Source organism: Rhinolophus hipposideros, assembly GCF_964194185.1.
Source record: "Rhinolophus hipposideros genome assembly, chromosome: 23".
Taxonomy (NCBI): domain Eukaryota; kingdom Metazoa; phylum Chordata; class Mammalia; order Chiroptera; family Rhinolophidae; genus Rhinolophus; species Rhinolophus hipposideros.
This window is the reverse complement of record NC_138069.1, coordinates 184,735-256,823: the sequence shown is the minus strand read 5'-3', so window position 1 is coordinate 256,823 and position 72,089 is coordinate 184,735. Positions and strand designations below refer to the sequence as shown.

Here is a 72,089-nt window from a genome sequence, read left to right as displayed (position 1 = left end):
ACATCCCCTGAAAATAAGCCCTAATGCGTCTTTTGGAGCAAAAATTAATATAAGGCCTGATCTTATTTTCGGGGGAATAGGATAATGGCAAGCAGTCAAGAACACCCAGTTGGGGCCTCACCTCCAGGACTAGTTAATCTCTCAGGTTGAGAAATGAGGGTCACTGTTGATTTGGTGCTGTCGATTGAACAATAACATTGGCTAAACAGTCCTAGCCCATCACCAAAATTATTTATTTGGGAAAAAGAAAAACAAAAAGAGAAAAAACGCACTGGAGCATCAGAATGTGTAGAAGCCACTGCACATTCCTCCTGTGTTTGAAGGTGGAGCATATATATAGCAGAAAGACAGGAAGTTAGAACCATACAGTTTTATAAAATGGAAGTTAGGACCATTAGAGTTCAAGGAGCCCAGGTCCACCCACAGACCTCCCAGCCTGATCAGTTTTCTTAAACTCCCAGTTCACCTTTATCAGTGGCAAGAGTCCTGTCACCGTCAGGGCTCCTTCAGGGGTCCTTTCTGCTTACTGTGAAAATCTCCTTTCTTTGGATTCAAGTTACAAACTCAGCTATTGAACAAACAGCTTACCCCAGGAGCTGGGAAACGGAGAGTGTGGCTCCACATCTGGTCATGTGTTTGTGCAGCTGGAACCTACTTGCCCCTGTCAGTCCTCCTGGCACCCCCCCCTCCCCCAACCATATGTCTTCCACTTGCAGAGGCAGCACTTCCTGAAGATGCACTGTTTGTGTCCTGAGCTGCCTTCTGGGAGTGAGGCACTCTGGCTGGACCAGGGATATCCTCATCAACAGTGCTGATGGGTTCTCCCCGGGAATTCAGCAGGAAACTTTAAAAAATGATGCTTACTTCTCTGTGATAACAAGAGCAGTCAACCAGGAATTGGCAGTGGGAGAACCCTACTTGTCAAAGAGAAGGCTGATCAGAAAATGTAAGGTGGCACAGCTCTGCAGTTTGCTGGGGGTGCAGCAGCCGAGCACCAACATAGATAATATTTATGTGTTTATATGCTCACATGCACATGTGTATTATTTATGTAGAAAGTACTTTAAACCTACAGAAAATTTACAAGAATGGTGATGAGTGACCCTTTACTCAGCTTCTCCTAATGCCAACACTTTGCAAAGCAGAGTAGTTACCAAAACCAGGAAGTTAACCAAATCACAGGCCTCACTCACGTCTAGGAGCTTTTCCACTCGTGTTCAGCCAGGACTCCATACTGCATTTGATGGCCATGTCTTCTCAGGCTCTTTCCATCTCTGACGGTGCCTCATTTTTTTCTAACTTTGACACTTGTTAAGAGTGCCACTTAGGGGTCTCATTAAATGACACTCAGTTTGGGTTTGTTGGCTGTTCTCTCATTATTACATGGAGGTCATGCATTTTTGGCAAGAATGCCACAGAAGTGACAGCATGTTCTCTCCAGAGCTTGATGTTAGGGGTACCCTGTACAGAGCCATCCTGTTAATGATGTTAACCTTGATTGGCAAAGACTCGTTTTGAGTTAGAAGATGTTGGGGGGAAAACACACCACAACAAGCAGAATGTTCCAGGCTGGGTGAGCCACCAACCATTGCTTTAAGAAGTAAGTCTGTCCACTCACAGCCAGCAGAGGGGTGTGTACCCTAAGGGCCTTCCCTCTGTCGGGCGGGGCTGCACTACACACCTATCTCTTCTTCAGGGGCTGAAGGATGTGGCTGGCTTGGTGGATGGCATCTGTCCTCTAAGTGAGTGTTTCTCACACATGTTTGACCATGACCTATAATAATAACAACAATAACAAGAATGAGGAAAATAAAATAAATGACACTGAGCCAGACATGTTACTAAATGTTTTACATTTAGTATTTTTTCATACAATTCTGGTAACAATCTTATAGGGTAGGTACTATAATTATGTTCACAATTCTTAGATAAAGGCGTTGATACCCAGTGAGATCAAGAAATTTTCCCAAGATCACAAAACCCTAGGAGACAGGGCCAGCATTTAAGTCCCGGCTTCCTGGTCCTTGAGTCTGACCCTTCACCTCACACCATACACATACACTAGACATGCACGGTGCACACCACACACCACACACCACACATATCACACACACATTCACACATACAGACCAGAAACCAGAAACACACACCCACCTCCTCATACACACACAACACACAAAAATAGCACATATACTCTCACGCAGTCACACATAGTTACACATACACTCACATAGTCAAGTAACTAAGACAAAAATTGTGCACACTCTATCTCTAACAGCTGTGAAGCTCTGAAATTTTATTTTTGAAAATGCTGGACTTTGCCAACTACATTAATTGTTCTCTAAAAGATGGGAAAACCCTATCTGCAGCCCACTAGCCTGAGAGATGCCACACTATCCTCTCCTTTATGTGTTAATCCTGGGGCTAGATGGCACAGTGTGGACTGGCTGTGCTGAAAGCATTTCTGAGAAAATCTGCAATTATAAGTGTGGAATATGACTTACACTTTTTGAGTTTCCCCATATAAATTTTGAAGCCCGATTCAGTGATTTGTCATCTCTTTTGCTTAATAAGAAATATGTACTTTGATGGAGAGTCCAAAGAGAATGGTCTAAGATATTTAAAAAAAAATGTTTTGGAGAAAAGTACAATCCCTGTAACCAAAGTCTTTATAGCTAACTTGTACTTTCTAAGCAATGACCAACAAAATGAAAACTCCTAAATTTTCTGTGAGGTCTTTGCAGTAAAGAGTTGACTCAGCAGGTCTGGAAAGTTCAAATCCTGTACATCCAAAAAAAGTCCTTGCCTCGTTTCTGGGAAGTAATATATAAGCCCCTGGAATGTCCTGCCTGCTAAGATCTTTGTTTACCTGGAACTTTGGCCACCTCAGATAGTCAGTGACAGCAGTGTGACTTATGGTGGGGAACGTGGTGGTGACCAGTATCAGCTTGAACTCTGGAGGGACTGGAGACTGAAGTCAGCCACCAGGTAGTCAATCACATCTGTGTGACTGACTTCCAATAAAAACCCTGACACTGAGGCTCAGGCGAGCTTCCCTGGTAGACAGTACTCTGTACGTGTGGTCACACATCATTTCTGCTGAAACTAGTGCTGTTGATAAGGCCCTGCTAGGAAGACAAGTGTAGCCTGCACCCAGTCTCTTCTAGACCTCCTGTGCTTTACCCTTGCTGATTTTAATCTGTGTGCTTTCACTGTGACAGCCATAACTGTGAGTTTAACAGATTTCCTCCATTCTGTGATACTTCCTATTAAACCTGAGGGTGGTCTTGGGGAGCCCCAACAACATGCCGATATTGGGGGATGTAACCAGCAGGAAGAAGCAGAGGCTGTGACTGTGTTTGACTTCTGGTTGTGCATGGACTTTGTGGAGACCAGTCCTACTCACTCAGTGTTAGTCCTACACCTCCATGGTGAATGGCTTGGTTGGTGTTTAGTGGACCAGGACAAACAAAGTCAAATCTTGCTTTTTCAGAACCCCATTAATCAGAATCCTCATTTAATTGAAAAAGTGCTTTCCGATATTCCTCTGGGGGATGGGGGTGGGTGTGGGGAGGGAGTTAAATGATAGGAAAATGGGCTAAGTTGGGGATTAGGGACTGGAGCATCTTGGCTTCCACTGAGGAGATCAGAGTTCAGCAGCCCTGTTCTAGTAAGAGGTGATTTGAGAGTGACTTAGTGATGGTCACTGTGGGGACAGAGCCCCAGAGAGCAGTTTCCAGGCGCTCGGCCTCATGTGGAGAGGTGCTGGCTCAGATAGTGGATGGCCGTCAGCTGTGGCTGGTTCGCCATCAGCTGTAGCCATTAAGCCATTGGTCACTGATATAACTGCCGCGGCTACGGAGGGGAGCTGAGGAGAGTGAAGGAGGAGACTGAAGGAGAGTGAGGAGAGTCGAGGAGAGTTGGTCGGTTGGCAGCAAAGCGGACAGCAGGTCGCACGTCGTGTAAACCCAGCCTCCAGTGAGACCATAGTGGTATGACTTCCCTACCTATGGCTCAGTGGGTGTTCCTTTTTGGCCTCACCATGTCCTGCGTTCTTATGTGGGGAGCGGGAGCAGAGACCCTGCAGGCCGCCCCGCCGGTCGCCCCGCACGACACATGGCGTAGTCGGCAGGATATGGTGTCGGCTGAAACTCTAAGTAATATACTGGAACAGTTTACACTTATAAAAGCTCAGTTTCGTAAGCAGCCTACAGTGCCAGCCAAAACCTACCAAAGCATGGTGGAGCGGTTTGTGCGTGTGAGAGCCCAGCTTCGGGAGGCCCATGAGGAGCGACACCGGGAACGGGAGGCACGGTCTGCCTGGGAGACTCGAGCCTCCAGCTGGCACACCACCTTCTTGGCCATGGAAGGCGTTGCCTTCATTTTGGTGATCTGCTGAGGCCTTAGGCTCCGAGGGTTGTGGACATCTTCCGCGGAGGCCTCCACACACTCAGACACCTGGCACAGTGAGCAAGATTCCGACCACGTAGGAATGGAGTCTGACTCTGGGCAGGAGGACGTGTGGCCCCCGCACAGTGTGTGGTGCTCGGTGGCCACTGTTCTCAGGAGTTGGACCCCCAAGGAGGGGTGGGAGGACATGGACGGCTCTCCGGCCAGCATGGAGAGGGCCCTGCAGGCTCTGACTGAGCAGTTGCCGGAGGAGGAGAAGGCTACAGCCGGCCGCGTGGGCTGGATGTTCCTCAGGGCCTTGAGTCTTAACACGAAAAATGCGCTTAATGAAATGTCCCAGGTGCCGGATCAGGAGTCCCGGTTGGAGGCGCTGGAAGCCCTGGTCCGCCTGTTAGAAGAGGGGCCCCACAGTGGAGACAATGTAGCTCCCAACCCCAAGCCCGGCTAATCTTGAAGCAAAGGGTAAACCGTGAGCAATCTTTGGGCCCCGGGGGCGTTGCTGCCGGCAACCCAGCTGTGACTGAGTTCACAACCTACACCCCTTACACTCCCACTGAGTTGCAGGAGCTGGGGGGGGCAGTGCCGACAGCGCCCTGAGAGACAGTGTCAGCTTGGCTAATACGTTTATGGGATGAGGGAGTAGACAACATTCTCTGCTCCCCAGGCGAGATGGAAAAGCTAGCCTTTGTGACAGTGCATCCATCCCTGCGACAGAGGTTACAGAACTGCCATAGGTTGACCCAGGACCAGGGCAACCACTCTCTAATGGAGTGGCTCACTGCTGCGGTACGCACAGTATGGGGACAGGCTAGCGAACTGCCAGACACTGTGAATCAATGGCATTCACATACAGAATTCATGCAAATTATCCGTGAAATGGGTATGAGAAATGCTATTTTTAACCTTAACATGCAAGGGCCGGATGACGAGCTTTTTACAGCCAGCACGAGAGATCTGGTTTTGGATACTGCACCTGAGAGTGCTTTTGGATCCTTGGTTGCTATTCTTACACCTTATGTAGGGCGACGTATCCATGAAGTTACAACTGCCATGGCCACCCTAGGGATGTTGAAAGCCTGAGGCGAAGAAAGTTAAGACAGGAGGTCCGCACAGTTGAGACCTGGAAGCCCAAACCAAAGGTAAAGGGGCAAGGTTGCAGCCTCAGAGAGTAACACGCGCACAGATGTGGTGTGATCTCGTGGCAGCAGGTGTTGATCAGGAGAAAATAGACTGACAACCCAATGCACTCTTGTTGGAACTTTGGAAACAGTTGTGTCCGGAACAGCAATTCCGGAGAAGCCTAAAGGAGAAGTCTGGGAAAGCAAGACCCGTGTCCCTCCAGGACTTCATGCAGCCGCTTGAGGACGACTCCTTCCAGCTTGATTAGGGGCAGGGCCAAGGTACCCGGTCAGAGGGGACGAGCAGGGACCGGAGGCCCCATGTGGAACTGTCCATACATTGGTCCCCTTCTAATGTGCAGAGGGTTTTGGCCCTAGTTGACACTGGCGCAGACTGCAGTCTTGTTTGTGGGAACCCAGAACTGTTCCCCGGACCAGCAATCTGCATTGATGGCTACGGGGGAAAGACTGTGACTATGAAAGCCGTTTCCTTGCCACTGGGTATAGGAAGGCTTCCCCCTCGTACCTACAAGGTTTATGTCTCCCCCGTTCCGGAGTATATTCTAGGGGTGAACGTGCTACATGGCCTCAGCTTACAGATGTTGGTAGGAGAGTTCCGTCTCCGGATCCGGGTGGTGAGAGGGGTGACACGCGGGCATGCTCACCACCCTCCTCAAGTGTTGCCACAGCCCTGGCGCGTGGTTACAGTGCGACAATACCGCCTGCCAGGAGGGCAGAAGGAGATTGGTCATACAATATTGGAATTGGAGAAGGCACATATTGTGAGGCCAACGCACAGTCCCTTTACCTCCCCAGTATGGCCTGTCAAGAAGCCAGATGGGACCTGGCGAATGACTGTGGACTATAGGGAGTTAAATACCACCACCCTTGCACGCGGCAGTGCCTTCAATACATGATTTAATGGATCGTCTGACTGTCAGCCTGGGAACGTATCACTATGTAGTGGACTTGGCCAATGCTTTTTTCTCTATTGACATTGCACCCGAGTGTCAAGAGCAGTTTGCTTTTACCTGGGACGGGCGGCAGTGGACTTTTCAAGTCCTTCCGCAAGGATACTTGCACAGCCCCACTATCTGGCATGGGCTCGTGGCCCAGGATTTGGCTCCGTGGGATCGCCCGTCCTCTGTGGCCTTGTTTCATTATGTCGATGATATTCTATTAACTCAGATTTTCTTTCTGATTTAGAGCAAGCAGCTCCCTCTTCTCTCCGCCACCTGAAGTCACGCGGCTGGGCAGTGAATGAGGAAAAGGTCCAAGGCCCTGGCTTATCCGTCAAGTTTTTGGGTTTTGTGTGGTTGGGTAAGACAAAGGTTATACCCGAGGCGATTATTGATAAGATACAAGCCTTTCCCCGGCCGACCAAGGTCTCCCAACTGCAGACATATTTGGGTCTGCTAGGATATTGGCGGGCGTTTATACCCCACATGGCACAAATGGCAAGGTCCTTGTACAACATGATTAAAAAGGGGGCCTCATGGGATTGGACAGAGCAAGCCTTCGTTGCCACGAAACGGGCAGTGCAGCAGGCACAGGCTCTGCAAGTAGTGGACCCCGGCCACCCCAAGAGGGGTACGGATGGGGCCTCTGGCAATGGCAGGAGCGTCTCCAGTTGCCAGTGGGATTTTGGTCCCAATTATGGAAAGGAGCGGAGGTCCGCTACTCTCTGATAGAGAAACAGCTGGCCGCTGTGTACGCAGCCCTAGTGGCCACATAAGCCATCACAGGAACGGCACTGGTGTTGGTTCGAACACCATATCCCGTCCAGGGGTGGGTCCGTACGTGGACCCAGAGACCAAAAACGGGGGTGGCACAGACGACCACCCTCGCCAAGTGGGGTGCCTACTTGAAGCAACGTGGCACCCTTAGTTCAAGCCCTTTGAGCACAGAGCTACAACAGGTCCTGGGGCCTTGGAGCTTGTGGCCCAGGCTGAGCCAAACGCTCTGCCTAGAGGGGAGGACTTGGAGCCCTCGCCCTACAGAGGAGGACAGCCCCCAGTACCTGAGGATGCCTGGTTTACTGATGGTTCTAGCCGAGGGGCTGCAGCTGTTTGGACGGCTATTGGTGTGCAGCCCAAAACAGACACCATTTGGTTTGATACTGGGACAGGCCAGAGTAGCCAATGGGCTGAATTACGGGCTGTGTGGATGGTAATCAGCCACGAGCCCGGGTCCCTAGTTATTTGTTCCTTTTTGGCCTCACCATGTCCTGCGTTCTATGTGGGGAGCGGGAGCAGGGACCCCGCCGGCCGCCCCGCCGGACACCCCGAACGACAGTCACTAATGAAGCGCATTGATCTGCTCACAGGTCTGCTCACAGATCGATGTGTTTCAGGAATAGTTCAACTCGAAGTTTCTGTTCTACCTCACATTACAGAAAATGAGCTGTGTTCCTTTCTGACATTCATCCAAGAGCCCTGGGCTCCCAGGCCAGATTCTTTCCAGCTCAGCAGATCTGCCTGCGTGCACAGGCAGGCATCCAGGCCAGCTTAGGGATCCAAACTCACCCAGCTTAGCCGCCCTGGTGGGAAATAGGTGGCCTGGAAGGGGCTCAGCTTTTGCCTGCAACCTAATTCACTCACCATCATGGCTGGTGCTCTCACGTAGGCTTGCAGCTTTAAATACCATTTGTACTATCTCGCCAATCTATCTCTTTAGCTAGGACCTCCTCCCTGACCTCCAACTGTATCTACTGGTCTGACTTATGAGCACCTCTCACAGAATTCAAGCTGAATTCACATCTCTGCTCACCGCCGTGCCAATCTGCTTCTATCATAGCTGTACTCTTTGTCCTGACTAGTGGCACCTCGATAATTCCAGTTGCTTGAGCAATTGCTAGAGAAAAAAACCTGAGGGGTCATTCTGGACTTGTCTCTTGCACTCACCCCAGCAAATCCCATCAACTCTGCCTTCAAAATGTACGCAAGCACTTCGCAGCCCTCCACCGTTGCAGCATGGTCCCTCTGCCCTCCTGTGCTGTTTGGGTATCTCCACTACAGCCTCCACGCTGTCTCCTCTCTCTGCACGTGTTGTGCCCTCCTTGTCTGTTCTCAGCATGGTAAATGGAGACCTCCCCTTTTTTACATCTTCACCTAAAGGCAAGGGTACCACATACTATGGGGTTGTAGAATTTTTTGTGTCATTGGAATTAACCCCTGGTTGTTCACAAAAGGTGAAAAGACTTCACAGACTCAACCTGAAATGAGGAGAGCAAGAAAGTAAGTTTATTCAAGAAGAAGGAAGCCAGCCTAGACATTGCCAGGGCAGAGGATTGCACCTAACGTTAGGTTAGCTTTTTCTTATATAGAAAGTGTAGGCAAATTTCCTTATGGCAGGAGATGTGACGTATAGACTGAGGTCATTTGATTGACATGTTGGTTATATAACTAGTTTTTTTCTGTGCATGCTCTTACTGAGAACGCATACAGAAAAACCCATGGGGAGGCCAAGCTTTAATGTTCATTCCATTCTAATTGCATTATAATTAGGCTAGAGTTCAATTAATGGGCGGGTTTTGGCAGTTTGCACTTGTGTGAAGAACCAGTTAAAACCAGCTGGGTCTTATCTCCTGTTTCTATGAGGGTTTAGACATCTTAGATTCATTTCTAGGGGATGCGCCTGGGCAGTTCCTGGGGAGGGGATGCAGGCCTGGGCAGTCCCCCTTCAGGTTCACTTTTATTAACGCTTTTCTGCCCCATCATTCTCCCATCTCTGGTCGGCAATGAAAAATCTTTGGGAAATGAATAAAGGTCAGTCTTCCGTAGTTGCTTCAGGCTGGGTAGGGGCGTAGAGCTGTCCCTACTATGAGACTGCTGGTCAGGGATGGTGGAATGACTGTGCCCTGAAAATCTGGGCAGCATTGTCTATGGACTTAATTAAGTTAGGCGCTTTGAGCTGGAAGTTAAAGTTCCGATCCAAGGGGCTGATGGTGGTTACAGAGTTGCTCTCAGGGATGGGCTGGAAGCCTTGTACAAGAGTCATTTGTAGCTTAATAGACTCGATTCTGGAAGAGATAAACGTGACAAGAAGGTTAAAAAGGCAAGGTCCAAATGGGAGTAGCCCAAGGATAATGAGAAGAGGAACAAGTAAAGGTGAGAGAAGGGACTATAACTAGGGTCCATAAGAGTGAGAAGGGCTTCCAAGCTGGGGTGTAAGTAAAGAGGAAAACTGGAGCTCTCAAGACAAAGGTAATAAAGAGAAGCTCCAGGAGTCTGGGGTTAGTTATTAGTAGTTATTAGTCCTGGGAGAGTGACTTGTCTGTTTGTTCGAAGAAGAGCTTAAGGTTCTCAGTTGGCTCTTAGGAACAGAAGCAATAGTCTTTCTTCTGGGGGAGTCCTGTGGAAACTTTAATAAAACATGTTTGATTATAGGGAAGGGGACCTAGCTGTTGACATTCTGCAGCCAGATAGTAGTTGGGGTGCTTGGGTGAACTGCAAAGGGTCCCTTCTGTTTAGGAGTTAACTGGGCTATTAGAGAACCCTCCCCCTCTAGGCTTTTAACACTTGGTCTGACTTCACAACTTTACGACTTTAAGGGGCTGTAATGTGTAGAGGAGCCAGCCTGGAAGAGGTGCCAGTCCTATATTTTGAGTGCCTGCTGGACTTTTTCCTAAGTTGATAACATAGGAAATAATAGAATTGAGGTCAGACTCCAAAGCAATGGGCAGCAATTAGAGCCAGGGCATAAGAGGTCTCCTGACAAAACTTTTCAGAGTCCTTTTTAAGTCTGATTTGTCCATTTTACATTTCCTCTAGGGTATAGAATAATGGTAAGTAAGGCTGAGTAAAATGAGCCTTAATCTAGGGGCTTTTTATCTTTACAACCGAGTAGGTTTTAGAGGAAATAAATAGGCCCAGAGTGAGTGCTCAAGAAAGAATTAATGGCTTCTATATAAATTGGGAAATTAACAGGCTTACTTGCCAGGTCGACGTTTACCCTCAGTTCCACCACTGTGATGAGAAGAGCTTAGGAGACTCTGGGAACTTCAGGTCCAACAGTGATCACAGCAGTCTCTGGTGAGAGAGTTAGTCACCACTCCCTTCAGAGTAGGGGGCAATCTCTCTCCCAGGGCCCTTTAGTTTGCACTGGGGGCACGGCTGGTTTGGAAAATTAGGACACTCCTTACTCCACTGGTCTGGGCTTTTATATCCAAAGCAGGCTCGTTTTATCTGGCATTTCCTCTTCTGGGGTTTCTGAGGTGCCCTGAGGTGGCCTCAGCCCTGGGTTGTCTATAAATATGGCCATAAGTCTGGCCTGTCTCTGGCCTCATCTCTAGTCTCACTGTTCCTTTATTCCTCATTTTCTCTGCTTTGGTTGTTAAAGATATTTAGACAAATTTCCTGGCCTTCTGTAGGTTCTGTATCGTTTCATTAAAATGCAACAATGGGTCAGAATTACTATAATTCCTTGCCAGGTTAGGAAAATATTAGGAATTTACCCCAACTTATCTAGGTAAAAAAAAATAAGTTGAATTATTATTTATACTGACTTATATCTGACATGAGAAGGGACCATGAATGCCAGTAGTTCAAGAATATAGACATTTATATAAACATTAACAAAACTTAGTTCTTAGATTTAGTTTTCTTCAGTAACCAAGGACCTGATTAAGATAACATAAAACATAGACATTATTGTGATGACATATATAATCTTTGCTTTTTAGGTAGAAAACTTTTTCATAATATTAGTAGTAGACCAATAGTCTAACAAACTTTGTCTTGCTTAGCAGAGAGAGAAAACTGAACTCGAATTGTGTACTAGCTTATCTTTGATCTTTAAATTTACTTAGTTAATCATATTTAACTTAACCATATATATAACATTTTCTCAAGATTTTTCTTTACAAGCCTTCTCCAGCTTTTCTAGTCCATGTTAATTTGTCTCTTTCCACTCAGTCAGAAATAACTATCTTCAAGACAAACTACTTTCTTTTAGTTCCCTTAAAAATGTATTTCCATACCTTGTATCTTTCTTGAAAAAACCGTCATTGTTTTATATTAATCATAGTCCATAACATTCACAATCTTAATTTTTACTGATAACCAAAAGCAAGTAATTAGCACTTCCAATGGTAAGTCGGGGAATATATTTTGTAACCTTCAAAAGCATAGGCTTTTGCAAAACAATACAAGATATATTTATTAACAGATCTTAAGTTATCTTTTAACATTCCTGTGACAAGAAGCCAGAAATAGATAAACTCAGACCAATCCAATAATTGATATTTCAGTATTTTGTTATTTTGAAACACCTAGATAGTTAACAACTTTTACCATGCAACACAACTTAGCAAAACCAAGATCTTAAGTTACCAATAGATGCTGAGAAATCATATCCAAGCATCCTTATGTATAATTATTGCTGAAAAGTTTTATCAAATCCTTATTTCAGTTACTTATTAGTTCTTAACTCTGAGATTTCAAAGTTAATTATTACCCAAGCTTTTTTCTTGACAAATTCTGTAATAGATACAATATGAATTTATTTTTGTAAACTCAGGTAAAACAAAATATGCCGTATTTAACGTTAATAACCTTAAAAGACATGTCTATTTAACTAAAAGTTAAACCAGCCTTAGTATCCAATATTTCTTAGATCACGTGATCCTGAGAAGTACTTGAGTTAGTTTTTATTATCTTAATTAATATAAGCTCTTAATCTTTTATTTTTAAGTCAATCAAACATTACAAACTGGTAATACTATCTAGAGGCAAAAACTTTATAATATATAAAACACAGTCAAGTACAAATATTAGAGACCATGTATAAAAACAGAACCACCAATAATTGCAGAGAGGACCTACTATCTTATAGTTGTCCTTACAACTTCAAAGAGGCTGTGACAAGGAGTGGAGGTGGAGGGGGCTTGTCGCCTGGGTTTAAAAGTGCTTCTATTTTCTCTTCAGTTACCTCAGCCTCAAGTAGCGAGCTGCAGCAGCCTTTTGTTTACATTTGAGGTTATCTGTAAGATCCTGAAAGTTACTGAGTTAGAAAAACCTTTTAAGACTTACTTTTGCCAAATTTCTGAATATAGAATGGTGCACAAAACAATTTTAACTTCAAAAATATTATAATAACTTAAAGACCCATTGAGAGGCTACCTTTCCTTAGAGCTTAGAATGTATATGTGCCAATAAAACATCATTGGCTATTAATTATAAGTGGACCAGTTTGCTAATACATGACCTAGGGGGCTCTCAGAAGGTATAGATACAGAGCTCCCCATCAGCTTGGTGTCTAAGACACAAATAAAAAGGAAAAGAAAAAGGGAAAAGACAGACCAGAGGCAAATAAAACAAGTAAGTTACATAAACCAGAATACTTACAGAACCAAATCCTCCTGAAATGAGGAGCTGGGGTTCAAAACTGATCTCTGACTGCCTAGCACTGCATATTGGCCTCAGAGAGGCCCAGGTTGGGCTCAGACACAGAAGCCCTGGGTGGCCTCAGACAAGAGGCCCAGATTGGCACAAGCCCAGATGGCATACAGGCCCAGAACAGGTGCCTAAGAGAGGCTCTGATGTCAGACACAAGGGATTACAAGTTCCCAGCTTGCAGAATAGAGGGGTGTCATGCAGGGTCCCAGTTCCCGCTCCCCACACAAGAACACAGGATATGGTGAGGCCAAAAAGGAACAACAATGGAGCCATAGATAGGGGAGTCTTACCACTATGTTCTCGATGGCAGTTGGTTGAGACACAAAAGCAAACATCTGCCAGTACCCCAATGAGGGGTCTTCCTGCACCCCAGTCTCGCTGGAGGCTGGGCAAGACACAGGAAGTAGGATCCACATGATCTACAATGCACAATCTGCTTCTCTGCCAACCAACAAACTTACCTGCAATCCGTACCTGCTGGCGCAGCCACAGCAGCTATACCAGTGGCTAGTGGTTAACCGGTAACAGCTGCCATCAGGAAATTTACCTACACTTGCTACATAAGAAAAAGCTAACCTAACCTACTAAAAAAGCTAACCTTACCTTCTAAAGCTAACCTACTTCCCATGTCTCACCCGGTGGGGGTTGCAGGAAGACCCCCTCGTTGGGGTACTGGTGGATGTTTGCTTTTGTGCCTCAGCCAGCCACCATCGAGAATATAGTGGTGTGATTCCCCTATCTATGGCTCCATTGTCGTTCCTTTTTGGCCTTACCATATTCTGTGTCCACCTGCCGAGAGCAGGACCAGAGACCCTGAATTACGTTATGTAGTGCATATTATATGTAATTGTGGATACATTTATTGTCCCCATGGGTATTCTTTACCAATAGCAATTCTTAACTTTACATAGGACATTAAATCTTTAGTTGTACACAGTGCATCCAATCCAGTTCTTGTCAGCATGCATTTCAACTCCGGCATCATCCTTAACAGGTGAGTTTTGAGAAACCAGCAACCTCTTAGTCAACACCCCTCTTCTTGCCCTGGGCCCCTTATAAGTGGGAAGTCCTAGTCTGACACTAAGCTTGGCATCTGGTTCTTTCTTCAGAGCCTTTTTTGCCTAAAGTCTGCACTTATTCCCCTAAGTACAACATCTTGATGAAGAGATTACTCACACACCCATGTTCCCACACAACTGGTGTTCTGTGTGGCATTCCTCACTATTGGGCAGATGATTCTGCTGATGGCTGTTGAGGGCCTTGATGCAGTCAAGCAACTCATAGCTGAACTTTAATGGAATATTATTAACCAACATCGTCAACCATAAAGTGTTATTTAGTCAGTGTTTTATGGACATGAGAATTTTTATATGTAAAATTTCTCTCCGGATGTACACATGTATACATGCACATGTACATGCACACACATGAAATTAAATGATGACATAGATAAATAAAGGTATGCATTTAATTCCCCAAGTCCCTTTCCCTCCTCAAATACCTATAGCTGCAGCTTTTAAAACAATTTTTCTACTGTAAAGCGAGATGGTATTTATAAACAAGCTATCACAATGCTTACATGAAATTTACTCACAATATAATACATTTAATTTTAATAAAAAATTATTCAAAACTTATTTACCTTATTTCTCAATTAAAGAGAATTTCAAAATTTTCATTTTTAGAAAGAATTTTGGTTTAATTGGCTGAATTTTGCCAATTCCTATTATGTAGGTTTTTTATTCCCCTTCTTTCCACACAAAATTTGAAATGTTTTTCCTAAAGATTTAACTTTTTTATGTTTAATGTACTTAATCCAAATCAAGGCACTTAAAACGTCTGTGTGGGCTCTTAAAAACTCCTAAACATGTAGAGTTAGTTTGGATCTTTTTACTAACTTTTGATAAAATTCCATATGCTAGTATCCACATTGCAGTGAGGATGCTTTTTGGATATTAAAAATCTGAGAGGAGCAGGCACTGAGCTCATCACTTAGATAGCTCATTACTCCTGGCTCAATCCACCCCCATGGGACACAGCAGTCATACAAATTAAGCAATAAATGATAGTTTGTCTTATACTAAGCAGCACATGTAAGGGTTGATAAATTACATGCCAATCACTGTTGTCACATGATTAACTCAATAAAGCTTGGCATAAAGTGTGTTTAAGAGAAGCAAGAAATAAAGTAAAATTTAAAGCAAAGCTGTAAAAAGCTCCAGTTGAAATAAAAATAAGCTACAAAAGGTGACTTTAGTGTTTTTAAATACAATAACTAGGACACCAATATACTAAGCCTTAAACCTAAAAACAAATAGGTCACTGGGGCAACCGGATGGCTCAGTTGGTTAGAACGCGAGCTCTTGGCAGCAAGGTTGCTGGTTCAATTCCCGCATGGGATGGTGGGCTGCGTCCCCTGCAACTAAGATTGAGAACAGAAACTGGACTTGGAGCTGAGCTGTGCCCTCCACGGCTAGATTGAAGGACAATGACTTGGAGCTGATGGGCCCTGGACAAGCACACTGTTCCCCAATATTCCCCAATAAAATTTATAAAAAACAAACAAACAAACACCAAATAATAGATCAGTTTTATTTTTTTGCCAGAGTAATAGTACTAGGATTAACAGCTTAAAACTCAAAGGCAGGGTGATGGATGTCTTTAAAAGAGACAGGAAAGGAGAAGACACACAAAGACATAGGGAGAAAGCCATGTGGACAGAGGCAGATATGGGTACAGGAGTGCTAAGGACATCCATCATTGGATTCAGAGCCTGCTCTAATCCAGGATGATCTTACCTCAACACCCTTACCTTTATTACAGTTTCAAAGGCTCGTATTCCAAATAAGGTCATATTCTGAGTTTCTGGGTGGATATATCCTTTGAGGAGGCACACTAAGAGAAGGTTAAAACTTCTAATACCACAAGCAAAGCAAGTGTTACTTTTTATACATCCTTCAGTGCACTCTAAGGAGATAGCTTAGTCAAGGAGAAATCATATGGGCTTACCTGGAGGACCCTGGCACCCACCCCTCCATCACCACCCTCTTCCTTCTCTTCTCCAACGTCCATCCATTTTTCCATGGCTATCTTACTCTCCATCTATTTTTAGTCTATACTTATTTCTCCTTTTAACCTAGGCCACCCCCCATTCCCCCCCGCCACTTTCCCAAATCTCTATAATCCTTAATAGCCCACAATAGGACCTGACATTTTTGGTGGTTGTATGCTGATTTATTCTGGATGAGTGTTAGCCTCTTGTTCTCAGACTCCTCCATCCTCTGTTTGATTTCATTTATGAGTAACCAGTTTCAAGCACGTGCACCGCCATATGAATACAGTCATGTGCCTTAGTGATAGGGACACATTCAGAAAAATGGATCATTAGGCAACTTCATCACTGTGTGAGCATTGCAGCACTTACACTGCACACCTAGGCTACATAGTATAGCCTACTGCTCCTAGGATACAACCCTGTACAGCATGTCACTGCACAAAACAACATGAGATTAAACCGAGCACAAGAGAAGATAATGCAATGAAGAGAGGCAGTAAGCATGAGATGTATGAGGCTACTGGCAGTGTTCATGGCATACTGTTCTACAGCAAATCTTTTTTATACGTAGAAATAGTACACTCTAATGATAAAGAGTATAGTATAGTAAATATGTAAACCAGTAACAGTTGTTTATTATAATTTTCAAGTAGTATGTTGTGGGGACAAAACCCCAAAAAAACAGTTTCCAGGCTCTCGGCCTCACATAGAAAGGTGCTGGCTCGGGTAGTAAATGGCCATCAACTGTGATCAGATGCCAGCAGCTGTGGCTAGTTGGCCGTCAGCTGTAACCCGTAAGCCATTGGCCACTAATATAACGGCTGTGGCTACGCTAGCAGAGAAAGGAATGGGGGCTAGCAGGAAGATGGTGGCTGGCAAGCGCGGACTGCTGTTAGGCAGATTATGTAGATCCTGCTTCCTGTGTCTCCAGCTCAGCCACCAGCGAGAATATATTGGTTTGACTCCCCTATCTATGGCTCCGTGGGTGTTCCTTTTTGGCCTTACCGTGTCCTGCGTTCTTGGGCGGGGAGCGGGAGCTGAGACCCTGCACGACAAATGGCGCAGCGAGCAGGGTCCCCTGCACGACATATGTACTGTAGATAATTGTATATTATACCTTTACATGATTGGCAGCACACTAGGTTTGCTTACACCAGCATCATCACAAACACATGTGTAGTACTTTATGACGTCACAATGGCTATGATGTCAGTAGGCAAAAGGAATTTTTCAGCTGCACTATAATCTTATGGAATCACCATCATATATGCAGCCATCATTGACCAAAATGTTATATGGTATATGATTGAAGTGAAATTCTTTCATATGCCCTTTCTATTATCTGAGGAGGAAAGTGGGGAGATAGAGTGGGGGCAGGGCTCAGTGTAACTCCTCACCAGGTTAAACACTATGAATTAGCTAGAGGTTGTAAATACTCCTATTATTCACAATAGCTTAGGTTGGATCCTCCTTATTAATTAGGACAAAGGTTGGGTATGCACTAGATAGGTATTTACCTAGAAAAGACAAATCAGTCAGTCTCCTCCACTAACTTGCTAAGAAAGGCTCCCCAAAAATGAGGATTTCAGTACACATCTAACACGTCAAATCTCAAACTCTGATCTCCCACCAAACCACCCCTTCCTTCTCAGTTGATGGCAATGCTATCCTTCTACTTGTGAAGGCCAAAAGCCTTGAGTCTTACCTGACTCCTTTCTCTCATGTTCTCCATCCAATCTATGAGGAAATCCTCTAGTTTCTGTCTTCAAATTATATCCAGGACCCTCCTACTTCTCTCTGCCTTTACCATGAAAACCCCGTACCTTATGTCTGGTAACCTCCAGTAACCTCCTGTCTGGCTGCTTCCTTCTGCTTCACCCCACAGGGCACATGTTACAGCTACATGGACCGCATTCCTCATCTGCTGGATCCATGAGTGAACACCGTGGCCACCAATTCACCTCTGCAACTCCATCTCTTTGACTCTCTTTGTTCATTCAGCTTCAGCCATGCTGTTCCTCAAACTTATTAGGCTTGCTCTCACCTCAGAACCTTTAAACATGCCATTCTTCCTGACTCAAGTATTTTCCCTTTGAGTTCTGCATGGTTTGCTCTTCAGATCTTTTGGCTTTCCCTTCAAATGTAGTCTCTCAATGAGGCTTTCCCTGACCACACAATTTATAACTGGACCCACTATCCCCCTTCCCTACTTTATTTTTCTCCATAGCACTTTCCACTTTGACAAACCATATATTTTACTTGTTTATTGTCACTGGAATGTAAGCACCATTGTTATGCAGGGTGTTATGCGGGGGTCTCAGCTCCTGCTCCCTGCATAAGGAAGCAGGTTATGATGAGGCCAAAAAGGAACACCCACAGAGCCATAGGTAGGGGAGTCATACCACTATATTCTCGCTGGTTTCTGGGCTAGACACAGGAAGCAGGAGCCATACGATGTTCAATCTGCCGTCTGCTTATCTGCCAACCAACCTCACTTGCTAGCTGCAATCCACGCTTGCTAGCTCAGCCACCATACACTGCTAGCGTAGCCACGACATTTATGTTAGTGGCCAATGGTTCACTGGTTACAACTGATGTCCATCTGATCACAGTTGATGGCCATTTACTACCTGAGCCAGCACCTTTTCACGTGAGGCCGGGAGCCTGGAAACTGCACTCCTGGCTCTGTCCCCACAACCATGAAGACCAAAGGCGCGCGCGCGCACGCGTGTGTGTGTGTGTGTGTGTGTGTGTGTGTGTGTGTGTGTGCTTCCCCCTCACTGTTCTAACAGCAATTCCTAGAGCAGTGACTGTCACAGAGTAGACACTCATTAGACACTTATTGAATAAATGAATGAAAGAGACACAGGGTCTGGGGAACAAAGCAGCCAGGAAACATTGCCCCCGCCTTACCTATAATAGCACCCCACCCTATCAGGGCTCATCTTCTGACCTCTTAACTTGCTTTATTTTCCCTCACTGCACCTATCACAATTTGAGACATTACATACTCTGTTTCCTGGGTGCCTTCCCTATTAGAAACTGAGTCCCATGAGAAAAAGAATTTTTTGTTTTCTGTTGTATCTGGTGCCCAGGGCCTCCATGTAGACATGTGGAATGAACAATGAAAACTTGAGTGTGTCCTTAGCTCCATAATCTCACAAATGGGCTTGATGACTTATTTTTTTGACCCAGATGTTTTCAATCACACTTTACAATGTTGACCCTGATAAGAATATACCTTACAAAAAGGACTCCTCATGGTTAATTTGGCTCAAATTCATAACCAGAATCTAGCAGCCATTATTTACAGAGGTCCCTCACACACACTGCATTTCAGGGAAAAGCCACAGACTGGGTTTCTAGCCTCCTGTACGGTGCTCCTACTGCATGAGTCAGCCCTTATGAAGGAGCTCCTAGAATCGAAATTCAACCAATAGGACTTAAACTTTCCCTGTCCAATCAGAGATACACAGCTATCGTCATTTGTATTTTCACTGAAGCATCAGAACTTCATTCTAACCAATCAAGACAGTGCTTTTTTGACCAATCACAATGTGAAGATTTGGAATCTTCATTTGCCTGAGAATAAACCAATGGGAGGGGGGCAGGAACTCTTCACTGAATAAATCAGCTTCCCTGCAGTCTCCTTGAAGTACACTCTGTTTCCATTGAAGACTGCTTTTTTCTGGGCTGCTGTCTCAGCAGACCAGAACAGAGCTGTAATGGAGCTGCCTGACAGGTCTGCTGTTTCACGATGGAGCTGTTTGCACTGAGTAGAGTCTGTCTCTCCTTCACTGCATGCATATTGGGGACTCCTGTTGGCATTGAATCAGCAAAGACAATCTTTTGTTTACAGTAGTGACCACAAACCCTTATGGAGAAACAAATGCAAGACCTTCACTATTTTGCACTCTTGGATGTTTAACGGTATCATCCCAAGGATTTCTGTGTTTGGACAAAGACTTCCAGGCCAAGGGACCCTTTTTGTGAAGTCCACTGTTCTCTATTCCTTATAGAGCAGTGATTCTCAAGCTGTGTGGGTGGGCGGGTGGGAGGGCTGGGGTAGACTAGGCTGGAGGGGGACATTGGAGACAGTTTCAGTTATCCTAGTCAGGGTTGTAGGGCTGTGGTGTGCTGGCACTTAGTAGGTACAGGCCAGGGGTGCTCAATATCCTACAATCAGCTTGCTAGCTTTGGCAAATAAAGATGCACCTGAGTAGGGTTGACCAAATTAAGTACATGACTCCTGGTTAAATTTGAATCAGGTTAGCACCATTGTCCATGTGACATTCACATTTAACTGGGCGCCCTGTATTTAATTTGGTGATTCTCTACCTACAGAGAACAGGACAGGCACCCCCACAACAAAGAATTATCTAGATGCAAACATCCAGAGTGTGGAGGTTGAGAGCAGTGGTTCTAGAACCCTGGTTTGCACAATTGCCTGAGGGCGGGGAAGGCTTGGACTGCTGGGAGTGTGATGCAGTAGGTGAGTAATGGCCCCCGCATTTGCGCATTTGCACATCTATCAGCTTCCCAGGTGAAGCCACTGTCTGAGACAGTGGAGAACCACCGTCCTGGAGAGAAAAAAAGCCTTTGTGCCTTCGCGAGCAGAAGCGAGCAATGTGTCCAGCATGCCACGCAGGGCAGCGGGGGGAGCGGAACGCGCCAGAGCGGCGACGTGCACCTCCTGGGAGCAGGCCGAGCCGCGCAGGCACTTCCGCGTTCTCTGCGGGCGCCGCAGAGGCCTACGCGTCTGCACGGTGGCCGGGGGCGGGGCCGTGGCCGGAGGCGGGGCCGTGGCCGGGGGCGGGGCCGTGGCCGGGGGCGGGGCCGTGGCCGGGGGCGGGGCCGTGGCCGGGGGCGGGGCCGGGGGCGGGGCCGGGGGCGGGGGCGGGGCCGTGGCGGGGCGCCGGGCGCGGGCGGAGGCGCAGCAAACGCTCTCGTGCCGGCCGTGGCGCGGACGCGACGCTCCCGGCCCCGCGTCGCCCGCCGTGTCCCGCGCAGTGCCGTGAGGCTCTGGCCCGGCCAGCGCAGGTACGCGTCACCCCCCTTGCACCGCCCACTGGGCCCCTCCTTGGGTGCGGGAGCGGCGGGCCCTGGCGGTACGTTTTCTCAACGGCGCCCCAGGGGTTGACTCTCGTTGCCACGCTCAGACTGTGGGCGGAGGGGACCGGGACAGGAACGACGGGCTTCTGGGCGCCGAACTCCAGGGCCGCAAGAGGGCGCTCCGGCTGCGGGGCGGGGCGGGATTGGCTGAGGGCCGGAGCGTGCGCATACCCGTTGCGGGGGCCAGGCTGCGGCGGGGCGCCTTGTGGGCGGATTTGGAGCCGGGGCGGCGGGGCCTACGCCGGTGGGCGGGGCCGTGGCGGAGGAGGCGGGGCTCTGCGCGAGGACGCGCTGGGTGCAGGGTGTTTGCGCTTCCGCCTGCGTCGGGGCTGCAGAGGTTGCGGAGGGTGTGCGTGCTCTACTTTTCCTCTTCGTCGTTTGGCATTGAGGCGGCGAGAATAAGGGAGGGGGCCCATATCTCACCAAGGCCTGTCCGGAGCCGTTTTGCACCTGGCTCAGGAGGCATTTGCTTTTATAAAGGGTCTGTCGTATTTAAGAAAATTAATTTTGAAATCATTTTAAGTTAAAAAACCATACAAAGAATTCCCACATTCTGTTCACATAGGTTCCCCAAACGTTAACATCTTACCTTACAGAGCAGTTAGCAAAACCAGAACACTAACTAACATCTACAACTTTTACTCAGATTTGTCTGTCTCAGCCATTTCCTTTCTTGGTGTAGGACCCAAGCCAGGATTTATTTACATTTAGTTGTGGTGTCTCGTTGGAAAAATCCACATTTTGAACAGTGGAAGTCCCTTCCCCCCAAGACCCGTCAGCGTGGTCCTGGGAGAGCCAGGTCTCAAATCCAAGAGCCTTTTCTTCCTGGGGGCCAGGGCCAGTTAACATACAGCTGGGCCTCTGGGCAGGTTGGCACAGGAAGGCCCCTGCGCTTTGACCCACCTCACCCTGGCTGCCCCTAGTCTCCTGGTTCTCCTCCTGTGGCTCAGGCTGACCTGCCCTCATAGCTCTGAAGACACCCTCCTCGGCCGTCTTTTCTTTCCCTGTGGTCTTTTGTAGTGTCAGGGATCCTGTGGCTTTGAACATTCCACAAATCCTCAGAAAACACTCATTTATGACTCAAGCCAAGGCCATTTCTCTGTCTCAGAGCTGCGGAGCCTGTGTGTGACCTTCCTGCTGGCTTTCTGGGCTATCTCAAAAGCATTTGCGTCTCAATATGGGTAAAACGCCACTGGAGGTCACCCACGTCTGGTTCCCTTCTGGTGCTCCCAGCCTCTGAGTGGCACCACTCCACCCCAGCCACACAGCTGGAACCACAAGAGGCCTCCCATCAGTGCAGCCCTTCCTCTCCTTTCTCCATTGGCACTGTCATCCTGCTTTTCTGTCTCCCTGCACCTGCTTTGGCTCCTCACTCAGTTGTCCGCACCATAGTCAGAATAAGCTTGATAAAATGCAAACCTGATTGTTGTCATGCTCTGCCTGTAATCATTTTTGATGCCCTTTGTTTTAGGATAAAGACAAGTCCGTGCATGGCTGGTCCAATCTGTTCATGTGCCCTTTCTCCCTCAGGTTCCCTACTCTGGTCTGACTCGCTTTGCTTTGTCCCTCATTTGCTGTTCCCTCTGCCTGGGAGTCTGTCCTTTGCCTACTCAGGGAATTCCTACTGCTCCTGAAGGGCTGCCTAGTCACCCCTTCCCTAGGGATATGTCCTGTGACCTCCCTGAGTAGGTTCAGTCCCTTTTTGCAGGCCCTAGTCTCTCTTAACTCCTCTCCTTGGTATCTCCGTCATAGTGGCAATTTTGTACATACAGGCTTGGCACCTAAGAGACACTTCTGTTTGCCAAGTGAATGAAGAAGTGATGGGATACTTAATGTGGCTGCCCCAGAATCTCTTCCTGGACATTACTGCCAGTGGGAGTCTCCATAGCCTGGAGGGGCACTGCTTACTCGTGGCCCATTCTCCTGTTGGTTTCGTCAGGCAGGACAAGAAGGATGCAGGGGCCATACAGGAGGGGAGGCAGGGTCTGGGGCACAGTCTGAGGACCTCTGAGAGGGAGAAGTGGTTTCTGTGGGTCTTCCTGCCTAGCTACACCTTCTGTCCTGGTTGAGCCCACTGCGTTGATGGACTCTTCATTGACAGACATGTCCTGTGCAGGGTTCCAGAGAACCTTTAGGAATGTATGTCGGTCAGGGTCAGTACATAGCAGGAGTTCCTGGTTCTGTTCTGAGAAGCACTGAAAGCAGAGCATGCGGATGGAGGTGCGGACTTGCTGTACGGTGACGTGGAGGGTGCCTGGTGGCGATTGGCTCTGCAGCATGACTTCCTCAGTTTAGTGAGTACTTACTGGGTGTCTGCTGCGTGCCAGGGATCACGCTGGCTTCTGTGGGTACAAGGGCAATACATCCTACCTCTGTGCTGCCATCAGGGCACGTGGGACATCAGCTGGCAGTAATCAGGGGAAAGCTGCCCTGGGGAAGCCTGGAGTTGGAGAGGGACATTGCAGGGCATGGGGGCGGGTCTGAGCCGAGGTGGGGGCTGGGGAGCAGGCTGTGAGTGGCCTCAACCTTACTCTGGGGATGTGACATTGTGACCTGGGGAGGTTCTCGGCAGGCCAAGAGGATGGGCTGATGTCAGCATGACTGGGTGGGGGCGGTCACTGAATGTGGATGTGGGGCCCAGGGCCGTCCCAGGGCACAACAGAGGAAACGATGATGTGATGAGCTGGTGAGGATCAGAGTCACTGTGAAATGGTAACACAGGTCACACTTCCTGACCCAAAACTGGCCAGACGTGGGTAAAAAGTCAGAATGTTAGAATTTCATTGAAATCATACTGAAGCACCCCTTAATCAAATATATTTCTGTAGCAAAATGGGTATTTAAAGTAAGTAAAAGAGCTAGAGATTATAAAGAACCTCAGATCGTTTGTTGCCAAATTTTGAAAAAAATGTTTTGTTTTCACAGTGTTTTGAATTTGAGACTTGTGGGTAGGGGTGTGCATCTGAAATGTGTGTGCTTCACACTGCCTGACTCTCAACAGTTCTACTGGGAACAGTGAAGACCTATTCTATAGGTGAAGGGCTGAGGGCACAGAGAGGGTGAGTGGTCTTCCTGTAGTCACACAGCTCATCACATTCTTACCATGTTGGTGGTGGGGAGTTGAAGGACCAGATCTTTCCCCAGTCTTCAGACACCTGGCGTCTGCAGCCAGTCTGCCTGAGTACCAAGGGAGCCCTGTACAGGTGCTGGTCCTTGATGTGCTGGTTTCCAAGATGTCTGGGACTTGGGGCCTGGTTGAGTGCTGAAGTCTCCTCACAGCTGTAGAGGAAATGATGTGCAGTGTCAGGTGGAGCTAAGGGATGGGAGTTCAGAGGAGGTGTGTACAAGCTGGCCTATGGGTTGGCCAGGCTGCAGGAAGTCTAGGTAAACAATTTCATAGGATTATCTGAGGGGCTTCTTCACAGGACTGCTTGTACAAGAGACGTGTGTTCTGGAAGCACAGTCGTGCCTTTTGCCTGCCACTCCATCATCACTGCAGGCAACTATCTCCAGGGGCATTGAGGGGTCACCTTGATAATGTTTGCTCTCGTGTGTGCAGGTGTCTCCTGTGCCTTTGTGAGTGTGCATTCAAAATACATAAAATGCACAGGAACAGTTTAAAGCATAACAGAACAGTTTTGAATATTGCACTCAAGAACTAGAGCCTTATTGAAACCTGGGAGCCCCATGTGTTGGCCCTGATTGCATCTTTTCTCTTCATAGGTAGCGCTGCCCTGAGGCCCCTCACTTTTAGGTGCAGTTTACCAGTGCATGTATGCACGTCCACATTACATTTGTGTGTTTTTTCCATTGCTGTTTAACTTTCGGTCCTTGTAAAGTGAAACGGTGTACCACGTCCCTGATGTTTGCTCAGTGTGTCTTAACTTGAGATCCCTGCAGGCTGTGTGTGGCTGAAGTGCTTCAGCTTTCTGTGTATCCCCGGTATCCTTTCCCTGGTGGTGATTTGTGCTGTCTCCAGTTTTTGCCACTGTGGAGAGACCCTGCAGTGGGTACTCTGGCTTATGTTCTCTGGTGCATGGGCATAGCAGTCCATCTAGGGCTGCTGGTTCTCGGGTGGGGAGCGGAGGGGACAGGGAGACACTTTGGGTGTCATGCTGGGTAGAAGCTAGGCTGGCTGCTAACCAGCCCAGTGTCCAGGACGGCCTCCCCCCTCCAGCCCTGTCACACCCCAAGGGGCTGGCTGGCCCAGTGCTGGTGCCTAATGAAAGCCCTTCTGGGGCAGACAGCAGATGCACTGCAGACGCTGCTTTCCTGACTGTGACCTCTTGCGTTCCTCATTCCCCCCCCCCCCGACACTAGGTAATGACGACCTTTAAAATTGTTGCCAACCTGGTATATGTGAAATGATATCTCCTGTGGTTTTAATTTTCATTTCTCAAATAGTAGTGAGATTGAACATCTTTTCATGTTTGTATTTCCTTTGAGATTTGCCTGCTGGTACACTTCTGCCCATTGTCCTGCTGTGCTATTTGTGTTTTTCTTAATTGTTCTGGGGATTTCTTGGTATGTCGTAGATACTAATCCCTCATATTTGTGGCAGATAACTTCTTATGAGTTTCTTCTGGTGAACAGACAAGTACTTAATTTAGATGTGGTGGGATGTAGCAGTCGCTCTCTCTGTGGTTGATGCTCTCTGGAGGCAGACCCCCAGGTGGCTGGGTCCACCTCCCGGACCACATCGAGCAGGCTGGAGCTGGTCACAGACGGCTTCAGGGTCCCCCGTTAGGACTCGGGGCCACAGGCCTGCCACTGGTTCCTGGAAAGGCACAGTGGTGCTGAAACCATGTGTCAGGTCGCTTCAGGACCACAGCTGGCCGAGGTCGGCAGGCCTGGGTGCTGCTGGGTCCCTAGGGGAACAGGGCTAGCGCAGGGTCTCGGCTGCCTCAGGATCCAGAGTCTGGTTCAAGGCTGGCAGGCCTGTTACTGTGGGTACCGATGGCGTGGCTCTTCCTTGGTCCCTTGGCAGAGGGGACTGGTTGCAGGACCATGGCCATACAGGCCTGCAGCTGAGCCTAAGGGAGTCGGGCTACTTTGACTTTGCAGTGGAACCACGTGTGGCGGGCTTCCCACCAGGGTGCAGGCTGTCCTCTTCAAAGCAGCTGTCTTTGAGCTCAGGGTTCACGGGTTTGCAGCCTCCTGCCTGGACCCCAAAGCTCCCACAGAGACACTTTGTCTGTGGCTGGCTGCCAAATCACGTTTGTGTGGGATCTGCAAGCTGGGCATTACCTGGTCCGCCATTGCTGACGTCACCTGTCTGTTTACTCAGGACCACTTATCAGGAGTGTGTCTGCTGATAGTTCCTCACAGAAAGAGGTGTGTTGACATTTCTCACTTATATGGTGGGTTTGTCAATTTCTATAATTCTGTTATTTTTTACTCTATTTTGAAATTATGTTATTAGATGCATAAAGTTTAAAGTTACTATGTATTTTTGGTGAGCTAAAACTTTTTTCCTGTGAAGTGATCTGATAATGCTTCTGTTTTATATTTTATCTTTCATTGTAAAAAAAACACAAAATTAAATTCACCATCTTACCCACTTTTTTTTTTTTCTAAGTTGAAGTATAAATACTTTAATACAGTATTGAGAACTCTTTGGGTGTTTCAGACTTTGACAATGATCTTACGCAGGCTGAGAGGAGTCAGGCAAAACCACAAACTGCATAGTCTGTTAAGGTGGGGCATTGGAATCATCACAGTTCAATGGAATATAAACAAAGACAACTTGTAGAGATGCTTTTCAGACTGAAGCACATCAAGGTTGGTGAACTTTGAGGATAATTTTCCTAAAAGCAGCACCTTCATTCCTTTGGCATGACCATCTTACCCATTTTTAAGGAGTGTTAGTTACACTCACATTGTCGTGCAACCAATCTCCAGAAATTTGTTATCTTGCAAAACCAAAACCCTACAACCATTCGATACGGACTCCCTATTTCCCCCTCAACACACCTCTCGTAACCACCATTCTACTTTCTGTTTCTATGAATTTAAATACTTTAAGTGCCGTATATAAGCCAAATCATATAGTATTTGTCTTGTGGCGGGTTTATTTCATTTAGCATAATGTCCTCAAAGTTCATCTGTGTTGTAGCACATGAAAAGATTCCCTTGTTTTTAAGGCTGAGTAATGGTCCACTGTAAGTATTCACCATGTTTTCTTCATTCATCTTTCGGTGGACATTTGAGTTGCTGCTGTCTCTTGGCTATTGTAAATCATGCTGCTATGAACATGAGTGTCTCTTTGAGACCCTGCTTTCAATTCTTTTGTTTGTATGACCAGAGGTGGGATTGCTGAATCATACAGTCATTCTATTTTTAATTTTTGAGGAATCTCCAGGTTGTTGTACATAGTAGTTGCACCATTTTACATTCTCATTAGCAGTGCAAAGGGTTTTAATTTCCTCACATCGTTGCCAACATTTCTTATTTTTTGTGTTTCTGATAGTTATCACCTTCATGGGTGTGAGGCAGTATCTCACAGCCTCATTGGATTTCTCTAATGATTCATGATGTTGAGCATCAGTACAGGCTTATTAGCCATTTGGCTTCTTTGTGGGAAACGATGTCTGTTCACGTTCTTTGTCCATTTTTTAATTGTGTTACTTGTGGTTTATTTTGTGTGTGTGTGTGTGTATGGTTATAAGAGTTACTTATATATTCTAGATATTAACTCTTATCAGTTGCAAACATTTTCTCCCGTTCCATAAATTGTCCTTTTTGTTGTGTATCCTTGATGCACTTTTAAGTTTGTTGTAGTCCCTTTTGTCTATATTTGCTTTTGTTCCCTGTGCTTTTGGTGTCATAGTCAATAAATCATTGTCACATCCAATGTTATCAGTCTTTTGCCCTGTGCTATTTCTTCGAGGAGTTACAATTTTAACGTTTATATGTAGGTCTTTGATACATTTTAAGTTAATTTTTGTATCTGGTGTAAAGTAAGGAGCAACGGTCCAACTTTATTCTTTTGCCTGTGGATATCAAATTTTTCCAACACAATTTGTTAAAGAGACTGTCCTATTTGTATTGGGTGGTCTTGGCATGCTTTTGGAAGACTACCTGACTATATACATAAAGGTTTATTTCTGGCTCTCTGTTCTAATGCATTGGTCTGTGTGTCTGCCTTTATGCTAATACCACACTGTTTTGATTTCTGTAGCTTTGTAATATGTGTTGAAATGAGGAAGTGTGAGTCTTCGAACTTTATTCTTCTTTTTCAAAATTGTTTTGGCTATTTGGAGTCTTTTGATATTCCATATGAGTTTTAGGGTGGATTTTTTTCTATTTCTGTGAAGAATGCCATTGGGATTTGATGGACATTGCATTGACTATGTGGATCGCTTTGGGTGGTGTGGCTGTATTAGGGATATTATGTTTCCTAGTCCATGAACATGTCTTTCCTTTTTTTGTTTTTTAACAATTGCTTTCATTAATGTTTTGTAGTTTTCAGTGTACAACTCTTTCACCTCCTTGGTTGGGATTCTTAAATATTTTATTCTTTTCAATGCTGTAGTAAATGGAGTTTTATTTCTTTTTTTTAAATTGAGGTAACATATGTTAACGTTAACGTTTTGGGTGTACATTATAATTTGATACATATACTGTTCTCACCAACAAAAGTCTAGTTTCTATTCGTCACAATAAATTTCATCCTGGTTCCCCATTTTGCCCTCCCCTGCCACTTTATTCCTTTCTGGTAACCACCAATCTGTTGTCTGTATAAGTTTGTTTCTGTTTTGTTTGTTCATTTGTTACTTTTTAAAAAAATACTCCACATATTAAGACATAAGGTTTTCGTCCTTTTCCATCTGACTTCACTTAACATAATACCCTTATGTAATACACTTAACATAATACAGGGTCCATCCATGTTGTCATAAATGGCAATATTTCATCTTTTTTTAAAAAACTTTTATTTATTTTTTAAAGGAGGGTGCAGCCCACAGTAGCCCATGCGGGGATCGAACCGGCAACCTTGGTGCTACCAGCACCATGCTCTAACCAACTGAGCTAACCGGGCACCCCAATATTTCATCTTTTCTTATGGCATAGTAGTATTCCATTGTGTATATACAAGTATCACAATTAAGTTCGTGAACGTGTTGCAAAAATGTTGCTAACCTTTTTTTGACATCAGATGGATTATTCGTTATGAATTTGTACCACCCAGACAAACAGTTAACCAAGTTTACTATTTGGAAGTGCTGAAAAAGGCTGCGTGAAAAAGATGAAAATGACCTGAACTTTTCACCAACAATTCATGGCTCTTGCGTCACGACACTGCACCAGCTCACAGGGCACTGTCTGTGAGGGAGTTTTTAGCCAGTAAACAAATAACTGTATTGGAACATCCTCCCTACTCACCTGATCTGGCCCCCAATCACTTCCTTCTTTACCCAAAGATAAAGGAAATATTGAAAGGAAGACATTTTGATGACATTCAGGACATCAAGGGTAATACAATGACATCTCTGATGGCCATTCCAGAAAAAGAGTTCCAAAATTGCTTTGACGGGGGGACTAGGCGCTGGTGTCAGTGCACAGCTTCCCAAGGGGAGGACTTCAAAGGTGACCGTAGTGATATTCAGCAAAGGGGTATGGAGCACTTTTTCTAGGATGAGTTCGTGAACTTAATTGTCCATGTACGATGCCCTTTATTTCTTGTCTAATTGCCGCGACTAGAACTTGCAGTATGATGCCGAACAACACTGGCAAGAGTAAGCGTCCTGGTCTTGTTCCTGATGTGAGAGGAAAGGCTTCCAGTTTTTCTCCACTGAGTATGATATTAGCTGAGGGTTTGGCATATAAATTTGTTGAGGTACTCTTCTTCTATACCCGTCATATTGAGCGTCTTAATGTTAAATGAATGTTTTATCTTGTCAAATACTTTTTCTGCATCTATTAAGATGATGTTCATACAATTTTTGTCCTTCATTTTGTTTATGTGGTGTATCATATTGATTGGTTTGCATATGCCGAACCCCACTTGATCGTGATGTATTATCTTTTTAATATAATATTGTATTCAGTTTGCTAATATTTTGTTGAGGATTTTTGCATCTGTGTTCATTAGAGATATTTGTCTGTAATTTTCTTTTTTTGTGTTGTCCTTGCCAGGTTTTGGTATCAGGGTAATGTTGCCTTCATAAAATGAGTTAGGAAGTATTTGTTTTCTTTAGTTTTTTGGAAGAGTTTGAGGAGGATAGGTATTAAATCTTTGAATGTTTGGTAGAATTCACCAGTGAAGCCATCTGGTCCTGGACTTCGCTAATTTGTGTCTGGGTTGCATGGATCTTGGAGCACTGCCACCATGGTGTGGGTATAAGGCAGGTAGGAGAGTAGCTGGGTTCCTGAGCTCTGCCACCACTGCTGCCTGTTTTCCTGCGGCTGGGCCCAGGCATTGCTGTGGCTGGAAGGCCAGCGTTGCTTGTGCTGTGTCTGCTGTTGCTATCAGGCAGTCTGGTGGTGTGAGCATTGCTGCAGCTGGGGAGGGAGCCATAGTCTGAGGCACAGACGTGCTGCTGCCTTTTTTTTTTCTTCTTCACCGTGGCTGTGGTGTAGGGGCTAGAGTTGTGACCCCGTGTCCTCTGCTGCTGCTGTGCTGGGGCTGTGCGCTCAGCCACAGCAGTCGAGGAACTAGTGTCATGGGCATCATTCCTGTCACTCTTCCCTTCCACTCCTGTTCATTCCAGTCTACCTACACATGTGTGACTCTCTCGGGTGTTGAGTGTGTCGAGTAGAGGAACCTCTGTTGGGTTGTAGATGTCCCACTGGTTGTAGATGTCAGGGGACAAAGGGATTGTTTTAGTCCACCATGATGCTGATGTCACTCTATTGTTTTAATTTCCACTTCAGATTGTTCATTGTCAGTGTATAGAAATGCAGCTGATTTTTGTGTGTAGAGTTTGATTTCTACAACCCTGTTGAATTTATTTTTTTTAAAAAAGATTTTATTGGGGAAGGGGAACAGGACTTTATTGGGGAACAGTGTGTGTTTCCAGGGGAACACTGTGTGTGTGTGTGTGTGTGTGTGTGTTTCCAGGACTTTTTATTAGGGAACAGTACTGTGTTTTTCCCAGGACTCTTCAACTCCATCCAAGTCAAGTTATTGTCCTTTCAATCTTAGTTGTGGAGGGCGCAGCTCAGCTCCAGGTCCAGTCGCTGTTGTTAGTTGCAGGGGGCACAGCCCACCATCCCTTGCGGGAGTTGAACCGGCAACCTTGTGGTTGAGAGGGTGCACTCCAATCAACTGAGCCATCCGGGAGCTCAGCGGCAGCTCAGCTCAAGGTGCCGTTTTTGATCTTAGTTGCAGGGGGCGCTGCCCACCATCCCCTGCAGGAGTCGAACTGGCAACCATGTGGTTGAGAGCCCACACTCCCGGGTTGAGAGCCACGCGGGAGCTGAGCGGCAGTTCATTGACCTCACTCTAGTTGCAGAGTGCACAGCTCACTGGCCCATGTGGGAACATGGACCAGAGCACGCTCTCTAACCAAGTGAGCCACCCGTCCGCCTCCTGAATTTGTTTAACAGGTTTTTTTTTTTCTTGAGTCCAGGGATTTCTATATATAAGATGATGTCATCTGCAAATGGAGGTAATTCTACTTCTTTCTTTCCAATTTAGGTGTTTTTTATTTCTTTCTCTTGCCTAATTTTTTGGCCAGGACTTCCAGTACTCTGTTGAACATAATGGCCAGAGGGGACATCCTTGCCTTGATCCTGATCTTATAAGGAAAGCTTTCTGCCTTTTACTATTGCATATGTTAGCTGTGACTTTTTACATATCTAACCTTTATTATTTTAAGGTGGCCTTTTATTCCTAATTTATTTATCATGAAAGAGTGTTGAATCTTGTTAAATGCTTTTTTCTGCAGCAATTGATAGGAACATATGGTTTTGTCTTTCATTCTGTTTATGTGATATATTACATTGGTTAGTTTTTTGTATGCTGAACTATACTTGCATTCCAGAAATAAATTCCACTGTATTTTGGTGTATTTTATGTGCTATTGAGTTCACTTTGCTGGTATTTTGTTTAGGATTTTTGTATCAATATTCATCAAGGGCATTCGTCTCTAGTTTTCTTATAGTATTTTTGGCTCTGGTTTCAGGGTAATGCTTGCTCGGTTATTGTATTTTTTAGTTCCAGAATTTCTGTGTGTTTTTTTTTTCTTAATAGTTTATTTTTGTTGATGTTCTCACTTTGTTCATATATTTTCTGATTTTGTTTAGTTGTCTGTGTTCTCTTTTAGCTCACTGAATATTTTAAAGAAGTTGTTTCAAATTCTTCATTAAGAAATTCAGTCTGCCTTTTTTTAGGATCCATTTATGGAGTTTTATAGGCATACCCTGTTTTAGTGTGCTTTGCTTTACTGTGCTTCACAGATTTTGCATTTTTTACAAATTGAAGGTTTGTGACAATCCTGCATTGAGCATATCTATTAGCATCATTTTTCCAACAGCATTTGCTCACTTCACATCTCTGTGTTACATGTTGGTAATCCTCACAATATTTCAAACTTTTTCATTATTATTGTATGTGTTGTGGTGATCAGTGGTCTTTGATGTTACTGTTGTAATTGTTTTGGGGTGCCACGAACTGTACCCGTATAAGACTGTGAACTTAATAGATACTGTGTGCTCTGATTGTTCCACTGACCAGCCATTCCTGTCTCTCCCCTTGTCCTCAGCCTCCCTATTCCCTGAGACACAAGAATATTGAAATCAGGACAGTTGCCCTACAGTGCAAGGTGAAGCAGCAAGTGTTGATGTGAAAGCTGCAGCAGATTATCTAGAAGATCTAGCAAGACAATTAATGAAGGTGGCTGTACTAAGCAACAGATTTTCACTATAGACAAAACAGCCTTCTGTTGGAAGAAGATGCCATGTAGACTTTCATAGCTTGAGAGGAGAGTCAGTGCCTGGCTTTAAAGCCTGGCTTTAAAGGACAGGCTGACTCTCTTGTTAGGGGCTAATGCAGCTGGTGACTTTAAGTTGAAGCCAATGCTTATCTTTCTGAAAATCCAAGGGATCTTAAGAATTATGCTAAATCTGCTCTGCCTGTGCTCTATACATGGAACCACAAAGCCTGGATGGCAGCACATCTGTTTACAACATGGTTTACTGAATATTGTAAGCCCACTGTTGAGACCTACTGCTTAGAAAAGATGCTTTTTAAAAATATTACTGCTCAGTGACAATGCATTTGGTCACCCAATGGACAACGAAATGAATGTTGTTTCCATGCCTGTGAACACAACATCCATTCTGCAGCCCACGGATCCAGGAGTCATTTGGACTTTCAAGTCTTATTATTTAAGAACTACATTTTACAAGGCTATCGCTGCCGTAAATATGATTCCTCTGATGGATGTGGTCAAAGTAAATTGAGGACTTCCTGGAAAGAAGTCACGATTCTAGATGCCATTGAGAACATTCTGATTCATGGCAAGAGGGCAAAATGTCAGCATCAACAGGAGTTTGGAAGAAGTTGATTCCAGTTCTCATGGATGGCTTTGAGGGATTCGAAACTTTAGTGGAGGAAGTAACTGCAGATGTGGTGGAAATAGCAAGAGAACTGGAACTAGAAGTGGAGCCTGAAGATGTAACTGAATTGCTACAATCTCATGATAAAACTTTAACGGATGAAAAGTTGCCTCTTATGGATGAGCAAAGAAGGCGGTTTCTTGAGATGAAAATCTACTGAAGACTGTTGAAATGACAATAAGGTATTTACAATCTTATAGTTGTATAAAGCAGCAGCAGAGTTTGAGAGGATTGACTCCAATTTTGAAGTAAGTTCTACTGTGAGTAAAATGCTGTCAAGCAGCATCACATGCTAGGGAGGAATCATTCATGAAAAGAAGAGTCAATGGATGCGGCATATTTCATTATTGTCTTATTTGAAATTTCCACAGCTACCCAACCTTAAGCAACCACCGCTCTAATCAGTCAGCAACCTTCACCGCTAAGGCAAGACCTCCTCAACAGCAGAAGGATTATGACTCGCTGAAGGCTCAGATGGTTAACATTTTTTTTTTTTTAGCAAAGAAGTGTTTTTAAATTAAAGTATGTACTTTTTTTTTTAGACATAATGCTATTGCACATCTGATAGTCTACAGTACAGTGTAAATAACTTTTATACACACTGGGAAATTAAACAATTAGTGATTTTCTGTATTGTGATAGTTGGTTTATTGCGGAGGTCTGGAACCAAATGCGCAATCTCTGTGTGTGTTTTCTTTGATTGTTTCTTCTGTTTCTTTGTATGCTTTGTGATTGTTGAGAGTTGGCCATTTGTAAAAACAAGTTTCTCTCCCAGTCTTTATGGGTGGGCTTTGTCCTGGGGAGTACCTGCACGCATCACCCCTTAGAAGTTTGGGACCTCTAGTGTTTTCTGTGATGTTTCTTCTCTGGACTTGGCATGAGTACTTTTAACTGCCTCAGTTTGCATAAGGTGCATGCCCTAGTTCTTTTTGGGAGCTCATAACCTCTTGCTGTTCCTGCTGTCTGCCTGTAGGACTGCAGAATCTCTACACCTCCAGAGTGCTTTGGTACGTGCCTTTATTTTCAGTAACTTTGGAACTACGTGGCCATTCCTGTCAGTGTTCGGAGTATGATGAGACAGAAACTTGCCCCTCGGGAGACCCCCCAGACACGCCAGGATGTTGGCTACATGGTCTGCTCCTGTTTGCACTCTGAGGGAGGAGCCCCGGAGGGAAGGTTTACCCCAGCCATGGCCCACCCTCACTGTGCTGAGCACGAGGACTCACGTGTGCACACAGTGCCATGAGCTTTCCCCACTTTCCACCCTTTTCAGTGGAATCCTTGTTGATTTTCTGTTGGATTGGGTATATGCTGTCTCATGTGGTCCCCAGAGTGCTCACAAAGACATTCTGGTCCATATATGATTGTTAACTTGCATTTACATGGGAGTTGAGGGCCTGGCACTGCCTTGTCCATCTACGTATAGCACCCCTCAGATCTGCCTTTTGGTTGGATAATTCAATGTATTTACATGTAAAATTATTACTGATAAGGACTCATTTTTATCACTTTGCTATTTGTTTTCTTATAGCTTTTTTTTTCTCAATTCCTCCATTACTACCTAATTTTCTATTTAGTTGATTTTTTTTGTAGTGACATGTTTTGATTTTATTTCTTTTCATGAATATACTTTAGATATTTTTTGTGGGTTACCATGGGATTACATAGAATATCCTAATGTAACTAATTTCAGTTAATGCCAACTTTACTTCAGTTGCAAACATAAGACTTCTCTTACAAAGTTCTGCCCTCTTTATATTTACTGATGTCACAAATTACATTTTAAATTTGATAATTTTATACTTTTATTTTTTAAATCATATAGAAATAAAAAGTTGATAAAAATGAATAAAGAATACTGTATTTTGCCATGTATAAGGTACTCACATGTGTAATCCGCACCCATGTTTTTGGCCCAAACTTTCAGGGAAAATATCTTTTATTTCAAATTTTTGTTTGCATTTATGTACTTGTTTTTTGTATTATAAAGGAATTTTTGCATTTATTTTAAAACATATTATGGTACAAATTTTAGAAAATAATTACAAAATACAAGAACAGATAAAAGGTACAAGAAATTTTATGTGCCGGTAACACATTTGCAATATTTACGCATTGTAGAAGGCCAAGAACTCTTCACCATTGCAAGTTTGTCGTAAGTTCAACAAAACCAATTATCATATTCCAGGGTATTATTTTGCATACAGATATAGTTATTAATTTATAGACTTACACTTTTGACTCCTAAGCATAAATAAAAGAATTAATAACATTTATATAGGTATGGAATTAGTACTACCCATGTATAATTCGCATTCTTATTTTACCCTCACAAATTTGGGCAAAAATTTGTGCATTATGCATGACAAAATATGGCAAGTAAAATAGAAGTAAATCAAAATGACAATTACAGTGTTTTTTTATATTGGCTTGTATATTTACCTTTATTGGTGAACTTGATATTTTCTTCAGTATGGCTTTGAGTTACTGTCTAGCATCTTTTTATTTTAATTTGAAGGATTTTCTTGAGCACATCTGACATTGTAGGTCTAGTGGTAATGAATTCCTTCGACTTCTGTGTGTCTGGGAATGTCTAAATTTCTCCCTCATTTTTGAAGAACTGTATTGCTTAATGTAGAAATCTTGGTTGGCAGTATTTTTTTTTCTTTCTTTCAGAACTTTAAAGATAGCATCACACTACATTCTTGCCTCAAGGTTTCTGATGAAAAATTGGCTCATGGTGTTATTGCAGATCCCTTGTATGTATTGAGTTACTTCTCTCTGCCTGCTTTCAAGAGTCTTTCTTTGGCTTTTGATAGTTTGATTATAATGTGTCTTTAAATGGGTGTTTTTGAGTTTCTCCTAGTTCAGGTTTGTTGAGTTTCTTGGATTTGTAGATATGTATCTTCTCTGAAATTTGGGAAATTTTTGGCTATTATTTTCTCAAATAATCTTTGTGCTCTTTTCGTTCTCTTTCCCTCTGAGATTTCCAAAATGTGTACGTTGGTCCACTTGATCGTCTCCCACAAGGCTTTAGACTCTTTTCACTTTTCCTCAATTTTTTGTTTTTCAGAGTTGATAACTTTAATAGTTCTGTATTCAGTTCTTTTCTCTACCTGCTGAACTCTGCTGTTCTCTTTTTGTGAGTTTTCATTTAAGACTTTTCATATAGTTTTTTTCCGGTTTCTATCAGTTCTTTGTCCATTTTTTTCCTATTAGTTTCTTGAGCATACTCAACACAACTATTTTAAAGTGGTTGTCTAATGAACCTGATGTTTAGGCTTCCTCAGACATGGTTCTGTGAACTTCTTTTGTTTCCTTGAATGCACCATACTTGTTTATTTTTATGCCTTGTAAGTTTTTTGTTTGTTTGTTGTTGTTTTTGTCATTGAAAATTGGACATTTTCTATAATGTGGTAACTTTGACGATTAGATTTTCACTTTTCCTCAGGCTTTTCTTTTTTTTCCTTTCTTATTATTTTTTGTTGTTGTTGTTGAAAATTATAGTAGTCCATTTGTTTTGAGACTTTTCCAAACTTTTTTCAAACATTATATCTTGTCATATGTGATCACTGAAGTCTCCGTTCCTATAGTTTGTGTGTAGCTAATGTTTTTTTTGACAGAGATTTCCTTGAATGCCATGAACTTAAACAAACAAAAAACACTGAAAAAAACAAAAAAGAGATTACAGCTACCTCTCCCAGTCTTCGCATATTTCCTCTTTGCTGGAGCACTCCATCACTTAGCTAGGACATTTAATTTTGGGATTAGCCCAAGATGAAAGTTTAGGTTTTTCGCAGGAGTTTTCTTTTTATTTTTTAATTTGGGTGACAATGGTTAGTAAAATTGTATAGGTTTCATGTGTACATTTCTATGATACATCACCTATGAGGTGTGATCAAACAATATAAATAAAAATATTATTACAGTAAAAGACACATTACCACTAATTTCCCCCAAAATACTCCCCCTTACTTTGAACATACTTATCCCATCATTCTTGCCACTTTTTGAAGCAGTTCTGGAAGTCCTCTTTCATGAACGTCTTTAGTTGCACTGTCATGGATACTTCAATGTCCTGAATCATTTTCACTTTGGGGAAGAGCCAGAAGTCACATGGTGTCAGATCTGATGAATTAGGTGGATGAGGACACACCGTAATGTTTTTATTTGACAGAAATTGCTCTATACCAGAAGCAATGTGTGACACGAAGCCTTGTCATGTTGAGGATGATTTACGGCACACTTTGAAACACACCTTCTCTCAATCGTAGCTAAGATGGGACTGACTGCACTGAACGAGTTGACACTTGTCACACATGTTTACTAAGGTCCATTGTGCCGCTTCCCATATTGAAAATCCCTTCCTTTCCATTCGATTGCACTTAGCATCAGCATTCACTGTATGTTTTGATCACAACAGAAAGACTCCGTGTCACACATCGCTTCTGGTACTGCAATTTCTGTCAAATAAAAACATGGTGATGGAAGGAGAACTGACTCTGGGTGGTGAACACACAATGGGATTTATTGATGATGTAATACGGAATTGTACACCTGAAATTATGTAATTTCATTAACAATTGTCACCCCAATAAATAAATTTAAAAAAAAAAGAATAAAAAACATGGTATGGGGTGGCTGGTTACAGCATGGTGCTGATAACACCAATGTTGCTGGTTCAATCCCTGCATGGGCCACTGTGAGATGCGCCCTCCTTAAAAACAAAACAAAGCAAAAGCAGGATTTCTTAAAAAAACAAAAACAAAAACATTGTGGTGTGTCCTCATCCACCTTATTCACTGGATCTGGCACTGTGTGACTTCTGGCTCTTCCCCAAAGTCAAAATGACCATGGAAGGTAAATGTTTTGAATTGATTCAGGACATGGAGGCAGCCACGACAGCACAGCTAGACACTCACAAAAGAAAACTCCCAGGACTGCTTCAGAAAGTGGCGAGAACATTGGAGTAAGTGTGTTAGAAGTGAGAGGGAGTATTTTGAGGGGGATTAACAGCAATGTGTCTTTTATTGTAATAAATTTTTTAAAATTTAAACATTCGCTGTATTTTTTTTTATCATACCTCGTCATATATGTCACATTGTGTGTTCGCCACCCAGAGTCTGTTTTATCTCAGGAGTTTTCTGAGCATGTGTTTTGCCTGGGTTTGTGGGTGACTAAATTCCCCCATATACATGGCTGGTTTTGAATGTCCTATGTTTCCGAGTATCACCTTAGTTTTTCCTTTGGGCCTTCGGTGTTCTATTATATCTGTCTGCCATACTCTGCAGCTCCAGGCATCTGTGGACTTGTATTTTGCCTCATAGCTTTTAGTGTTAGAACCTGCCGCTTTTCCTGTGTGTGTTCCCAGTTTTGTAAAATAGAGATGAGTGGCTGTTTTCAGTCTTTCAGGTATACCCAAGAGAGGTTAGAACAGAAATAGACAATAATTTGCAAACATGATTTGTCCTGTTCCCCTTAGTTTGAGGAGAAAACTGGGAACTGGGCTTCTGCCTGACTAAGACTAACGTGGCTGCAGTACTGGATAGGGGTTAGGTCAAGGGTGAGTAAGAACTCCACAAAATTTTCCTGTTGTTTTAAAGATGGCTATTTTTATTCATTTATTTTTATTTTGTGATATAATTGGCATTCAGTTCTGTGTAAGTTCAAGGTGTACCACATAACTTGACATACACATATTTCAAATTGATTACTACAGTGTTTAGTTAACACCTTTTATAGTTACAACGAAAACAACTGTTTCCCTTGTAATGAGAACTTTTGGGTTTTACTGTCTTGGCATCTTTCAAATACGCCGTGCAGCAGGGCTAACTGTAGTCATCACATTGTACAGTACTTCCCCAGTACTTATTTATCTTTAAACTGGGACTTTGTACCTCTTGACCACCTTCCTCTAATTCCCTCTCCCCAACCCACCACTTCTGGTGATGACAAATCTTTTTTCTATGAGGTTTTTTTGGTCTATTCATGTTGCAAATGGCAGGATTTCCTTCGTTTTTATGGCTGAGTAATATTCCATTGTATATATACCACACATATACCACACTTTATCCTTTTCTTTTAAAATTTTATTGGGGAACAGTGTGTTTCTCCAGGGCCCATCAGCTCCAAGTTGTTGTCTTTAATCTAGTTGTGGAGGGTGCAGCTCAGCTCCAAGTCCTGTCGCCATTTTCAGTCTTTAGTTGGAGGGGTTGCTGCACACCATCCCATGTGTGAATTGAACTGGCAACCTTGTTGTTGAGAGCCCAGTGCTCTAAACAAACTGAGCCATTGGGCCACCCCTCCAGAAGCTCTACAGCAGCTCCACAGCAGCTCGTTATCTTCAGTCTAGTTGTGGAGGGCTCAGCTCACTGGACCATGTGGGAATCGAACCGGCAGCCCTGTTGTTGAGAGCTCGTGTTCTAACCAGCTAAGCCATCCAGCCGCCCCTATCCATTCATTTGTTGATGGACATTTAGGTTGTTTCCATGTCTTGGCTATTGTAAATAATGCTGTTGTTAACGTGGGAATATAGAAATTTCTTTGACACAGTGTTTTTGTTTCCTTCACATAAATACCCAGAAGTAGAATTGCTGGGTCATAAGACAGTTCTGTTTTTAAATTTTCAAGGAACCTTCATATTGTTTTCCATAGTGGCTCTCAGCCATTTATAATCCTGCCAACAGCATGCCAGATTTCTTTCTTCTCCCCATCCTTGCCAGCATTTGTTTTCTGTCTCTCTCTCTCTCTTTCTCTCTCTCTGTCTCTGCCTCTCTCCCTCTCCCCCTCCCTCCTTTTCTCTCTCTCTCCCTCTTTTCAATTCTAACAGGTGTGAGATGGTATCTTGTGATTTTGATTTGTATTTTCTTCATGTTTAGTGATGTTAAGCATGTTTTCACGTACCTGTTTGTCATTTGAGTGTCTTTGAGAAAATGTCTATTCGGGTCCTTTGCCCACTTTTAAAACTGATTATTTGTTTTTTTGGCTACTGAGTTGTATGAGTTCTTTATATATTTTGGACATTAACCCTTTATCAGATATATGATTTGCAAATGTTTTCTCTCATTCCACAGGTTGCCTTTTGTGGGTCATTTCATTTGCTATACAGAATCTTTTAGTTACATGATTTCCCACTTGTTGACTTTTGCTTTTGTCGCCTGTGCTTTAGGTGTCACGTCCAAAATATAATTGCCAAGACCTACGGCAAGGGGCTTTCCCTGTGTTTTTTTCCTGAGTATTATGGTTTCTGGTCTAACATTTAAGTCTTTAATCTCTTTTGAGTTCATTTTTGTGAGTGGTGTAAGGGGTCTAGTTTCATACTTTTACATGAGAATTTTTCTCACCACCATTTATTGAAAACTGTCTTTTCTCCATTGAGTGTTTTTGGCTCCCTTGTCAAATATTCATTGATTGTCTTTGCATGTATTTATTTCTGGCTTCTGAATTCTGTATTGAAAATTTTTGCTTTAATATTTATCAGGGGTATTCTGTAGTTTTCTTACAATGTCCTTATTGTCTTTGGTATCAGGGTAATGCTGATCTTATAAAATGAGTTTGAGAATGTTTCCTTCTCTGATTTTTTGCAAGAGTTTGACATGGACTGGTATTAATTCTTCTTTAAATGTCTGGTAAAATTTACTAGTGAATCCATCTGGTTGTGTGCTTTCCTTTTGCTGGGAGATTTTAGACTAGTGATTTAATCTCCATGCTAGTAATTGGACTGTTCAAAATTTTCTGTTTCTCCTGATTCAGTCTTAGTAGTTTGTATGTTTCTAAGAGTTACCCAGTTCTTGCAGGTTGTCCTTTTTGTTGGCATATATTGTCATATTGTTCATGATCGTTTGTGTTTCTCTAGTATCGTTTATTTTTGTTTATTTGGGTGCTCTTGCTAGAGATTGGTTAATTTTTATCTTTTCAAAAACCAATTTTTAGTTGTTTTTTTTTTTTTTTTGCTTCCTTTCTTCCGCCTCAAACCCCCCCGCCTCCACCACCACTCCAGTTCAAGCCATTATTTCTCAATCTAGTTATGTAGACCACAACTCTCTGGTACATGCTGGTATGATGAGCCTTGCGCTCCGACCCCCCACCCCATCCCCCCTATACCTCCCCCCCCCCGCCACTCACAGCTGGCATTTGGTTGCCAGCTGGTCACATTGGCTACCGGCCACTCACATTGGCTGCCAGTCACGCTGGCCACCAGCCACTCCTGGCAGCACATGGCAGCTCCTGGAAGCACACTGCCGGTTACGCCGACCTCCACCTGCTCATGGCAGCCCAGCTCCAGAGAGAGCTGTTGTTCACAATCTCATGTGAAGAGGGCGCAGCTCACTGGCCCATGTGGGAATTGAACCAACTACCTTGGCATTAGGAGCACAGCGGTACAATCACCTGAGCCGCTGGGCTGGCCCAATTGTTTGTTTTTAAAATCTTTTTTCAAATTCTCAGTTCTCAATTTCACTTGGTTTTGCTGCAATCTTTTATTTCCTTTCTTCTGACTTTGGGCTTAGTTTACTCTTTTTCTAGTTTCTTAAGGCACAAAGTTGGGATTTTTATTTGAGATCTTTCTATTTTAATGTATATGTATATAGCTGTGAACTTCCCTCTTAGAACAGCTTTTTCTTCATCGCATATGTTTTTGTAGGTTCTGTTTCATTTTCATCTGTCTCAATGTACTTTTTAATTTTCCCTTTAATTTCTTCTTTGATCCATTGGTTGTTCAGGAGAGTGCTACTTGATTTCTATGTCTTCTTGAGTTTTTCAGTTATCCTCCTGTTAATTGATTTCTCTTTCATGCCATTTTGACCAGAAAAGATGTTTGGTATGATTTCAGTGTTCTTAAAATTGCTAAGACTTGTTTTTTTGGCCTAGCATATTATGTGTCCTAGAAATGTTCTGTGTGTGCTTCAGAAGATTGTGTATTCTGCTGTTGTCAAATGGAATGTACTGTATATATCTGTTATATCTATTTGCCCTATAATGTTTTTTAAATATACGTACCGTGTTTCCATATTGATTGTCTTGTCTGAGTGAGCTATCCATTGTAGAGAGTGGGGTGTTAAATTCTCCACTGTTGTTATATTGCTGTTTATGTCTTTTTGTTCCGTTAGCATTTGCTTCATATATTTAGGTACTCTTATGTGGGGTGCGTAAATTTTTACAGTTGACGTAAGTTTTGACAGATTGATAACTTTATCATTATATAATGGTCTTGTTTTTCTTTTTGTTAAATAAAACTTATGGGGTGACAGTGGTTAGTAAAATTACATAGCTTTCAAGTGATACATTCTGTGATACATCATCTGTATATCACATTGTGTGTTCACCACCCAGAGTCAGTTCTCCTTCCATTACCACATATTTTATCCCTTTACCCTCGTGTACCACCCCTCCACCCTAACCCTCTGATAACCACTGAACTATTGTCTATGTCTATGAGTTTTTGTTTTTTTATTTGTCTTGTTTCTTTGTTGCTTTCATTTTTATATCCCACATATGAGTGAAGTCATAAGGTTCTCGAATTTCTCTGTGTGACTTATTTCACTTAGCATAATAATCTCAAGACCCGTCCATGTTATCCCAAGTGGTACTACTTCATATTTTTTTACCACCAAGTGGTATACCATTGTGTATATATACCACATCGTCTTTATCCAATTATCTATTGAAGGACACTTTGGTTTCCATGTATTGGCCATCGTAAATAAAGCTGCAATGAACATCAGAGCACATATATCTTTACGGGTGTTTTCAGATTTTTTTGGTAGATACCCAGGAGAGGGATTGCTGGGTAATATGGTAATTCTATTCTTAGTATTTTGAGAAACTTCCACACTGCCTTCCACAGAGGCTGCACCAGTCTGCATTCCCACCATCAGTGTATGAGGGTTCCTTTTTCTCCACAGCCTCTCCAACACTTGATATTATTTGTCTTGTTGATGATAGCCATTCTGAATGGGGTGAGGTGATATCTCATTGTGGTTTTTATTTGCATTTCTCTGAGATTAGTGATGTTGAGCATTTTTTGATATGTCTATTGGCCATCTGTATGTCCTCTTTGGAAAAATGTCTATTCAGGTTCTCTGCCCATTAATAAATTAGATTGTTTGCTTTTTTTTGCTGTTGAGTTATATGAGTTCCTTATATATTTTAGATATTAACCCCTTATCTGAGGCGTTCTTTGCAAATATCTTCTCCCATTCAGGTGGTTGCCTGTTTATTTTTTCGATAGTTTCTTTTACTATGCAGAAGTATTTTAGTTTGATATAGTCTCAATCATTTATTTAAGCTTTTACTTCCATTGCCTTTGGAGTCAAATTCATAAAATGCTCTTTGAACCCAAGGTCCATAGGTTTAGTACCTATGATTTCTTCTTTGCAGTTTATTGTGTCAGGTCTTATGCTTAAGTCTTTGATCCATTTTCAATTAATTTTGGTACATGGTGACAGATAGCAGTCCAGTTTCATTCTTTTGCATGTGGCTATCCAGTTCTCCCAGCACCATTTATCGAAGAGGCTGTCTTTCCTCCATTGTATGTTTTTAGCTTCTTTGTCAAAAACTGTCCATATTTATGTGGGTTTATTTCTGGGTTCTCAGTTCTATTCCATTGGTCTATGTGTTTGTTTTTCTGCCAATACCAAGCTGTTCTGATTATTGTAGCCCTGTAGTACAGCTGAAGTCAGGGAGTGTGATACCTCCAGCCTTCATCTTTTTTTTTTAGGATTATTTTGGCTATTCGGGGTCTTTTGTGGTTCCCTACAAATTTGATGATTTTTTTGTTCTATTTCTTTAAAAAATGCCATTGGGATTTTGATGGAGATTGTGTTAAATCTGTATATTGCTTTGGGTAATGTGGCCATTTTAACCATGTTGATTCTTCCAATCCATGAGCACAGAATGTTTTTCCATTTCTTTGTGTCTTTTTCAATTTTGAAAATGTCTTATAGTTTTCAGCATATAGGTTCTTCACATCCTTGATTAAGTTTATTCCTAGGTATTTTATTCTTTTTGCTGCAATTACAAAAGGAATTGTTTTTTTAATTTCTTTTTATGAAATTTATTTGTTAGTATATAGGAATGCAGTGGATTTTTGTACGTTGATTTTGTAGCCAGCAACTTTACTGTATTCGTTTATTGTTTCTAATAGCTTTTTGGAGGAGTCTTTAGGGTTTTCTATATATAGCATCATGTCATCTGCAAAGAGTGACAGTTTAACTTCTTCATTCCCAATTTGGATGCCTTTTATTTCTTTCTCTTGTCTGACTGCTCTGGCGAGGACTTCCAACACTATGTTGAAAAGCAGAGGTGATAGGGGACAACCCTGTCGTGTTCCTGAACGTAGAGCAAAGGGCTTCAGTTTTTCACCATTAATTATGACATTAGCTGAGAGTTTGTCATATATGACCTTTATTATGTTAAGGTATTTTCCTTCTATACCTATTTTATTAAGTGTTTTAATCATAAATGGATGTTGTATCTTGTCAAATGCTTTTTCTGCATCTATGATATAATCAGATGAATTTTGTCGTTTATTTTGTTTATGTGATGTATCACATTGATGGATTTATGGATGTTGAACCATCCTTGTGCCCCTGAAATGAACTCCACTTGGTCATGATTTATAATCTTTCTAATGCATTGTTGTATTCGATTTGCTAGAATTTTGTTTAGGATTTTTGCATCAGTATTCATCAGAGATATTGGTCTGTAGTTTTCTTTTTTTGTGTTGTCCTTACCAGGTTTTGGTATCAGGGTAATGTTGGCCTCATAAAACAAGGTAGGGAATATTGTCTCTTCTTCAATTTTTTTGGAAGAGTTTGAGTAGGACAGGTATTAGATCCTCTCTGAATGTTTGGTAGAATTCACTAGTGAAGCCATCTTGTCCTGGACTTCTGCTTTTGGGAAGGTGTATTGATAAATATTATCAATTGCTTTGTACAGACTTAATTTCAAGGCTCGATACGCAAGACACACCACCACAACCCATGATGGAGGAGTTAAAGTGCTTTATTACAAAGCGAAAGTAAATAAGACAAGATAGAGGTTAGGGGAATATATTATCATACCACTAACAAGCAAGGAGGCAATTCATTATGCCACCAGAGCCCAGTCAATTAGTCGCAGAAACAGCACCGGCCCGTCATCAGCACGGGCGAAATATCTTGCAGCAGCAGAGGCAGCCTGGGGAACAACCGTGCCTGCCTTTGTTCTTCTGGGGTTTTAAGGACTTCACTAACAACAGTGGTAAGGAGCCGATAAGCATACATGTCAGCAATACAGGGAACTGGTACAGGTCTGGCTAGGAGCCAGGGCCAGTCCTTAGTACGAGATTAGATGTGCCAGAGCCTGCGAAGGCCAGGCTCCCCATCCTGTACTTTTCTTGGTCCTTGGGACGGTAGCCAATCCTCCCAAAGCCAAGCACGAATCCAGGTCACTGTGAAAGTTTACATCCCCAAGTGTTCCCAGGCAGACCTTCATATATTATATCCTTTACAGAAGGTTTTACATGACTGATTTAATTTCCTTACTGTTGATTGGTCTATTTAGATTTCCCAGTTCTTCGTGATTGTGCCTAGGAGGGCTACATGTTTCTAAGAACTTGTCCATTTCTTCCAGGTTACTGAGTTTGGTGGCATATAGTCCTTTGCAGTATTTTTGGATGATCCTTTGTATTTCTGTGGCATTGGGGTAACTTCTCCACTTTCATTTCTGATTTTGTGTATTTGTGTCTTATTTTACCTTAGTGAGTTTAGCCAGGGGTTTGTCAATTTTATTAATCTTTTCAAAGAACCAGCTGTTTGTTGCATTAGCTTTTTCTGTATATATATGTTTTTTTGTTTGTTTTGTTCTCTTATTTCGTTTTGCTCACCTTTGATTTTTATTATTTCCTTCCTTCTGCTGACTTTGGGTTTCATTTGTTCTTCTTTTTCTATTTCTTTAAGGAGTAATGTGAGGCTGTTTGTCTGGAATTTTTCTTCTTTCTTGAGATAAGCTCGTAATGATATAAATTAACCTCTATTACTGCTTTCATCGCATCCCAAAAATTTTGATAGGACGTATTTTTATTCTCACTTGTTTCTATTAATATGTATCTTTTGATCTCTCCTCTAATTTCTTCTTTGACCTAGTCATTCTTTAAAAGTATGTTGTTTAATCTCCATGTATTTGTGTTTTTTCCTGCTTTCTTTTCGCAGTTGATATCCAATTTCAAAGCCTTGTGATCAGAGAATATGCTTGGTATGATTTCAATCTTCTTAAATTTGCTGAGGCTGATTTTATGTCCCAATAAATGGTCTATCCATGAGAATGTTCCATGTACACTCGAAAAGAATGTATAGTCTGATGTTTTAGGATGAATTGCTCTATAAGTATCAGTTATGTCCATTTCATCTAATGTGTCATTTAGGGCTGCTATTTCATTATTTATTTTCTGTTTGGACGATCTATCCATAGCTGTCAATGATGTATTTAAGTCCCCAGTATAATTGTGTTTTGGTCAATTTCTCCCTTTAGTTCTGTTAGTTGTTGCTTGGTATATTTGGGTGCTCCCTGATTGGGGGCATAAATATTGATGACTATTATGTCTTCTTGTTGTATATCTTGTTTATCATTATGAAATGTCCATCTTTGTCTCTTTACCTTTTGTATCCTGAAGTCTGTTTCATCTAATACTAGTATGGCCACACTTTTCTCTGAATACCATTTGCTTGGAGTGCTAATTTCCACTCTTTCACTTTGAGTCTATATTTGTTTTGTACCTGAGATGTGTCTCTTGGATACAGCATACGATTGGTTTAGTTTTTTGATCCAATCTGCTAGTCTGTGCTTTTTTTATTGGTGAGTTCAGTCCATTTATATATAGGGTGATTATTGATATATGAGGATTCCCTGTCAGTCTATCTGTTGTTTTCGGTTAGGTTGGTGTTTCCATTGTATTTTGACTTTTGTTGCTGTCTGTTATTTCAGTGTGGTAGTGTTCTATGAATTTTCCCTTTGTTTCTTCTTTTTTTATGTTGTATATTTCAGTTCTGGATTTTTTATGAATGATTTTTTATGAACGATTACCATTTATAATGGTAATGGTAACCAAGTTTATGTAAAAGAAAGTTTCCTAGTTATAATATTCCCTTTTCTTCAGCATGTTTCCTTTCTCCATTCCCCTTTGCCGGTTTAGACCTTTACTCTCTACCCTTTTTGTTTTTGTTGTCACAAATTATCCATATTTATGCTGTGAATTGATTTCTATGTTACAATAGCAAGTTATCTTTTTCCTCTTTTTTTAATGTTTTTTTTCCCCTTTACCTTGTATGTTATGTTTAAGTATATAGTGTCCTATTTGGTGTAGGCATTGCCATTTCCTGCTTCTGTCTGTTTGTAATACTATGCATGATTTTGTATTCTTTTGCTTTTTTGTTTTAGGTCGAATAGCTTCCTTCTATATTTCTTGTAATGCAGGTCGTGTGTTAGAAAATTCTCTCAGCTTCTGTACGTCTGGAAAGGCCTGTATTCCTCCTTTATATTTAAAGGATATCTTTGATGCATATATTATTCTTGGCTCATAATTTCTCTCTTTCAATAGTTTGAATATTTGAATCCATTACCTCCTGGACTGTAGAGTTTCTGCTGAAAAATCTGATGATAATCTAAAGGGCTTTCCTTTGTAGGTTACTGTTTTCTTTTGCCTGGCTGCCTTGAGGATTCTTTCTTTGTTGTTAATTTTTGACAATTTCAATACAATGTGCCTTGGAGAACGCCTGTTGGGATTAAGGTAATTAGGTGTCCTATTTTTTTCTTGGATTTTAGGATTCAACTCTTTCCACAAATTTGGGAAGTTCTCATCGACTGTTTGAATATACGTTCTTTTCCCTTTTCCCTTTCTTTCTCCTTCTGGTATACCCATTATTGTTGTGTTGCTCTTTCTGTTGGAGTCAGAAAGTCCTTGTAGAGTTCTTTCATTTAACTCTTAAGTCTCTCTCTTCTTCCATATGTGTCATTTCCAGATTTCTATCTTCGATGTTACTGATTCTTTCCTCATCTGATCAGCCCCATTACCTAAGTTGGCTATTTCATTCTTCATTTCTTTTATTGAGTTCTTAATCTCCCGAAATTCTATTTGGTTCTTTAAGATCTCGGAGCTGGCCTGGTGGCTCAGGTGGTTGGAGCGCCATTCTCCTAATGCCAAGGTCGCCAGTTCAATTCCCACATGGCCCAGTGAGCTGCGCCCTCTACAACAGCTCTCCCTGTAGTTGGGCTGCCCTGCGCTTCCGAGGGCTGTTGCCGGCTAACGTATACTGCCATGAGTGGCTGGTGGCCAGCGTGAGTGGCCTATAGGTGGCAAGAATTGCTGTGAGCGGCTGACAGATGACTGGCGACCCACTGCCTCAGCCGGGGGTGTAGTGCAAGGCTCATAACACCAGCCTGGGCCAGGGAGCTGTGTCCTACACAACTAGACTGAGAAACAACGGCTTGAACTGGAGTGGGGGGAGCGGAGGTGGAAGAAGGGGGAAAAAAGAAAAGATATCAATCTCTTTTGTAAAATGTTCATTTTGTTCTGTGATTATGTTTCTGTGTTCATTAAACTGCCCGTGTGTGTTTTCTTTCATATTGTTGAGTTTTTTAAGAACTACAATCTTGAGTGTTCTGTCATTTAAGTCACATATTTCTGTGTCTTCAAGTTCATTTTCGGCAGACTTTTCATTTTCTTTTTGAGCTGTTTTGTTACCTTGGTTATTCATGGCCATTAAAGAATTACCGTTTCTCTTCCTGGGCATCTACTGGAGTAAGTTCTGTAACATGTTGATAGGAAGGGGTCTTCTTTCTTGGTTTCCAATACATGTCGGTAGAATGTTTTATATTCTCTTCCGCTGCAGTCTTTATTATCTTTCATGCTGTAGAATTATATTTTGTCCTGCACTGTTACGACTACTCACATATGGAGGAGGGCAGTTCCCTGGAAAGAGGGTTTGTCCTCTGTGAGCAGGTTGTCCAGGTCTCAGAGCACTGCCTCTGTGGGGGGATGTCGAGAGCTTCTGAAGTCCCTAAGCTTTCCTACAACCAGATTCAGTGCCTGTGTATGTCAGCGGCTCTGGTTGCCCCTGCATGGATCCACCCAGATAGGTGGGCCAGGGGCTGGGTAGATTGTCATAGGTGGTTCTGAGCAATGGTGACTACCAACTCACAGTTCCTTCTTTTTCACTGGAATTAGTTGCTTTGTGAGTCTGTGGCTGCGGGGCTGCAGTGCTCAGAGCTGTAAATATTCTGTTCTTTAATCTTACATTGCTATCGTTTCTTCTGGAGTCCACTTCTATCGTGTTTCCCCGAAAATAAGACCTAGCCGGACAATCAGTTCTAATGCTTTTTTTGGAGCAAAAATTAATATAAGAATCTGTCTTATAGTAAAATAAGACCATGTCTTATATAAGACCAGGTCTTTTATTAATTTTTGCTCCAAAAGACGCATTAGAACTGATTATCCGGCTAGGTCTTATTTTGGGGGAAACACAGTAGCACTGGGAACGTGGGGGTGGGGCGAGCTCTGGGGTAGTAAGGCGGAATTAGCCAGGCTCCAGGTTATGTTTTCCATCCTCTGCTTGGCAGTGAGGGCTTAAAACACCATTCTTACCCTTCTTTCCTCAGTCTTTGCTCCGAGGTCACTGCCATGAGCGTTGGGTTCAGCTGTTATATGCTGATCCCTTAGGTGGGACTGTAGGTCATAAGGGGAGCACTAGCAGCCCAAATTCTTTCCTCTCCTGCAGTAAGTTCTGGAATGCAGGGAGTCCTGACCTCTGGTCTGGGGCCTGAGGCCCGTGTCTCTGCACTTCCTCCTTCCCCACTCCCCCACTTGCCTAATTTGCCCACCTTTGGATGCTTCGATTTGCAGGTCTGTCAGGTATGACTGTGTACTGTGCAGGGAGTCTTTTGCTGAATTATAACTGTTCGGTTTTTTATAAATTCCACAGGTGATTTCAAGAAGCACTGCTCACACCGCCTCTGTGTGATGTAATCCTTTGAAACGAAGTTGTAGTTTAAAGTCTATTTTTGCCTGATATAAGTAGAGCTACCCCTGTATTTTTTAAAAGTACCATTTGCTCAAAATTATATTTATCTTTAAAGTGTGTCTTTAAAGATCAAGTCAGTAGGCAGCATTTTTATCCATTCAGTCCTTCTATTAATATTTCTTTTTATTGGGGAATTAATCCATTTACGTTTAACATAATCATTGATATGGAAGGACCATTTCCATTTTGTTTATTGTTTCCTGTTTTATAGATCCTTTGTTTTTTGCTTTTTATCCTGCTGTCTTCCTTTGTGATGTGATGACTTTTTGTATCCTTATGTTTTGAGTTTTTAAAAAATCACGTTCTTTTGTGTAACTAGTTTTTTTTTTAATAGGTGTGGTTACCACGATGCTTACATAAAACATTTTAAAATTATAACTATTTTCAACTGATAACCACTTCCATAGTATTCTTTACACTTTTACTTTTCCCCCTCACATTTTAGATTACTGATGTTATAGTTTACTTATTTTTATACATGTATCCAATAACAGATTATTGTAATTACGGTTATTTTAATACATTTTAAAAATCTTTTAAGCTAGAGTTGTTAAGTGAATTATGTACCACTATACCATATTAGAGAATGTGGCTTTCACTATATATTTACCATTATAGTGAGTTTTACACTACCTTTATATATTTGTATGATGTTAATTAGCTCTTTTTACTTCTGCTTGAAGAAATTCCTTTAGTGTTTTTTATAAAGTGGGTCTAGTAGTGATGAATGCCCCCAGCTTTTGTTTGTTAGGTAGTCTTTATGTCTCTTTTATTTCTGTAGGACAGCTTTTCCAGATATAGTATTTTTGCTTGACAGTGTTTTTTCTTTCAATATTTTAAATATATCCCATTCTCTTCTAGCTTGGAAAGTTTCTGTTGAGAAATCTGGCATTAATCTTATGCGGTTCCCTTGTATGTAACTTACTTCTTGCTGCTTTCAAAATTCTTTCTTTGCCTTAAAGTCTTGACAGTTTAATGTGTCTCAGTCTAGATCTGTTTAGATTCAATACTTTGGAGAAAATTGGGTTTCATGAATCGAGATGTCCATTTCTGTCCCTATATCTTATAAGTTTTCAGCCATTGTTTCTTTGTTTTTCTTTTCCCTTCTTCCACCTCCCCCCGCCCACTCCAGTTCAAGCCGTTGTTTCTCAGTCTAGTTGTGTAGGACACAGCTCCCGGGCCCATGCTGGTGTTACGAGCCTTGAGCCCCCCACCCCCACCCCGGCAGAGGCAGTCGGTTGCCAATCGTCAGGTCAGCTGCTTACGGCAGCTCATGGCAGCTCTCGTGGGCTGCCTGCTGCTCACAATGGCTGCTGCCCACTCACGCTGGCTCCCTGCCATTCACGGCGGCCACTGGCCAGTCATGGCAGCACATGGTAGCCCATGGCAGCACACAGCAGCCCAGCTCCAGGGAGAGCCATTGTTCACAATCTTAGCTGTAGAGGGAGCAGCTCACTGGCCCATGTGGGAATCGAACTGGCAACCTCGGTGTTAGGAGCATGGTGCTCTAACTACGTGAGCCACCAGACCAGCTCCATTGTTTGTTTCATAAACTTTCTACCTCATTATCTCTCTCTTCTCCTACTGGAACTCCCATAATGTCTGCACACACACACATGCTCACATGTGTGTATGTGTGTGTGTATAGTGTCCTATAAGTCTCATGGGCTTTCTTACTCTTTTTTTTTTTCTTTTTCTCTTCTAGCTGGCCATTTTCAAATGACCAGTCTTTAAGTTCACTGATTTGTTCTTCTGCATGATAATGTCTGATGTTGAAAGTCTCTGTTGAGTTCTGCAATTATTGTACAGCGGTACCTCAGTTTTTGAACATAATCCGTTCCGGAAGACCTTTCGAGTTGTGAAACGTTTGAAAACCAAGGTGTGGTTTCCCCATAAATGTAATGCAAAATGGATTAATCCATTCCAGACCTTTAAAATCAACCCCTAAAACTGCAAATTTACCGTGAATTTTACTATCTAATGATACCATTGATCCATAAAATTTACGGCGTTTGTAAACCAAAATGTTCGTCAATGGAGACATTGGAAAAACGAGGTACCACTGTATTCTTTAGCTGTAGGGTTTTTTTGTTTGTTTTTTTGAATGGTTTCTATTTCTGTGTTGAACTTCTTTTGTTTATGCATTGTTTATTTAATTTTGTTTAGTTGTCCATTTGTGTGTCGTGCAGTTCATTAAACTTTTTAAAGAGGATTATTCTGAATTCTGGCATTTTACAAATCTCCATTTCTTTATAGTCAATTATCATAGCTTTATTGGTTTTCTTTGTCATGTTTACCTGATTCTTTATGACACTTGGTTCCTTACATTGGTGTCTGTGCATTTGTGTAATCAGTCTTTTCTTCCAGACTTCACTGGTTTGCTTTGGCAGAGACAGTTCTTTCCACTCAGGTTATTTTAGGGTTTTGGATATGTTAGCTGGTAGAATCCTTGGGCAGGTGGGGCTTGCTGTGAAGTCTAGTATTGGGTAAGGCCACTGCCTCAGCTCTGAAGTCAGATGATGGGGAGTGGTGCTGGCTGAGAACAGCTGGATAGGACTGCTGGCTTGGTTCCCTGTTTAAGCGAGGCTGTAGGATGGTCTACATGGTTGCCTGGATTTTCTGGTCAGGCTTCCTAGATGGTTGGGACTAGGTACTATACTCAGCAGTAAGCAGGGCTATGAATTAGGTTTCCTGCCTGAGCGAGGCACCAGAATGGGCCTGGAGGCCAGCACGGCTTGTCGTTTGGGGACCCAAACAGGTTGGACTATGCACTGAATTACATGGCCAGATGGGACCACCAGTTTTGCTGTACAGATGGTTATGTTCTGCTAAATGCCACTGTAAGTGCAACTGTAGGATGGGCTGTGAAGTTTACTGTGTGCATTGGTTAGGTTTTCTGGTCAAGCATGCTGAAGGCAGTATTTAGCAGTGGGTGGGGCTATGAATTAGTTTCCTTGCACAGACGTGGCAAAGATCGCTTTTTATTGATTGAACATTTACTTGGTTGCTATAAACCTTTGGGTGTTTTCAGAGGTCCTACAGAGTTGTTTTAGAGCTTCTGGGTGACTTGATTTTTTTTGTTGTGGTTCTGTTTTTAGGTCTTTGTTTATTTTCCTTCATGGTTTTTCTGGCTTGTTTTATTTGCTGCTAGGTTTTTTGTTTTTTAAAAATTTTTATTTGGTTCTTTTTAACTATAGTTTATTTATTTATTGCTTCTTATTCACACTGTTTCTTGTAACTTATTGAATATACTTACTTTATATTCTTGTTCTAGTATTTATAGTATCTAGAGTCTGTGGGTCTGATTCTGCTGTGTATTGTTTCTGCTGGCTCCCGTGGTGCCTTGTTTCCTTGTTTATTTTGTGACTTTCATTTTTTATCTCCTGATTATCAGTTTATGTTTTTTGGAACTGTTATCAGTGGAGTTCTCTCAAGTTTTGTTTGGGATATAGTCCTCCTGAGAGTTTTGTTTGTCTCTACTGTTCCCCTGAGGGGCACTACCAGTAAAGGTCATTTTCCATTAAAATTTTCCCTTGAGGTTATTGGGACCACTGAGAACTGTGACTTGACCTCATAAATCTTCATTGTTAAAAATTTTTAGTATTCCCCCCCACACATACACTTGCAGTGGTAAGGTTAAGTCAGCATGTTTACTGGCTGGCCACTTGTGTGCAGTGGGATTATTTGTTGTTCACCCTTCTATCCTGGTGCAGCATTTTGCAGGGTCTTTATGCAGTCCTGTTTATTATCAGCCCTTCATGTAGGTCTGTTTCTAGTCTCCTCTAGTCTCTACGTTCTGTGTCGTCCTCAGAATGGAAGCTCAGTATCACCAGGGTTTATGAGAGCTCCTCAGGGTGAATGCTGGCTAACAAACTTGCCTGTTAGGGTTCTTTATCTTTTCCTCATTGTTTTGTAGGAATTCTCTATATGTTCTGGATACTGGTGACAGCTATAGCTTTGACTGTTGTTTTTGGTGCTTTGTTCTATAGATGTTACATTAATTACCTTTTGCTGCATCACAAATTACCCCGCAATTTAGAAGCTTAAAACAATAAACACTTGTTATCGCTCAGTTTCTGCCAGATAGGAATCCAGTTGTGACTTAGCAGAGTTCCAGTGGCTCAGTGTCTGTTGAGGTTGCGAACTGTCAGCCGGGTCTGTGGTCTCCTCTGGGGGTGTGACTGGGAAGGAGTGTTCCTCAGGCTTCAATTCATTGTGAGTTGTTAGACTGAGGGCTCAGTGCCCTCTGGCTCCTGGCCAGGGACCTCTCCAGCCTCTTACCAATGGGCCTTTCCCTTGAATGGTTCACAGCATTGTAGCTGGCTTTCCTTACCGTCAGTGAAAGAGGGGGCAGGAGAGCTAGTGCGCACAAGATACAAGTCCCTGTCTATTTGTAGCCTAATCTCAGAAGAGACATCTCATCACTTTCTCCATATTTGTTTGTTAGAAATAAGTCACGAGGTCCAGTTTACTCCAGGGAAAAAGATTACACAGGGCATAAGTACTAGGAGGTCAGGAGCTTTGAGGGCCATCTTAGGGACTACCTGCAACAGACTTGCTGGAAGTTTGATGTAGTTAAATATATCCATTGTCAAGTCCTTACGTTATCTACAAGAAGGGCTTCTTTATTCTGTGGTCGTTAATATGAGCTGTGATAAAAAAAAATAATGGTGAATGTTTAGAAAGATTATTACAGTAAAGCACACATTGCCCTTAATCCCCCTCAAAATACTCCCCTTTCTTCAAATACTTCCATCTCTCCTGCCACTTTCTGAAGCAGTTCTGGAAGTCCTCTTTTGTGAGTGTCTTTAGTTACGCTGTCATGGCTGCCTCGATGTCCGGAATCGATTCAAAACATTTACCTTTCTTGATCATTTTGACTTTGGGGAAGAGCCAGAAGTCATACGGTGTCAAATCTGGTGAATAAGATGGATGAGGACACATCATAATGTTTTTATTTGACAGAAATTATCATACTGAAGTAGGAATATTTTTCTGTGAGTCCCCAAATTATATAAATGATGTTGGATCTGTCGACCGGTTTCTGGATGTGGGCCAGGATTGTATCTTGTGAAACCGAAGAACGGACATACTGATCAGGGAGAGGCAAGGAGTTGTAAAGGAAGATAGTTTATTAGAGGCAGGAGAAGAGGTTGCAGCTCTCGAGGAGGAGGGGGTCCTGAATGGAGGTGCCTAGTGACTGAGGCAAAAGCTCTTACTTTTATACCTTCCGTTCCCTGCTTGGGGAAAGGGGCTGGAGCCTTCTAATGGAATTCATCTATTAGGTTTGTCCTGTTTGCCCATTCTGAAGGGATTAATGAATCAAACCATTCCTATCTATTAGATCTGCTCCTTTGTCTGGAAGGAGACATTTCAGGACCTGAAGTTTCAGGATATGGCTGCTTTTTTGTTTTTTCCACCAGGGAACCCCTGTCTACCTAGCAACCATACTAACTAACCTGTCTCAATACCAGAAGTGATGTGTAACATGGAGCCTTTCTGTTGTGATCAAAACATATGGTGAATGCTGCTGCTGTGTGCCATCCAGTGCAAAGGCAGGGATTTTCAATATGGGAAGTGGCACCTCGAACCTTAGTAACAGTGTGTGACAAGTTTCAGTTTGTTCGGTGCAGTCAGTCAGGTGTGAGCTATGGTTGAAAAGTGTTTTAAAGTGTGCTGTAAATTATCCTCCATCATGACAGTGCTCTGTGTCACGCATCGCTGCTGGTATATGGCAATTTCTGTCAAATAAAAACATTTGGTGTGTCCTCATCCACCTTATTCACTGGATCTGGCACTGTACGACTTCTGGCTCTTCCCCCAAATCAAAATGACCATGAAAGGTAAATATTTTGAATGGATTCATGACACTGAGGCAGCCACGACAGCACAACTAAAGACACTACAGAGGACTTCCAGAACTGCTTCAGAAAGTGGCAAGAATGATGGGAAAAGTGTGTTTGAAGTGAGAGGGAATATTTTGGGGGGATTAATGGCAATGTGTCTTTTACAGTAATATATTTTTTTTTAAGTTTAAACATTCACTGTATCTTTTTATCACAATCTGTATACTTTAAAAGTTTAATAGTTCTGCTTTTTCACAGTAGGTTCTTAATACATCTAGGACTTCACTGTCTAATACAGTAGCCACCAGCCAGCCACATGTCACTATTTAAATTAAAGTTAATTGAAGTTACATAAAATTAAACATTCAGTTTGTCAGTCACATTGGTCATGTACCAAGTGCTTAATAACCATGGTGGCAGGTGGCAGCCATACTGGACAGTGTTGGTGTGGAACATTTTTCTTGTCAGGAAGTTCTATTGGACCACTGATCTGGAGCAGTAGTTGTCAACCAGGTTGTGTTTTGTCCCCACGGGACAATCGGCCATGCCTGGAAACATTTTTGGTTTTCATAGTGAGGGAGGTGAGTGTTCTTTTGGTATTAGTGGTAGAGGCCTGGGGTACTGTTACACATCTCGTAACACACAGCCTGCTACAGCAAACACTCATCCAGCCCCAAATGCCAGTTCTGGTGGTGGAAACCCTGCTCTGGAATGTATTCTGTGGTGAGGTGTGACATGAAGGATCTTGTCCTTCTTCCTTCTCATTAGCCAGTCAACTAGACACCATTTCTTGTGTGTCATCGATTCATTTCCCTCTGGTTGGAGGTGAACCTTAAGCTAGAGATGTTGCCCCTTAAATGGTAGAGAAGATCTTACTGCCTTGCTAATAAACGTACAATTTTTAAAAATCGTCTTCTGTTGTCTTCCAGATTCCTAGACTTTGTTATCAAGACAAACCAGGGTTCCCAGCTCATCATGGCTTCATCATCAAGGTAGGAGTGCTGTTTGATGGGAGGCTTCATGCAGGCATTTAAGCCTTGTTTCTGAAAGGCCATGCCCATGATGCTTTCAGCCCTTTATCCTACCAGCCTCACTAAGTTCTTTGTGTCTTGGAAGCAAAAAGAAGGAAGAAAGAGCAGGGAAGGGAGATGATTAAAGAAAAGACGAGGTAGACAGGGAGTATGTGGCAGGGGCATAGCTGTGAAGCTGCTGTGTATACACTTGATCAGAAATGTGTTTTACTTTTAAAACAGAAGCCAGTGCCCAAGGGCCACCTCAGTCCCTGCGTGCTCTCCCACCCTATGTGCAGAGGTTTGGAGGCCACGGGACGAGCAGCAGCTCTGATAGTGACATTGGCAGGTTCTGGCTGGGCAGCCCTGGACCTGCTGCTGGGAAGTGGGCAAGGCTGGAGGAGGCGTGAAGGTGCTGCTACTCTGAGAATCAATCTCAGTGCAAGTGACCCATGGGAGGATTTCAGGTTTCCTCTCCTGAGGGCTGGCCCTCTTCCTGGCCATGCAGAACCTGAAGAACACCTTTCTGCCCCAGAGGTCAGACCTGGGCCATGCCTCCAGCATGGGGACTGATGGAGCCAGTGTCCGGGAAGTAAGTTTGGAGGGGATCTTTAATGTGACCTGAACTCCAGAGGCTCAGCCTCTGTGCTAAAGCCTCATTCTCCCTCTGCTTGCACATGGAAATCAGGCTGGAAGTACGAGTATGCACAGGGCAGCAGTATGCCAACCTTCCCCGTCCAGCCCATTCTCTCTGCCAGAGTGAGTATGTGACCCCCTACATCCCTGCAGGCTCCCTGTGATCGCTGCGTACAACCAGTGTACTGATGAGGACCTCTGGAGCCCTGTGGGCCCAGCTGGCTGCCTCAGCTCTGCTTCCCTCACTGCACCTGTGCCTCACTGGCGTTCTTTCTGTTCATGGATTTCAAGTCCTCTCAGGCTCAGGGCCTTGTGCCTATAGTTCTTTGTTCTGTTTGCAATACCCTGTCCCCAGCTATCTGCTAGGCCACTCCCTTACTTTCAGGCCATCTGCCCCTTGAGCTTCACTTACCATCTTCGTGCAGTAGCACCCCCAGTCCTGCTCCTTGGCTGTGTTCTCCATCCCTGTCCAGGGTGGACCTCATCAGCACCTGATGCCACTCTTCAGGGCCACTAGCTTGTCGATCTGTCACTGTCTCCTGCAGTTAGAACAGACCCTGAGCAGGTAGGAGTGCAGGGAGCCCACTGCCAGTTTCTGGGTGGTGCCTGCCCATGAAATAGCTCCTGCCGTTCATTTAGTTACCATGTGCCCAAGGTTTCCATGGGTCCCAAATGTGTTAGATTCTGAATCGCAGTCAGTATGCCTCCATACCTCGTATTGGAGAGCCATCTGAAGGTCTGCCTGGGACTGCTCAGGTCCTGAGTGTGGCTGCTGACAGTGTTTCAGAATTTGGGAAGCGAGTCAACTTTTTGCCAAATGAGTAAGAGAAAGGGAAGGGACAGGTAAGACAGAGCAAGAAGCAGGCCTCTGGGGCCACTGAGTCAGGTGGCCCAGGCTTCCTGTAAGTGGTTACTGTTATTTGGGTGATGACGGTGGCACCTGGGTTCACTTCTGGAGGGGATTCTCTATTCAGGAGGAAAGGAAGTATGGAATGCCTCTTTAGAATGCTTCCCATCATTAAAATAGTTTTAATCTGTGTTTGGGTGGAAAATTCACTTGCCTGGCATTGCTTGGGGATGCCGTTTGATATGCTGTTGAAGCGCAGGTGCTTTGCAACGGGAGACCCACCTCACTGAAGCATCACCTCTCCTACATGACTTCTCCCTGTTCTGTTTGCTGTCTTGCAGTGGCCTCACTGCTGTGAGAGGCACCGGCTCCAAGCTGAAGTCCACAAAGCTGCTGGAGCTTCTCAAGGCTCTGGAGGAGGGGTCCGACCCTGGCAGGGAGGAGATCTTTATTGCCCCACCTGACAGTGCGACCGGTGACTTCACTGACGAGGACTCGGGGGATGAGGATGGCCAGCGAGGTGGTCCGCTGCCTGGCAGCGTACTGCATGCCTCTGTGGTGCCCGAGGATGATGGCCCTGGGCCAGATGATGACGTGCAGCCTCGGGCAGCCACGAGGAAGGAGGCAGCAGTGGCAGCGTTGCCACTCTGGACCAAGAGGGACATCCACCCGGACTTCAGAAGTTGGACAGCGTCAGACCCCCATATGGATGATCTCAAGAGCCAGGAACTGAGTCCTGTAGGCCTGTTTGAGTTGTTTTTTGATGAAGGAATGATTAATTTTATTGTTAATGAAACCAATCGTTATGCCCAGCAGAAAAACGTGAGTCTGGGTGTCACGGCCCAGGAACTGAAGTGTGTTTTGGGCGTTTTGATTCTGAGTGGGTATGTGTCCTACCCAAGGAGAAGGATGTTCTGGGAAACGTCTCCAGACTCACATCACCGTTGTGGCTGATGCAATTAGAAGGGACCGATTTGAACTGATCTTCTCATACCTGCATTTTTTAGACAACCATGAGCTGGATGCCAGCGTCAGGTTCTCCAAAGTGCGGCCTCTCATCGACCGAATGAATCAAAATTTCCGACAGCACGCGCCCTTGGAGGAGTTCTACAGCTTTGGCGAGTCACTGTGTGAGTACTTCGGGCCTCGGGGGCCCAGGCTACCTGCGGCCAAGTCAGCGCCACTTGGTTGCAAGGTGTGGTGCGGCACCACCAGCAATGGCTACCTGGTATGGTTCGAGCTGTCACAGGCCACTCTGTTCACGAGGCCGGCACGTGGCCTGGATCTGGGCGCCAGCATGCTGCTCAAGTTTGCGGATGCTCTGCGGGAGCGCGGCTGTCTACCCTACCACATAGTTTTTGACAAGGTTTTCACGAGTGTAAAACTGATGTCCATCTTGAGGAAAAAGGGGGTGAAGGCCACAGGAACTACATGAATACAGAACTGAGCAATGTCCCCTTAAAGAGCCGAGAGAGCTGAAGAAAATGAGGAGGGGCTCGTTTGACTACAAAGTGGACGAGCGTGAGGAGGTCATTGTATGCCGCTGGCACGACGGCAGCGTGCTGGACATCTGCTCCAACGCCGCGGGCATAGCGCCCATGGGAGCACGCGGCCAGGCCCGCCAGCCATCCCTGCCGAGGCTGTACCAAGACAAGGCAGGCGGCGTGGGCCGCCTGGATCACAACATGGCCAGGTACAAAGTGAAGGTGCGAGGCACGAAGTGGTACTCTAGCTTCATGGCCTACGTGCTGGATGCGGCCCTCAACAACGCGTGGCAGCTGCACAGGATCTGTTGCCGCGAAGCGCACGTGGACCTCCTGGCCTTCCGCAGGTACGTGGCCTGCGTGTACCTGGAGAGCAACGCCCACACGTTGTCCCAGGGCAGGCGGAACCGGCGGCTGGACACCGAGAGCCGCTTCGACATGGTGGGCCACTGGATCGTGCACCAGGACAGGAGGACGCGCTGCGCCCTCTGCCACTCGCAGACCAACACCCGCTGCGACAAGTGCCAGAAGTGCGTGCATGCCAAGTTCTTCCGGGAGTACCATGTCCGGTGACACGTAGGCGAGAGGCCCCGGTGCCACTTCTGTTTGAAAAAAGACCTGAACCCCTGACGAATCACCAGTCGTTTTCTCCCCACCTAACGACAGTCACCTTTCTGTTGTCTTCTATTATACCTACATGTAATTAATGTTTGTTAGTAATCGTGTTTGTAAATCTGTATTTTATACTCTTATTTATTTCAACTTATGGGCCCCTTTTTACTTAAAAAAAAATCTTGCTTTGGGGTATAGCTGAGTTCTGGTAAGGACAATCCAGAGTAACCAACTCCTTTAGAGAAACTTTCATGAATAGTGAAAAGGTTCTACAATTGTGTGCTGTTGGTTATAATCTCAGACATAAGCAGTAGTACGTATTATGTATTGTTGTATCAATATAATGAAGGATATCTTAATCATATTTATTTTACTTTAACCCAATGCTAGCAAACTGTCCAGGCATACATAAGCTGCCTTGTTTATCCAGATGCCTAGATTTGTAGTTTGCATTTTCTTGATAAAAATATCTTCCCAACATACATATATTGATGTCGAATCCATTTTATAAGTAGTGTGAGGTAAGGATCTATTTTTTTACCTCCAAATGGATGATTTCCATTACTTACTAAAAATTATATATATATGTGTATTTTTAATTTAAATTCTACGTTTGTAAGTTCCTGAAGTTTGGGGGAAAGTGTTGAAATATAGAAAATATTTTATGTTGGAAAACCTAGTGGAATATATTTCAGAATAATAAAATAAATACATGTAAAAATTTGGACCTATCAGAAATCAAAGAAAGCATGTTGAATATCTTTATTTGGGAAAGGATTTTCTGTAACAGCACAGATTAAAAAGGAGCATTGGCCTCACAACAATTTGTTTGAATATATTCTCTGTTCCCTTCTCTCTTTCTTCTCCTTCTGGTATGCCCATTATTCTTATATTGCTCTTTCTGATGGAGTCAGAAAGTTCTTGTAGAGTTCTTTCATTTCTTTTACGCCTCAAGTCTCTTTCTTCTCCCATCTGTGTATTTTCCAGGTTTCTATCTTCGATGTCACTGATTCTGTCTTCCATCGGTCAACTCTACTACCTAAGCTGGTATTTCATTCTTAATTTCTTCTATTGAGTTCTGAATCTCCAGAAATTCCATTTAGTTCTTTTTTTAGAATTTCAATCTCAGGAGTGACGTCATAGGAATGGCGGCAGCGGGGCACATTTTCTGAGTTCTCCTCCGGATCTTATTACAAACGGGACATATAACCCATCAAACAACTCTTTGCTCATCACGCATAACAGCTAAGAGACTCCTAAGAGACTCGTGGAAGGATTACTTGAAGAACAGCGGGGAGACTCGTGGAGGAATTACCTGAAGGTGAGCGCTGATTGCAAGCAGGGAAGGAGGCAGGACAGCGAAGTGGAAGCACGCTCCCCCCCCACGGCCGGCCGGTGACCGCCTGAGCGGCGCCCAGGACGGAGCGCAGACTCGTGGAAGAGCCCGGGCCTGACGGCAACCGCTGCGCGAATCTCAGGACGGAGCGGAGACTCGAGGAAGGTTTGCTTTGGGGTGCGCTAGTTGGGCAAGCAGGGGAGGAGCGAGGAGGGCAAGAGGAAATGCGCTGCGCTCTCCCCACCCCCCACGGTAGAGCCGCAGCCCTGCAACGTGCCCACAGCAGCAGCGGCAGGCAGCACCCGGGGCTCTAGAGTCCCACGGGAGCCCAGGGTGCAGCGGAGAGGGCAGGGTCCAGGAAGTGGGCTCTTTCCCTGCGTCCCACAGCTGATCGCTCCCGCCGGAGCGGGCAGCTCGTGGGCCCCAGGGCAGACAAAGAACTCAGACGCCACACCTGAGCCCCTCACCGCGCTTTTCGAATCCTCCCCTTGCCCTTCCAGAGACTTAAACTGACTCCTGAACTGAGGAGTAGTGTCAGATTACAGAGGGGCGTCTGTGCTCAGGCGCTGGGAAGGTTGGCAGCCAGCTCTGACCTTCGGAAGAGGCTGGGAGGAGGGGATTTTTGCTGGACAAGGAGAGAGGAGACTCCCACACCCCCAGCCACCACCTTTTCGGGCCTGCGGGAGGAGTGTGACGTGGCTGGCCTGGGAGAGAGAAGACCCCTCTATCCCCAGCCCCCACCCTCTCTGGCTGGCCTGGGGCGGGGCAAGGGCAACCGCGGAAGCAATCCCTGAGTTCAGCAGTAAGTGGCAGACGTACCTCTCAGCTTTCAGCAACTTAGAGCCCGCCCCCTACCACACACCCACGGAAGGAGGGCCCTAAGACTCAGGAGTACTGGGCACAGGGCTGGTGGAGCTACTCTCAGCGTGCATTTGTGCAGGAAAGGACAGAAACTGCACGGTCTCTCTGAAAACTGTCATCCAGACCCCTCGGCCCCTCGCATTTAAATCTACACTCCCAAATTCACTCTGGGCACCAGGTGACCAGCGCTGCCTGCGCAATAGGCAGGGAACTCTTTGGCACAGCGGAGGACAACCTGGAGATTACTTGGTGGGCTTAAGCCAAGACTGGTGCTGCTTTCTGTTTTGCTTTGCTTGGTGTTTTTTTTTTTTTTCTGCTTGTTGTGATTTGCTTTGTTCTGCCTTTATTCCTTTGATATCTTTGCCTATGTTGAGTGGGGATTGTCGGTTGTATTTTACATGTGAATGTACTTGATTTGTTTTCTTTGTTGTTGTTGTTGTTGTTGTACTTGGTAACTTGATTTGTGCTGAAACTGCCCTAACAGGGCCCAGCTTAAGAGGCACAAGATTCAACATATCCAGAAGCCAACTCTGGACCAACCAGAGTACTACTGGGTTTGACCAACAAGTCACACACCCAGAGGGAATTCTCTGAAGGCACAAGAGCCCATAGAGGCCAAACCTCATTTAAGTGGCCAACCCTCACCCAGCAGAACACCCTGCGGTGGGCAGAGCTCCTAGGCCAACTAGACGGCCTAGGAGTTAAACCCACTTACTCACAAGCAAAAAGCAATTAAAGTTCTTCTTGAACAGGACAATATACTAAACACACGAACCACCTGTGGAGCACATGCAGAGGAGAAGAACGAAGTAGTCCAAGTCAAATATAAAGGAAACATAATACATAAGATAACCCAGCAAGAACTAAGAGCTCTAGGGGATCTTCCTACTACATCAAAGCAAACACAGAGAGTCAGTCGGAATGGGAAGACAAAGAAACATGTCCCAATTAAAAGAACAGAAGAAACCTCCACAACTGGAACCAAATGAAGCAGAGGTAACCAACCTGTCAGAGACAGAGTTCAGAACACTGGTGATAAAAATGTTTAAGGAGCTTAGAGAAGACATAAAGAAGGATATAGAAATCATAAAGAACAACCAGTTAGAACTAAAAAAGGATGTAGAAATCTTAACGAACAACCAGCTAGAACTAAAGAACACAATTACCGAAATTAAGAACTCACTTGAAGGAATGACCAGCAGGTTAGATGAAGCAGAGGATCGAATCAGTGACTTAGAAGACAAGTTAGAAGAGATCACTCAAACTGAACAACAGAAAGAAAAAAGAATAAAAAAACAATGAAGATGGGTTAAGAGACTTCTGGGATAACATCAAGCGCAACAACATGTGCATCATAGGAATACCAGAAGGCGAAGAGAGGAAGCAAGGGATTGAGAACATATTTGAGGTAATAATGTCCAAAAACTTCCCTAACCTGATGAAGGAAACTAACATACAAGCCCAGGAAGTGCAGAGAGTTCCAACCAGGATAAACCCAAACAGGCCCACACCAAGACACATTACAGTTAAAATGGCAAAGCTTAAAGACAAAGAGAGAATCTTAAAAGCAGCAAGAGAAAGGCAGAAGATTACGTACAAGGGAACTCCCATAAGGCTATCAAATGACTTTTCTACAGAAACATTGAAGGCCAGGAGGGAGTGGCAGGAGATACTCAAAGTGATGGAACACAAAGGCCTACAACCTAGATTGCTTTATCCAGCAAGGCTATCATTTAAAGTTGATGGAGAGATAAAGAGCTTCCCAGAAAAGAACAAACTGAAAGAATTTATTACAACCAAGCCAGCATTGCAAGAAATACTAAAAGGACTTCTGTAAATAGAAGAAAGTTGAAAACAATTTACTACAAATTTAAAAATGGCAATAACTATGTACCTATCAACAATCACTTTAAATGTAAACGGATTAAATGCTCCAATTAAGAGACATAGGGTGGCTGAGTGGATAAGGAAGCAAGACCCTTGTATATGCTGCATACAAGAGACTCATCTCAGATCAAAAGACACACACAGGCTGAAAGTGAAAGGTTGGAGTAAGATATTTCATGCAAATGGAAGCGAGAAAAAAGCTGGAGTTGCAATACTTATATCTGACAAAATAGACTTTAAAATGAAGAACGTATTAAAAGACAAAGATGGGCACTATATAATAATAAAGGGATCAATCCGACAAGAGGACATAACCCTAGTAAACATCTATGCACCTAACATAGGCGCACCTAAATATATAAAGCAGGTACTGATGGACATAAAGACAGAGATCAACAGCACACTATCATAGTAGGGGACTTCAACACACCTCTGACAACAAGGGACAGGTCCTCCAGACAGAAAATCAATATGGAAACAACAGCCTTAAATGATACTTTGGAGCAGTTGGATTTAATTGATATTTTCAGAGCATTTCACCCCAATGCTGCAGAATACACGTTCTTCCCAAGTGCACATGGAACATTTTCCAAGATAGATCATATGTTAGGACACAAAACAAGCCTTGATAAATTTAAGAAAATTGAAATCATGCCTATTGTCTTCTCTGATCACAGTGCTATGAAATTAGAAATGAACTACAGGGAAAAAAAAACAGGAAAACACACCAATTCATGGAAGCTGAATAACATGTTACTAAATAATGAATGGGTCAAGCAGCAGATCAAAGAAGAAATCAAAAGATATCTCGAGACAAATGAGAATGAGAACACGACGACTCAAAATCTATGGGATGCTGCGAAAGCAGTTCTAAGAGGGAAGTTCATAGCACTGCAGGCATACCTAAAGAAACAAGAAACATCACTAATTGACAGTTTATCTTCACACTTAAGGGATCTGGAAAAAGAACAGCAAAATAAGCCCAAAGGGAGCACAAGGAAGGAGATAATAAGGATCAGAGCAGAAAAAATCCAGAAGGAAGGAAGACTCCCAAACACTTTTTACGAAGCCACTATCACCCTGATCCCAAAAGCAGACAAAGACACCACAAAAAAAGAAAACTACAGGCCGATATCTCTAATGAAGATAGATGCAAAAATTCTCAACAAAATATTAGCGAACAGAATTCAGCAATACATTAAAAAGATCATACACCAAGATCAAGTGGGATTCATCCCTGGTATGCAGGGTGGTTCAACATCCGCAAATCAATTAATGTGATACAGCACATTAACAAAATGAAAAATAAAAATCACATGATCATATCAATAGATGCAGAAAAAGCATTTGATAAAATACAGCAACCTTTTATGATAAAAACCCTTAAGAAAGTGGGAATAGAGGGATCATATCTTAACATAATAAAGGCCATATATGACAAACCCACAGCTAACATCATACTCAATGGGGAAAAGCTAAAACCATTCCCCCTAAGATCAGGAACAAGACAAGGTTGCCCACTTTCTCCACTTCTATTCAACATAGTGCTGGAAGTTCTAGCCACAGCAATCAAACAAGAGAAAGAAATAAAAGGCATCCAAATTGGTAAGGAGGAAGTAAAATTATCACTATATGCAGATGATATGATACTATGTAGAGAGAACCCTACAGACTCCACCAAGAAACTATTAAAACTGATAGATGAATTTAGTAAAGTAGCAGGATATAAAATTAATATTCGGAAATCAGTTGCATTTGTATATACCAATGATAAAATATGAGAAGGAGAAATTAAAAAAAACAATTCCATTTACAATTGCTCCAAAGACTATAAAATATCTGGGAATAAATCTAACCAATAATGTAAAAGATCTGTACTCAGAAAATTATACGACACTGAAGAAAGAAATCAAAGAAGACATAAATAGATGGAAACACATTCCATGTTCATGGATAGGAAGAATTAATATAGTTCAAATGTCCATACTGCCTAAGGCAATATACATATTCAACGCAATTCCTATCAAACTACCAACGACGTTTTTAACAGAAATAGAACATATAATCCTAAAATTTATATGGGACCATAAAAGACCCCGGATTAGCCTCAGCAATCTTGAGAAATAAGAACAAAGTGGGAGGTATAACGATACCTGATTTCAAACTATACTACAAGGCTACAGTAATCAAAACAGCATGGTACTGGCATAAAAATAGACACATAGATCAAGGGAACAGAATAGAGAGTCCAGAAGTAAATCCATGCCTATATGCCCATCTAATCTACGACAATGGAAGCAAGAATGTACGATGGGGTAAAGACAGTCTGTTCAATAAGTGGTGTTGGGAAACCTGGACAGACACATGCAAGAAAATGAAGCTGGACCACCTCCTTACACCATATACAAAAATAAATTCAAAATGGCTTAAAGACTTAAATGTAAGATCTGAAACCATGAAATATCTAGAAGAAAATATAGGAAGAAACTTCATGGACATTACCCGGAGTAAGATTTTCACTGATATATCCCCTCGCGCGAGGGAAGTAAGAGAAAAAATAAACATGTGGGATTACATCAAACTAAAAAGCTTTTTCACAGCAAAGGAAACCATCAATAAAACAAAAAGGGATCCTACTGAATGGGAAAAGATATTTGCCAATGATATATCTGATAAGGGATTAATATCACAAATCTATAAAAAACTTACTCAACTCAACTCCAAAAAAACAAACAACCCAATTAAAAAATGGGCAGAGGACTTGAGGAGACATTTTTCTATAAAGGACGTACAGAAGGCATGAAGACATATGAAGAAATGCTCAACCTCACTAACCATCAGAGAAATGCAAATAAAAACCACAATGAGATACCACCTCACTCCAGTCAAAATGGCTATCATCAATAAATCAACAAACAACAAATGCTGGCGCGGATGTGGAGAAAAGGGAACGCTAGTGCACTGTTGGTGGGATTGCAGATTAGTGCAGCCACTATGGAAAACAGTATGGAGGTACCTCAGCAATCTGAAAATGGAACTACCCTATGATCCAGTAATTCCACTCCTAGGCAACTACCCAGAGAAATCCAAAACTCCAATTCAAAAATCAGTATGCAGTCCTATGTTTATTGCAGCACTTTACACAATAGCCAAGACATGGAAACAACCGAAATGCCCATCGGTAGATGACTGGATTAAGAAGCTGTGGTACATTTATACAATGGAGTATTACGCAGCCATAAAGAAGAAAGAAATCTTATCATTTGCAACAACATGGATGGATCTAGAGAACATTATGTTAAGTGAAATAAGTCAGAAAGAGAAAGACAAGTACCATATGATCTCACTTATATGCGGAATCTAAAGAAAAGAACATGTGAATGAACTGATCAGAGACAGTTTTGAGGACACAAAGAAAAAACCGAGAGTTGTTAGATGGGCGAGGGCGGCGGGGGGCGGGGAATTGGGGATAAGGGGAAAGGTGAAGGGATTGGGAGGCGGCTGGTGGCCGCAAGATAGCCTCAGGGTTTTCTGGAAATTAATTTGGGGAACTTATTCAATAATGTTGTAGGGGTTTTGTTGGGTATCCGATGGGCATGCGTCCTATTTGGGAGACCACCTCAGGGATGGTGTGGATGCCTGATCTTGGCGTTGTGCACCAGAGGCTAAACATTAATGAATGCCAACTATGATTTTATGTGTGTGATGTGATGGCTGCGTGTGAGGTCGGAGGGATGGTGGGTGGGGGGAGGGGGGTTCAGAGTGTGAGGGATGTAGATGGTGGGCGTCTAAGTATTACCTTGTCTTGTACACCTGAAACTAATAAAAAATAATAATAATAATAAAAAAAAATTTCAATCTCATTCGTAAAATGCTCATGATGTTCTTTGATTGTGTTTCTGAGTTCATTAAATTGCCTTTCTGTGTTTTCTTGCACCTCGTTTTTTTCAGAACTGCAATCTTGAATTCTCTGTCATTTAAGTAACATATTTCCATATCTTTAAGTTCCTTATCTGGAGAGTTTTCACTTTCTTTCTGAGCTGTCTTGTTGCCTTGGTTATTCATGGCAATTACTGATTTATTATTTCTCTTCCTAGACATCTAGAAGAGTGGCTTCTGCAACAGGTTGATAGGAAGAGGTCTTTTTTTTTGTTTTCCAATACTTGTTGGTAGAATGTTTTATTTTCTCTCCAACTGCAGCCTCTTTTTTCCTCTCTCACACAGTAGTGCTATGTTTTCTCTGCACTATTCCAGCTTCTCACCCAATGGGGGGATTCCCTGGGAAACAGGCTTCTCCTCTGTTAACAGTTCACCTGGGTCATAGGGCGCCATGTCCCTGTGGGGATGTGGAGAGCTTTTGAAGATCCAAAGCTCTTTCTGCACCAGATTCAGAGCCCGTATGTTTCAGCAGTTCTGTTTACTCCTGCAGGGATCTGCTCAGAGAGGTGGGGCTAGGGGCGGGGTGAGTTGTGAGAGGTGGCCCAGAGCAATGGCGGCGACCACCACTACAGCCAGTCCAGCTTCCACAGCTCCCTCCCCTTTGCCGGAACTAGTTGGGCTGCGAATCTGTGTCTGCGGTCCACTGTTCTCAGAACAGCAAATATTCTGTTCTTTTGATCTGACCCTGTCACTGTTCTGCTTCTAGCACCGGGCAGGTAGGGGCAGGACAATCTCTGGGAGGGTAGGAAGGGGGCAGCTAGTCTCAGTGCCTAAGGCTTCCTTTCTCCGCTCGGCAGTGAGGGATTTAAACCACCGTTTTCAGCCTTCTTCCCTCAGTCTTTTCTCTGAGGTCTCTGCCGTGAGCCTTGGGTTCAGCTGTGTTATATGCTGCCCCCTCAGCCCTGTGGGCCGTAAGTGGAGCCCTAGCAGTCCGAGTTCTTCCCTCTCCCGCAGCAGCTGCGGAAGATCCGGGATGCAGCGAGCTCGGAGCACTGAGCTAGGTCTGCGTCCTGCGCCCGAGTGGCTCCGTCTCCGCACTTCTCCCTTTCCTCCTCCCCTGGTCACACAATTTGCCCACCTTTAGGTATATTCAGTAGTGGGCCTCTTCATCTTGCCTGTCTGCTGTGCAGGGAGTCCTTTGTGGAGTTATTGTTGTTCGATTAGTTGTAAATTCCAGGGGAGCTTTACAGAGGCTCACCTCACACCGCCATTTTGATGACCTCATTCCTATTATTTTAAATCTGCGAAATACTGAACCATTGGTATTTCTCTATATGTTTTCTCAGACATTCTGCCTTGTAGTTTACTTGTTTTTCTTGTCTGATTCAGTTACTCAAACCAATTTTCATTTTACTCCAGGCTACCTGATTATGTTTGTAATGATTATAATTTAGTTGGTAAAACCTTGAAACCTATTTTAAGTGTTTAATTAACTTTTTTAACCGAAATTTTCAGGTAATAAAAACAGACATATTACATCTCATGTTGACAAATTGCCTGGTCTTCTCCACCTACCCTGTTTCATCGAACAGTGGTTTGCAAGCTACTACTGTAAGAAGACTGTTAATTTAAAAATAATAATAATAATAATAATAATAATAATAATACATTGAAGAAAACATCATCACTTGCATAATAACATTGAAACAGTTCATTTTCTTTTTGAAAATATTCTAGGATCTAAATATGACTCTTCCATGCACAATTTGCATGTTTGTTTTAGAACTCAAAGAAGGAAGTCTCAGAGAAGACTTCAGTCTGAAATATTGCTTGATTTTTGTATACTTTTAGGAAGCACGTAGATATAAGCATCAGTATGTAAGCTGTTCATAAATTGGGGAAAAGTCTGAGTTCTACACATGCCATTATACTGGTCTACTCATGATAATTTAACAATTCAAGTAAGTAATTTTGTTCCATACATACTACTATATATTGTTGAGTTTACAGATACAGCTGGAAACTGCTCTCTGGGGCTGTGTCCCTACAGGGTGGTTGTAAGGTGCTCTGATGGTGGTGATCTGTTATAAAGCAGTGGAAAACTAATGCATTAATAAAGGACAACTCTTTGGTAAAATGCCACTATTGACATAATTATTGAAAGATAGCCTGTTTCTCCTTTACTATTTCAACAAGACGTATAAACCCAGTATCCCCACTTCTAGTCAACAGCATGCTTGCAGTAAGAAAGAGAAAGAAATGAAATCTCTAGGAATCGGAAATAAATAAATTTGTCAGGATTTGTAGATTACATGTCTGTACATGTAGAAAGCCAAAAGGATCTGCAAATGAAACAATCAAGAAGAACTATGATGTCACGCCGGGGGTACTGCGGGATCTTCAGTGCCGCTCCCCGCATACGAACGCAGGACATGGTAAGGCCAAAGAGCCTCAGATAGGGGAGCCACAGATAGGGCAGTCACACCACTGTATTCTCGCTGGTGGCTGGGCTGGAGACACAGGAGGCAGGAGCCACACGATCTGCCACCTGCCATCCTCTTGTCTCTGCCAACCCACCCCACTTGCTAACTGCAATCCGCCGTGCTAACTGCAAGCCACTCTGGCTAGCTCAGTCACCATCTACTTGCTAGCCCCCATTTTTCTGTTAGTTGTGGGAAACCGTGCTGAAGTGCTAGCAGGTGTTGTTTTGTGAAATGTTGAACCTTTGACTTCCTTGAGTGGTTTGTGCTCCCAGCAAGGCAAAACTTGCTACTTTGAGAACACAGAAACTGACAAGGTCAGGAAGTGAGGAGCTGGCCAGGAAACACCTCCTTGTTTATCTAAACATTGTAACTACTAGATTGCAGACAGTTCTGTTACTTTTTGATGCCCAGAGTATATAAGCTGCAAAAATAAACTTGGGGTGAGGCATTCTACTTAGAACTGAGGTATTCTACTTAGAACTGCGGAAGTCTACTTAG

General features: G+C 43.3%; 2 protein-coding genes across 6 annotated transcripts in view; both read left to right on the top strand.

Annotated features, from left to right (window-relative positions):
* Window positions 1–20,873: 20,873 nt before the first annotated feature.
* Window positions 20,874–64,609, top strand: PGBD2 (piggyBac transposable element derived 2). Of its 5 annotated transcripts, none has more exons than XM_081035760.1 (4): window positions 20,879–21,020; window positions 32,801–34,178; window positions 57,486–57,548; window positions 59,391–61,965. In XM_081035760.1, exon 4 carries the CDS (start codon window positions 60,534–60,536, stop codon window positions 61,104–61,106), a length of 573 nt encoding a protein of 190 aa, XP_080891886.1. In that variant the 5' UTR covers window positions 20,879–21,020; window positions 32,801–34,178; window positions 57,486–57,548; window positions 59,391–60,533; the 3' UTR covers window positions 61,107–61,965. The 5 variants fall into 5 exon arrangements, with proteins under 5 accessions (XP_080891885.1, XP_080891886.1, XP_080891884.1 ...); XM_081035758.1 differs by having other exon boundaries at window positions 32,801–33,838; window positions 59,391–61,964; XM_081035759.1 differs by lacking the exon at window positions 32,801–34,178 and having other exon boundaries at window positions 20,874–21,020; window positions 59,391–64,609.
* A 6,436-nt stretch (window positions 64,610–71,045) lies between these two features.
* The window catches only part of LOC308491546 (uncharacterized protein), a 5,779-nt gene continuing 4,735 nt past the window's right edge, over window positions 71,046–72,089 (top strand). Inside the window, exon 1 of the mRNA XM_081035316.1 lies at window positions 71,046–72,089. This exon is cut by the window's right edge and continues 176 nt beyond it. The gene's annotated coding sequence lies outside the window, so the exon portion shown is untranslated.

Excerpts from the sequence above, each read along its gene's own strand:
- PGBD2 (XM_081035757.1), top strand. Across the intron at positions 57,549-59,390 it reads ATCATGGCTTCATCATCAAG|TGGCCTCACTGCTGTGAGAG; the intron begins GTAGGAGTGCTG and ends GCTGTCTTGCAG.